General features: G+C 38.5%; 1 long non-coding RNA gene across 1 annotated transcript; it reads right to left on the bottom strand.

The window, feature by feature from the left end:
• On the bottom strand, positions 9,966-53,297 carry LOC110268836. Its single transcript, XR_002357403.1, has 4 exons — positions 53,071-53,297; positions 52,884-52,979; positions 52,738-52,780; positions 9,966-10,095 (listed from the first exon to the last, which is right to left on the bottom strand). It is a non-coding gene; the product is annotated as an uncharacterized LOC110268836 (long non-coding RNA).

Below are 70,308 nucleotides of genomic sequence, written 5' to 3'. Positions count from 1 at the left end.
GAAGATATGTTAGATATGTTTAGACCATGGTTCTGTGCATCCGTTTTTGGTGCCATTGCCAGGGAATCAATTTCGAACAACAATTCACAACCTGAGTAACAATTTCGCATACCAATGCCCATGCTCTCATCCTTGCTTGTCTCTCTCTTGAGGTATTACTTGGACGACCAGTGCACTTGCTGGTTAGTTATGCGAAGTTGTGAAGATATGTTTAGACCATGGTTCTGTGCATCCGTTTTTGGTGCCATTGCCAGGGAATCAATTTCGAACAACAATTCACAACCTGAGTAACAATTTCGCATACCAATGCCCATGCTCTCATCCTTGCTTGTCCTCATTGTGTCTCTCTTGAGTGCTTGTACTTCCACTTCCCTTGCCTTTTCCAAGCAGTTTTTTCCAGAAGCCAGTATCTTCTATCTTCTTCTTTAGTGCTTCTTTCTGCTGTTTCACCTTCCCTTCTTCTTGCTCTACCAATTCTTTTTGGACCTCATCATATGTGGGAATGGCATAGTGGAGATGATGCAAATGATTAGACATGTAATTCAACTTGGCTTGAGTGTTTACATAGAACTCCTCCCTATGTAGTTGCCTTCCTTCATTGAGTACACTGAACTCATTGAAAGTTTTCATTTGGGCTATTTGCCGCTGGTTGAGTTCTTGCAAGGGCTTCTCTTGAAGCTCTTACCTCTCATTCACTTGGTTGATGGCTTGAGTGAGCTGGGAGTAGTGTTCCTGTTGCTGCTCCATTTGTTGTTTTTGCCATGCTTCCTGTTGGCTCAGCCAGTTGGATTGAAGGTTCAGTATTTGCTCTTGTCCTTCCATATGTCTCATCCACAGATCCTCAATGGCTCTTAGAAGGTGACTCATGTTCAAGTTGGCTGGATCATAATACTCTCCTTGTTGATATTCTTCCTAATGAGGTTCCTCTTGGTGAACTCTTTCTTTTGCTTTTGGTTTTCCTATTTGTGGCCTTCTTTGTTGCTGAGCAGGTGTAGTATAAACCAATCGCTCGAGTGTAACTGGCCTCCCTGGGTTCACCCAGTCTGGATTGCTGTCCTCAAATACTACCTTGGCCTTATTGCATAAGCGGAGAATGGTGCTGGGGTACCAAAGCCTGGCACCTGAATCAACCTTCTCAGCCGAATCTTGAATCCCCTCGGCGATGAGCTCATTCACATTGATTTTCCCACCCTGTATTAAGCAATGCACGATAGTAGCTCGATTGATGTTTACCTCTGAATTATTTGCAGCTGGTAGAATAGACCTCCTTACGAGTTCGAACCATCCCTTGGCTTCAGGGCTCAGGTCTCCCCTCTTGATGAACTTGGGTCTCTCATCTGTGTACCTCTCCCAGTCAGCTGCTATAACACAGATGTCTGACACTATCTCTGAGAGCTCATCATTATCAGGGCTTATACTTATCCTTGTCTGATAACTGTCCTCATCAAAATGAGGTGATTTCAGGTGAAGAGCTCTAGTTATGGCATTTGGGCTGAAGTCCACCTCCTTTCCTCTCACGTAACTTTTGAAGGTTGGGGCCTTGGTTTTATCTTCTCTTACTACATTTGCATAAAATTCTTTGATGAGGTTTCCATTGATCTTCCCCTCTGGACTTGTGAGCAATTGCCACCCCCTCTGTTCGACTTTCTCCAGAATTTGTGGTGACTCAATTACATTGATTTGGAAGATTAACTCTGGCAATATCTTTCTGGCCCTTATCCGTTTGAATTCACGTTCATGAAAGGCAGTTTTGAATCTCTTCTCATCGAAAGGAACACTCTCTATGGGTTCCTTCCTCTTTTGCCTCTTTGAGCTTGATGATGCCATGAATTGAGTTGCTGTTTTGAGGGGGGGGTGGAGGATACAGATAGATGAGGAATAGGTTGGCTAGGACAGAGTGTGATGAAGGGGGTTGAGCAAGCCGAAAGTATGAAGTGTGGAGAGTGGGAATTTGAGTGTGAGGAATGAGCATGCACTAAGGTTCACTTATATAGGGAGATCATGGGTGGATGGAAGGTGTGGATTGCAAGGATTGTTGCTTGATGGACGGTTGGGGTTGTGTATGAAGGAAGGACAAGGATCATCACTTAATGAGAGTGATTGGTTTGGTCTTCAAGGGTCTTCCTTCTCCAATGTTGCATGGCAACGTTTCCCCATGCGTTCCCTCTTGAGACATGTTGTAGTGTTCTTCATTAAGTGGTAGAATCTCCCCCCATTTAATTGTCCAATCAATCCCCTTCAATGCTCTTTTCCTTTTTCCTATAAAGATTTAAAATAAGGGAATTAATATCATAAAAATCAAACTCTACGGCTAGAATAATAAAGAGAAGAAAAAGAGTTTGTTTATTTATGCTCGGTGACCTCTTTTTCTAAAGGAGTTGTGATGCTGTCTTTACCTGCCTCTAGAGGTTTAGGTTCCTCCAACTTTTCCTTGAGCTGTGGCAATTGCTGTTTTCCTTATTTATCAATTAAGGGGATCACAGAATGAACTGGCTGTGCTTCAGTGCTTGTCTTCTCTTTCAGTGTCTCATTTTCATCTGTGCTTAGTTCCTTGTCCTCTTGATCTGTTTCTTGTGAGAGTTTGAAAACATTGAAGCTGAGTCGTTCATCATGGATTCTATGTTTACATGCAGAGATGCAAACAAGTGTAGGAACCTTGAGTATATTCTCTTTCTCATAGCACCATTGAGCAGTTGAGGGAAGGGTGCATAGAGCTTCAGCAGCTCTTGTTGTGAGATTTCTGGTTCTTGGTGATCTCTATCCTCCTCCTTTGTTGAGTTGTCTTCAGGTTGTTCGAAAAGTTTGCCTTGCTTGTCTTCAGTCTCTTGATCACTTGTAGTGACCATTTTGCAATCTTCCCATCTTACTTTCTTTACTTCTCCTTTGGTGTTTTTCTCCGTGTCACTCGGGAAGCTATCGGTAGGTTTGGGAATCTTCTCAGCTAAACATCCCACCTGGAATTCCAGCTTCCTAATGGTCTCTCCCTGGTTCTTAATATTGGCTCGCACCTCCTCTTTGAACACCTTATTTTCTTGAATCTCTTGGCATATTCCTTCAAGTAAGATTTCAATCTTAGAGAGCTTTTCATCAATTGATGGGTGATTCGGAGCAGATGTGCTATTTTGGTTTTGATAGGCGTGTGGAGAAGTGTTGTTGTGGGGGTGTTGAGATGTCCTCTGTGTGAATTGTTGGTGAGCTGCATTGTTGTTGGAGTTGTAACGTCTCTGGTCTTGGTTTTGATCTTGCTGACTTCCCCACCCAAAGTTTGGGTGGTTTCTCCATCCAGGGTTGTAGGTCTTGTTTCTTCTTGTTCAAGGATCCTCCGGATGAATGGTCTACGGCCTTCTTTGACTCATAAGAGAGCCCTTCATAGAAAATGTGTAGCTGCACCCATTCATTGAACATATCTGGTGGGCACCTCCTTGTTAGGTCTTTAAACCTCTCCCATGCTTCATATAGAGTCTCACCATCTTGTTGCCTGAAAGTTTGGACCTCAGCTCTCAGCCTATTGATTCTTTGAGAAGGGTAAAATCTTACTAAGAATTTGTTCACCACGTCTTCCCAAGTTGTCAAGCTTTCCCTTGGGAAAGATTCCAGCCACTTGGTTGCCTTATCCCTGAGTGAGAATGGAAATAAGAGCAGTCTATAGGCGTCAGGATGAACACCATTAGACTTCACTATGTCACATATTCTCAGGAAGGTGGTTAAATGTTGATTGGGGTCTTCTTGAACACCTCCTCCAAACGAACAGTTGTTCTGAACAAGGGTGATGAGCTGTGGTTTAAGTTCAAAGTTGTTGGCATGGATTGTTGGCTTTTGGATGCTACTTCCACAATTGCCTGGGTTTGGATTGATGTAAGAGCCCAAAACTCTTCTATCCTCCCCAGCATGATTTGATCTACCTCTTCCCCCATGGTTATGAGCCTCTTCTTCATGATGGTTTTCCATGTTGTCTTCCATGTTTGGTTTAAAGAATTCCTCTTCTTCCTCAGCACCAACCACTTTCTTTCCTCTTGCCTCCCTCCTTAATCTAAGGAAGGTCCTCTCAGGTTCAGAATCGAAGGAAGTTGAAGCCCTGCTTCTTCTCCCTGTCATACAACCATCAAGTACAAGCAAGAAAAGATAGGTGCAGAAAGTATTTTTGTCAGAATTACTGTTAGTTGTGGGTGATGTAATATATCAAACAGTTAGTGGGTTAGCAAACAGAATTGAAAATAACAAAGAAAAACAAAAGAGTAGAGGGGGAAGGGAAGAAGTTTAACTAAAACAGAAAGTAAATCACTCAAACAGAAAATAAAATTCACAAAATAAAAATGCTCAATCTAGTGATCTTCCAATTTAATCATTGTTGATGCACAATCAATCCCCGGCAACGACGCCATAAACTTGATGCAGGTGAAAACTGTCTCTCAACAAATTTCCTTCGGCAAGTGTACCAAATTTGTCGTCAAATAAAAACTCACAATAGAGTGAGGTCGAATCCCACAGAGATTGATTGATCAAGCAACTTTAATTAGAAGAATGTTCTAGTTGAGAGAATCCAGAATTTGGGTTGAGAATTGCAGAAAATAAAATGGCGGGAATGTAAATAACAGAAAAGTAAATGCTAGAATTAAAGGACTGGAAGTAAATGACTGAAATTAAATTGCAGAATTGTAAATGGGAATGGGGGATTTGCTCATAAAAGTAAATGGCAGAAATTAAAGAGAATGGGTAAGATCAGAGATGGGGAGTTCATTGGGCTTAGGAGATGTTGCAATTCTCTGGATCAAGTTCATTTTCATCTCTTCCTCAATCAATACACTCATTGATCTCCTTGGTAATCTTAATTGATTGAATTACAAATTCAATCTCTCAAATCTTGATCAATAGCTAATTCCTTGGTCAATTGCTCATGAGAAGAGATAAAGTATGGTCACTGATTATACCAAATGCATTTCCCAAATCAAGTATTGAGAGGGTTATAGTCACATACCCATCTAAACCCAATTTGGTCCAGCATGGGAAAGCATTTCTAGCTTGATCTCTTCATTCCTCTTTCAAGGTTCAGAAGAGATCCAAGTTTGAATAGCTTCTTTTCTAAGATAAATACCCAATTGGATGAAGATCGAAAGCTTTCAAGTAAAATCAAGAGAAAAGATAGAAGAAGAATAATGAAAATTAGTATTGATCCATCAAATTACAACAGAGCTCCCTAACCCAATGAAAGGGGTTTAGTTGTTCATAGCTCTAGAAAATGAAAACAAAGATGGAGAATACATCATAAAACTAGAAAAACGCAGAGAAGGTAAAATACAGAGAGTAGTTCTCTTTTCCAACTTTCTGAACTTTTTTTTTTTTACAATTCAAAGCTACTCCTATATATACTACTTTTCTCAGCTTCTAGTTGGCTCTTCAAGTCTTGGGCCTTTGGATCTTGAGTTTGAAGCAGTTCTCTTCTTCATTTGGGCTTGGCTTTACTTGCAGAGAGAAAGTGTGAAGTGGGCAGAGACTTTAGCTCAGGACATTAGGGGTGTTAACGTTTAGTGAAAATATGAGTTCGAGAACGTTAGTGACAATCAACTTTCTCACTAACATTCCTAAGTAAAAGCCACGTTAACTTCAACGTTTAGTGGCATAAACATTGCCACTAACGTTGCCTCTAAGTCCTTCGCACACGTTATTGAGACTTAACATTCCCAATAACTTTGAAAAGCCCCCTTTGTTCCCACATTAGAGCCCACGTTAACTTAGTTAACGTGGCTCTTTAACGTGGGCTTGCCATCCTTCGAGAACGTTAGTGACACTCAACATTGTCACTAACGTTTCAAGGTGCCCCTATGTCTCACATTAGAGTCCACGTTAACTAAGTTAACGTGGCTTCTAACGTGGCCATGCTTAGCCATCCCCAATGTTAGTGATAATGTTGAATGTCACTAACGTTGGTGTTTCTTTCACTCATCAACGTTAGCTTCCATGTTAACTAAGTTAACGTGGAAGTTAACGTGGCTCCTTGGGGGGTTGTGTGGTTGCTTCCAACGTTAGTGACAATGTTAAGTGTCACTAACGTTGGCTCAACTTCCCCTCTCCACGTTAGAGTTCACGTTAACTTAGTTACGTGACTCTTAACGTGGTCAATGATGGCTTCGAGAGCGTTATTGGCAATTACTTTTCTCATCAACTTTGCAAGTTACCTCCCATTCCTTGCTTCCTTTGGTCCTGAAATCAAGCAATAGAGTGCATCAAAGCTCTAGTCCAAGTCATGGGTAATGCAACATACAATTTGTCACTAAACTCATGCAAAATCCTCATGAAATAATGTAAAATGCACAATGTATGCTTGAATCAAGGTGTAAGTGAATATATACCCAAAACTAGCTTATTTCCTAAGGGAATGCATGAAACTAGCCTAAAAACAGTAAAGAAAAGGTCAGTGAAACTGGCCAAGATGCCCTGGCATCAAGGCATCTGCTCCAATGCTTCAGCAAGTGGAAGATTGATTTCCTACTTCTTAAAGACCTCTAGAAAATTGGGAAATTGTTGATCTTTAAGCTCTCTTTGCAACCTTTGAGGATATGGCAAAGGAGGAGTGTAAGGCTTCACCACCTTCTTCTGCTCTTGTGTCTGCTCTTCCATGACTTGCTTCCCTTTCTTTGAAGCTTGTGATTCTTCCTCCTTCTCTTTGTTCTCTCGATCTTTTTCCTCTACTGCCACTTCTCTCTTGCTATTAGCCTTGTCCTCCGTTATCTTGCTGCCAATGTCATTCTCCAATGTTCTTCTATTTCTAAGTTGAATTGCTTTACATTCTTCCTTGGGGTTAGGAATGGTGTCAATTGGAAGTGTATTGGTTGGTCTCTCAGCTATTATTTGCTTGGATAATTGTCCAATTTGTCTCTCTATATTTCTCAGTGAAGCTTCATGGTTCTTGTTGGCCAATTCTTGATGCTTGATCATTTTCTCCATCATCATCTCCAAGTTGGAGATTCTTTGAGATTCTTGGGGTGGTTGTGGTTGAGTGAGGGACGTTGATGGTGGATGAAAGTTATTCTGGTTAGCTGAGGGATTATTTGGTGGATAGTAAGTGGATGCAGGGTTGTTATTTTGTGGTTTTATATATGGATTTTGGTTAGTGTTTTGATGGTTTTGATGGTTTGTGTTTCTGGAGTTGTTTTGGTTTGAGTTTCTCTGCTAAGGCTGCTAGTTTTGGTTCTCTCCCCACCTCAAATTGGGGTGGTTTCTCCAAGATGAATTGTAAATGTCTCCATGGAAATCATTCTGTCCAGCTCCTTGATTATGCATGTATTGCACTTGTTCAGGCTGCTGCTCTTCATAGCTCTCTTTTTGTTGTTCCCACACCACTGATGGTTGATTTGTAGTGCTCACTGCTGCAAGTTGTAGTCCATCCATCCTCTTTGACATCATTTCTATTTGCTGTTAAAGCTGCTGATGCATAATCATGTTTTGAGCCAAGATTGTGTCAACACCTTCAAGCTCAAATACGCCTCTCTTTGGAGCTACTTGCCTTTCAGAGAAGTAGAAATACTCATTGTTGGCCACCATGTCTATAAGATCATGTGCCTCTTGAGCAGTTTTCATCATTTGTAAGGATCCTCCTGAAGAATAATCCAATGCTCTCCTTAAACTTAAGGACAAGCCTTCATAAAAGTTCTGGAGCTCAACCCACTCACTGAACATTCCCTCTGGACACCTCCTAATCAAAGCTTTATACCTCTCCCAAGCTTCAAACAATGACTCTCCTTCTTGCTGTCTGAAGGTTTGCATATCAGTTTTCAATTTGATGACTCTTTGAGGGGGTAAAATTTGGCTAGGAATTTACTGACCAGATCATCCCAATTGGTGATGCTTTCTTTTGGAAATGTCTCTAACCAATGTGTGGCTTTGTCTCTCAGTGAAAATGGGAATAACAAGAGCTTATAGATGTCAGGGGTGGACTCCGTTAGTTTTGACAATGTCACAAATTCTCAAAAACACAGAGAGGTGTTGGTTTCGATCTTCAGTGGCACTTTCTCCATATTGACAATTATTCTGGACCAGGGTAATCAATTGAGGCTTAAGTTCGAAGTTATTAGCATGGACATTGGGGGTTAAGATGCTGCTCCCACAATTCCTTGGGTTGAGATAGTGTAGGAAGCTAAAACTCTTCTCTGAGGTTGACCATTGTTGTTGGCCACATCCTCAAGTGGATTAGGGATGTTAACCTCCATCTCTTGATCTTCCTCTTCTAACTCTTGGTCTCTGATCACTCCCTTCCCTCTTGCTTCTCTTCTTAATCTCAAGAATGTTCTCTCTGGCTCAAAATCAAATGAGGTAGATTCACCTCTTCTCCCTCCTGGCATATAAACATAAACAAACCAAAAACACAAAAGCAGGGCACTCTGTTGCTAGAGTGAGGTTATGGTTAGTAGAAACAAACTCTCAACAATACAAGAAAAACACCCATTCAGGTACACTTGAAAACTGTAGCTAAAAGTGAAAAAAATGATGCCTTAGGCTACGACTACACTTTTTGGGCTATGGCTACGCTTTTTGGGGTGATTCCTATTCGGCTGTTGCCTATTCTCAAAGGCTACGCTTTTCTACACCAAGGGTTACGCTTTTGGCATTTCGGAATCGGGTGCGCTTTTCAAGTGATGCTGTTTAGGACCAAAGGCTACGCTTTTTAGCTTCCATTTTTACCAGAATAGGCTACGCTTTTCAATGCTACTACATCACCTGTAAAGCATAGCCACATTGTATACTATAGCTACTCTATATAAGTGTAGCCTTAGGTCCCTGATTGTTTTTTTCTATTTTCTATATATATATATATATATATATATATATATATATATATATATATATATATATATATATATATATATAGGGAACTAAAAATATTGGGATGATCATAATTGAGTATTTATACATCTCACACTAAATTAAGCATGTCCATATCAAAATATACAATAGACCACTTAGAATTTACTACTAATAAACTACGAAAAACCAAAATATTATATTCTACATGATTATCTTCTAATAAAAGCCATAAATCTTTTGATAGCAGAGAAAAAACTATTGACATCAAATAGAGCACCTAGCATGACCAAATTGAACATATATTGAAGTAAATTCTTGGCTTCTCCCATTGAGCGCAACTGATTTCAGCGTCCCCTGTTCATAAAGGTCTGTTCTCATTCCTTTGCCTCAGAAAGCTGAGAAGCCATTGCCACAATTGATATTCAGAAACAAAACATATAATTTTTATTCATAATGATATCAAAATCTAATAATTAAATACGTAAACACGCAAACCAAAAAACTAATTATTGAATAATAGATAATTATAGAATTGAATAAAAACTCATGAATCAGAACTATTTAATAAATAAAAGTGTACATCAGTTGAATAAAAGCTCTTAACAATGTGATAACTCTTCCTTTGTGATAAAAGCTCATCTTCTAAACCCATGCTTGACAATGTTTTGAAATGATAGCAAGTTAATCTCTTAACAGAAACTAAATTCAAGTGAAGGAAGCAACTAAGTGTAATCACTAATAGTAGAGATTTAAATTCATTTACTGAAAAAAATTTCATTATGAAAGTAGTAGGAAGCAATTGTCGACAATAGTAGAGATTTAATCTCACAAAATGAGAAACGGATAACTTATATTTCACTATGCAGAGCAGTTTATTAAAAAATAAAAAATAAAAATATATCTTTATTCTGCTTTCATCTGACCCTTTTTGCCCTTGAGATCCCTTGAGAAATGGATAACTTGTGAAGGTATCAAAGTATCCAACTTCCCCATCTAATGTAAGTATTTCAACAGCTCTGGAACTAGAATCTCACATACATGAGAGAAGCCAATATAAAAGGAACCTATTTCAGCTAAATGTAAGTAGTCGCTGAGAGAATACCAAACTCATTTAGTAGCTAGCCACCTGGCATGTTTGACGATATTCACATAGAAAACAAAGTATAACAGTACATTGACATTAACTGAGAAAACAAACCTTTCGCACAACAATGAAATCACCCTTTGAAAAGCTCAACTCCTTTTCTGATTCAGCACTAAAAGAATGCATTGCCTTCAAGATGGCTGCAAAGTTACCTTGCAAGAGAAGTGTTTACTGATGATAAGTCATCTTATGCTAGTTTTACTAGCATTTTTACGTACTTTTATTAGGTTTTATGCACTTTCTTGCACAATAAGTAAGTGGTTGGAGTGGAATTTCATGATTATTTTGATTCAATCAAACATCATTTATTTTATACAAAATCGTGAGATTTATGCAAGAATTAAGTGATTATTATGATTGACGCAAATTCTTGTGATTTTGGTGAGACTTTGATTGCTTGTTTGGTTGATTTTAGGTGAGAAAATGAAGAAAAGAGGGAGCACTGTAGTATAAAGTTGCGTTCAAATAAAGAACGCCATGCTCACTTGCGACGTGCATGCGTGCATGACGCTTATGCGTCAGGGGCAAAACACGAAGACCCACGCATACACGTGCATGACGCGTACGCGTGGAAGTGTTTGGCGCTCGTTTCGAAAGAGAGCGCTATGTTAACTTACTCAGCGTTTTCGGGCAAGATCCAAATTTGGAGGCAAAGTTTTCAAATCGACGCGCACGCGTCAATGGAGCACCTGTGACAAAGCACGCTAATGCGTGGCTGGCGCTAAAGCCTGAATTGGATATTTGCTACCCACGCGCACACGTAGAGGATGCGCACGCGTGTGCAGCGCTCACTAAGCCAACGTAGCGCTCACTAAGTTAACGCTATCAACGACGCGTATGCGTGAAAGGGGCGCGCGAGCGTGTTTGGAGCTGAAGACTGATATTGACGTGCACACGTATATGACGCGCACGCGTCAATGAGGAAAAAGGTAAAAGGACGCGCACGCGTCAGTGACGCGCATTCGTGGATAAATGAACGCTGCGCTCGCTTAGAGAACGCAACGTTCCACTGGGAGCTGCAACAAATGGCCATTCTGATCCACTTCTTCATAGGCCAAAAAGCCCACTCCAAGTACTGGATGCCACAATTGGAAAGTGTATAAATAGATAGGAATTTGATTTCATAGGGGGCTCTCTTTTAGTTTTCATTTTAGAGTTTTTTAGAATTGAGATCAAATATGAATTTTTGTTTCTATTTTCGTTTTCTATCTTCTGCAACCTTTTACTTTCTGTTTTGGATTTGAGAACTTGGATTGGAGAATTCTTCTGAATTCCTTTAATTTGAAGTTATCTTTTACTTTTACTTTTTGTATTTTGAAGAACTGGAGTTCTGATCTTATCTTTCCTTCCACTTTTATTTCATTTGCAATTTCCTGTTTTCTGTTTTGTTAAGAGAGCAATTGAGATCTAAATTTTCTTTCTGTTTTTGTTATTCTTCTGCAATTGTCAATTTGTCTTTTAAGATTTGAGAACTGATCTAAGTTTTCATTCTGTTTTGACTCTTCTATTTCCATTTCTGTTTTGGGTACCAACATCCTAATTGATCTGTTTTCTGAATTTCTTCTTCTGAGCATTCTATAGTTTACTGCAATTTACTTTTTCCAGTTCTGTTTTGATTCCCAACACCAAAATCCCTTTACTATTCATGAAATTTAAGTTTCCCAGCAGTTTAGATTCAATAATTTACATTACTTGCACTTTAAGTTGCAGTTATTTACTTTTCTTACAATTTAAGTTTCAGCTTTTTTAATTTCTTGCACTTTAAATTTCTGCAATTTACTTCTTCTGCACTTTAAGATTCGGCCAATTGTCATTCTGCACTTTAGTTTACTTGCAATTTAGCTTCTGTTAATCGAATTTCACTCAAATTATCAACTATTCGCTTAACTAAATTCGTCACCAAACTAGAGTTGCTCAATCCATCAATCCCTGTGGGATCGACCTCACTCCTATGAGTTATTACTACTTGATGCGACCTGGTACACTTGCCGGTGAGTTTGTGTGGAATCGTTCTTTCCCTCATCAAGTTTTTGGCACCGTTGCCAGGGATTGATTTAGATTGACAATGATTAAGTAGGTGATAACCTAGATTAAGCACTTTTTCTTTGTTTTTGTTAAGCATTTCAACTGTTTAAGATTTTGTTTCAACTAACCTTAACTATACTCTAGCAGTAGGGTATTTTATTTTAGTTTTCTGGTTTATGTTTGTGTTGTATGCCAGGAGGAAGAAGAGGTGCATCCACCTCTTTTGATTTTGAGCCAGAGAGGACACTCTTGAGATTGAGAAGAGAAGCAAGAGGAAATGGAGTTGTAGGGGAAGAAGAATCAGAAGAAGAGGATCAAGAAATAGAGGGTAACATCCCAAATCCACCTGAGGATGTGGCTAACAACAATGGCCAGCCTCAGAGAAGAGTTTTAGCCTCTTACACTATCCCCAACCCAAGGAATTATGGGAGCAGTATCCTAACCCCCAATGTCCATGCCAATAACTTCGAACTCAAGCCTCAATTGATTACCCTGGTTCAAAATAATTGTCAATATGGAGGAAGTGCTGCTGAAGAACCAAACCAACACCTCTCTATATTTTTGAGAATTTGTGACACTGTTAAAACCAATGGAGTCCACCTTGACATCTACAAACTCTTGTTATTCCCATTTTCACTGAGAGACAAAGCATCACATTGGTTAGAAACCTTCCCTAAAGAAAGCATCACCAACTGGGATGATTTATTGAGAAAATTTCTAGCCAAATTCTATCCACCCCAGAGAGTCATTAAGCTAAAAACTAATGTGCAAACCTTCAGACAACTAGAAGGAGAATCATTGTATGAAGCTTGGGAGAGGTATAAGGCTTTGATTAGAAGATGTCCAGAAGGAATGTTCAGTGAATGGGTGGAGTTGCAGAATTTCTATGAAGGCTTGTCCTTGCCTTCAAGAAAAGCTTTGGATTATTCATTAGGAGGATCTTTGCAAATGATGAAAACAGCTCAAGAGGCACATGATCTTATAGACATGGTGACCAACAATGAGTATTTCTACTCCTCTAAAAGGCAGGAAGCTCCAAAGAAAGGTGTATTTGAGCTTGAAGGAGTTGATACAATATTAGCTCAGAATAAACTCATCCACCAATGATGAGCGGATAATTTATACGCTTTTTGGCATTGTTTTTACATAGTTTTTAGTATGATTTAGTTAGTTTTTAATATAATTTTATTAGTTTTTAAATAAAAATCACATTTCTGGACTTTACTAGGAGTTTGTGTTTTTTTCTGTGATTTCAGGTAATTTCTGGCTGAAATTGAGGGACTTGAGCAAAAATCTGATTCAGAGGCTGAAAAAGGACTGCAGATGTGTTGGATTGTGACCTCCTTGCACTCGAAGTGGATTTTCGGGAGCTACAAAAACTCAATTGGTGCGCTCTTAATTGCGTTGGAAAGTAGACATCCAGGGCTTTCTAGAAATATATAATAATCAATACTTTGCCCGAGTTTTGACGACGCAAATTGGCATTAAAATGCCAACTTCCTGCCCTATTCTGGAGTTAAATGCCAGAAATAGGGTTGCAAATCAGAGTTAAACGCCAGAAATAGGATTCAACCTGGCGTTTAACTCCAAAAAGAGTCTCTACACATGAAAGCTCAATGCTCAGCCCAAGCATACACCAAGTGGGCCCGAAAGTGGATTTCTACATCATTTACTTATCTTATGTAACCCTAGCTACTAGTTTAGTATAAAAATTACTTTTAGTGATTTATTTTACATCTTTTGATCATCCTTGATCAGGGATCAGTCTTTTTCCCTATTTTCAAATTCATATGCCATTTGGGGGAGGCTGGCCATTCGGCCATGCCTAGACCTTGCTCTTATGTATTTCCAACGGTAGAGTTTCTACACACCATAGATTAAGGTGTGGAGCTCTTCTGTTCCTTATGAATTAATGCAAAGTACTATTGTTTTTCTATTCAACTCAAGCCTATTTCTTCTCTAAGATATTCATTCGCATACAAGAACATGATGAGTGTGATGATTATGTGACGCTCATCACCATTCTCACTTATGAACGCGTGCCTGACAAACACTTCCGTTCTACATGAAAGCAAGCTTGAATGCATATCTCTTAGCCTCCTGATTTACGATCAGAGTCTTCGTGGTATAGGCTAGAATTATTGGCGGCCATTCTTGAGATCCGAAAAGTCTAAACCTTGTCTGTGGTATTCTGAGTAGGATCTGGGAAGGGATGGCTGTGATGAGCTGCAAACTCACGAGTGCTGGGCGTAGTGACAGACACAAAAGGATCACTGGATCCTATTCTAGCATGATCGAGAACCGACAGATGATCAGCCATGCGGTGATAGCGTATTTGGACCATTTTCATTGAGAGGATGGGATGTAGCCATTGACAACGGTGATGCCCAACATACAGCTTGCCATGGAAAGGAGTATGAGTGATTGGCTGAAAGCAGTAGGAAAGCAGAGGTTCAGAAGAAACAAAAGCATCTCCATACTTATCTGAAACTCTCACCAATGAATTGCATAAGTATCTCTATCTTATCTTATATTTTAATTATATTTTAACTATCAATTCACCATAACCATTTGAATCTGCCTGACTGAGATTTACAAGATGACCATAGCTTACTTCAAGCCGACAATCTCTGTGGGATCGACCCTTACTCACGTAAGGTTTATTACTTGGACGACCTAGTGCACTTGCTGGTTAGTTGTGCGAAGTTGTGAAAAAGAACTAAGATTATGAACGTGCGTATTAAGTTTTTGGCGCCGTTATCAAGGAATGAACAATCACGATTTCGTGCACCAAGTTTTTGGCGTCGTTGCCGGGGATTGTTCGAGTTTGGACAACTGACGGTTCATCTTGTTGCTCAAATTAGGTAATTTTATTTTAATTTTAAGGTTTTTGTTTTTATTATTTTTTTACTTTCGAAAAATCTTCAAAAAAAACAAAAAATTTTGAAAATAAATTGTTCTATGACTTCAGAATTTTTAAGAATGAATTCTAGAGTTTCATGATGATCTGTTGAAGTCTGACTGGCTGTGAAGCCATGTCTAATCTTTTGGACCGAGGCTTCAACTCATCATCACAAGAGCTTTGTTTTTATTCTCATCAATTCAGCTGTTGTATGCCTGATTTGTATCTTAAAGCTTGGCTGGCCATTGGCCATGTCTAGTATTTTGGACCGGAGCTTTCACTGAAAGCTTGGCTGGCTAGTAAGCCATGTCTAATTCCTAGACCGGAGCTTTAGACTAACATTGCATGATTCCTGGAATTCTCATTAGAAATTTTGAAATCCTTATTTTTCTTTTTCAAATTAATTTTCAAAAAAAAATACAAAAAAATTATAATAAAATCATAAAAAAAACCAAAAATATTTTGTGTTTCGTGTTTGAGTTTGGTGTCAATTGCATATTTTTAATTTTCACTAAAATTTTCGAAAAATTCATGCATAATGTCCTTCATGATCTTCAAGTTATTCTTGATGATCTTCTTTGTTTGATCTTTGCATTTTCCTGTTTTGTGTCTTTTCTTATTTTTCATATGCATTTTCAATTTGTTAGTGTCTAATTATTGAAAATTTCTAAGTTTGGTGTCTTGCATGTTTTTCTTTTCTTAAAAATTTTCAAAAAATAAGTCTTGATGTTCATCTTGACATTCAAAGTGTTCTTGGTGTTCATCTTGACATTCAAAGTGTTCTTGCATGCATCATGTGTTTTGATCTTGAATTTTCATGTTTTGCATCATTTTTATGTTTTTCTCTCTCCTCATTAAAAATCAAAAATAAAAAAATACCTTTTCCTTATTCTTCTCATAAATTTCGAATATTTGAGTTGACTTATTCAAACATTTTTAAAATTTAGTTGTTTCTTATGAGTCAAGTCAAATTTTCAATTTCATAATCCTATCTTTTCAAAACCTTTTCAAAAATCAAATCTTTTTCATTTTTCTTTCATTTTTTTCGAAAATTTTAAAAATTGATTTTCAAAATCTTTTTCTTATTTTTATTTCATATTTTTTAAAATCTTTACTAACAATTAATGTGATTGATTCAAAATTTTAAGTTATTACTTGCCTAGTAAGAAAGGTTCAATCTTTAAATTTTAAAATCATATCTTTTTGTTTCTTGTTAGTCAAGTAATTAACTTTAATTTCAAAAATCAAATCTTTTTAAATTTCTTTTTCTAAATCTCTTTCAAAATAAATTTCAATCACATCTTTTTCAAAACTTAATTTCAAAATCTTTTCTAACTTCTTATCTTTTCAAATTTGATTTTCAAATCTTTTTCAATTAACTACTTGACTTTTTGGTTTAATTTTAAAAGTTTTCTATTTCAATCATATCTTTTTCAAAACCACCTAACTAATTTTCTCTCTCTAATTTTCGAAAACTCCTCCCCACTTTTTCAAAATTCCTTTTTAATTAACTAATTGTCTTAAAATTTAATTTTATTTTATTCCTTTTTATAATTTTCGAATACTAACTAATAATTAAAATAAAAATAAAAATATTTTTCCTTTTATTTTAATTTAAATTTCGAATTTTTCTCTTCTTCTTCTTCTATTCTTCTCTTCTTCTACTCACACAAAGGAATCTCTATACTGTGACATAGATGATTTCTCTTCTTTTCTGTTTTCTTCTTTTTCATATGACCAAGAACAGGGATAAAGAAATTCTTGTTGAAGCTAATCCTAAACCTGAAAGGACTCTTAAGAGGAAACTAAGAGAAGTTAAAGCACAACCCTCTAGAGAGGACCTGACAGAAATTTTCGAAAAAGAAGGAGACATGGCCGAACCCAATAACAATGGTGGAGATGCAAGGAAAATGCTTGGTGACTTTATTGCAACCTCTTCTAACTTCTACGGAAGAAGCATCTCAATTCCTACCATTGGAGCAAACAACTTTGAGCTTAAGCCTCAATTAGTTTCTCTAATGCAACAGAATTGCAAGTTTTATGGACTTCCATTGGAAGATCCTCATTAGTTTTTAGCTGAATTCCTGCAAATCTGTGACACTGTCAAGACCAATAAAGTTGATCCTGAGGTCTACAGGCTTATGCTTTTCCCTTTTGCTGTAAGAGACAGAGCTAGAACATGGTTGGATTCACAACCTAAGGAAAGCCTGAACTCTTGGGAAGAGCTGGTCAGTGCTTTCCTGGCCAAATTCTTTCCACCTCAAAAGATGAGCGAGCTTAGAGTGAAAATCCAAACCTTCAGACAGAAGGAAGGAGAGTTCCTCTATGAAGTTTGGGAAAGATATAAGCAACTGATCAAAAGGTGTCCTACTGACATGCTTCCAGAATGGAGCATCATAAGTATATTCTATGACGGTCTGTCAGAATTGTCAAAAATGTCATTGGACCATTCTGCAGGAGGATCTCTTCACGTGAAAACCCCTGCAGAAGTTCAGGAACTCATTGAAATGGTTGCAAATAACCAATTCATGTACACCTTTGAGAGGAATCCTGTGAACAATGGGACGCCTCAGAAGAAGGGAGTTCATGAAATTGATATTCCGAATGCCATATTGGCTCAGAACAAAATATTGACTCAGCAAGTCAATATAATTTCTCAGAGTCTGAATGGATTGCAAGCTGCATCCAACAGTACTAAAGAGGCATCTTCTGAAGAAGAAGCTTATGATCCTGAGAACCCTGCAATAGCAAAGGTGAATTACATGGGAGAACCCTATGGAAACACCTATAATCCTTCATAGAGAAATCATCCAAATTTCTCATGAAAGGACCAACAGAAGCCTCAACAAGGCTCAATAATAATGGTGGAAGAAATAGGTTTAGCAATAGCAAGCCTTTTCCATCATCTTCTCAGCAACAGACAGAGAATTCTGAACAGAGCCATTTTGGCCTGGCAACCATAGTCTCTGATCTATCCAAGACCACACTAAGTTTCATGAATGAAACAAAGTCCTCCATTAGAAATTTGGAGGCATAGGTGGGTCAGCTGAGTAAGAAGATTACTGAAACTCCTCCCAATACTCTCCCAAGCAATACAGAAGAAAATCCCAAGAGAGAGTGCAAGGCCATAACCTTACTTGGTGTGGCCGAATGCCCAGAGGAGGAGGAGGATGTGAATCCCAGTGAGGAAGACCTCTTGGGACGTCCTTTGGACAGAAAGGAGTTCCCTTTTGAGGAACCAAAGGAATCTGAGGCTCATACAGAGACCCTAGAGATTCCATTGGACCTCCTTCTGCCATTCATGAGCTCTGATGAATACTCTTCCTTTGAAGAGGATGAAGACACCATTGCAGAGTAAGTTGCTAAGTATCTAGGAGCAATCATGAAGTTGAATGCCAGTTTATTTGGTAATGAGACTTGGGAGGATGAACCCCCCTTGCTCACCAATGAACTAAGTGCACTAATGAGGCAGACATTGCCTCAGAAGAAACCGGATCCCGGAAAGTTCTTCATACCTTGTACCATAGGCACCATGACCTTTGAGAAAGCTCTGTGTGACATTGGGTCAGGGATAAACCTTATGTCACTCTCTGTAATGGAGAAAATGGGAATCTTTGAGGTACAAGCTGCAAGAATCTCATTAGAGATGGCAAATAAATCAATGAAACATGCTTATGGACTAGTAGAGGACGTGTTAGTAAAAGTTGAAGGCTTTTACATCCCTGCTGATTTCATAATCCTAGACACTGGGAAGGATGAGGATGAATCCATCATCCTTGGCAGACCCTTCCTAGCCACAGCAAAAGTTATGATTGATGTTGACAGAGGAGAGTTGGTCCTTCAGTTGAATGAGGGCTACCTTGTATTTAAGACTCAAGGTTCTCCTTCTGTAACCATGGAGAGGAAGCATGAAAAAGCTTCTCTCAATACAGAGTCAAACAAAATCCCCACATTCAAACTCTAAGTTTGGTGTTGGAAAGCCACAACCAAACTCTAAGTTTGGTGTTAAGAGGCCCCAACATTGCTCTGATCTTCTGTGAGGCTCCATGAGAGCTCACTGTCAAGTTATTGACATTAAAGAAACGCTTGTTGGGAGGCAATCGAATGTTATTTAATTATATCTATTCATTTTCCATTGCTATTTTATGTTTTCTTTAGGTTGATGATCATGTGAAGTCATAAAAACTACTGAAAAATCAAAAACAAAATGAAAAAATAGCATTAAAAACAGCTCACCCTGGAGGAAGAGCTTACTGGCATTTAAACGCCAGTAAGAAGCATCAAACTGGCATTTAACGCCAGAAAGAAGCATCAAGCTGGCGTTAAATGCCAGAAACAAGCGCCAGACTGGCGTTTAACGCCAGAACAGAGCATGGAATTGGCGTTTAACGCCAAGAATGGGAGAAAAGCTGGCGTTAAACGCCAGAAACAAGCAGCAAGCTGGCGTTTAACATCAGACATGCATTCTAAGGGCGTTTTGCACGCCTACTTGGAGCAGGGATGCTAAGTCCTTGACCCCTCAGGATCTGTGGACCCCACAGGATCCCCACCTACCACACCTCTTCTTCTCTCCTCTTCACACCTTCTTATAACACTCTTCCCCAAATACCCTTCACCAATCACCTTATTACCTCTTCCCCAAATACCCTTCACCAATCACCTTATTACCTCTTCCCCATAAACCCCACCTACCTCCAAATTCAAATTCCTTTCCCTCCCAAACCCAACCCTAATGGCCGAAACCTAACCTTCCCCCCACCCCTATATAAACCCCTTAACACTACTCCATTTTACACATCACAACCACTACTTCTCCCCCTTGGCCGAATATACTCTCTCACTCTATCTCCTCTATTTTCTTCTTCTTCTACTACTTTTTTTCTTCTTTTGCTCGAGGATGAGCAAACCTTTTAAGTTTGGTGTGGTAAAAGCATTGTTTTTTGTTTTTCCATAACCATCAATGGCACCTAAGGCCAGAGAAACCTCAAGAAAGAGGAAAGGGAAGGCAATTGCTTCCACCTCTGAGTCATGGAAGATGGAGAGATTCATCTCAAAGGTCCATCAAGACCACTTCTATGAAGTTGTGGCCAAGAAAAAGGTGATCCCTGAGGTCCCTTTTAAGCTCAAAAAGAGCGAGTATCCAGAGATCCGACAAGAGATTAGAAGAAGAGGATGGGAAGTTGGTGCACGAAATTGTGATCATCAATGGCACCAACAACTTGGTACGCACAATTGTAATCTCAACTCCTTATCACAACTTCGCACAACTAACCAGCAAGTGCACTGGGTCGTCCAAGTAATAAACCTTACGTGAGTAAGGGTCGATCCCATGGAGATTGTCGGCCTGAAGCAAGCTATGGTCACCTTGTAAATCTCAGTCAGGCGGATTCAAATGGGTATGGTGAATTGATAATAAAAACATAAATAAAATATAAACTGGGATAGAGATACTTATGTAATTCATTGGTGAGAATTTCAGATAAGCGTATAGAGATGCTTTCGTTCCTCCTGAACCTCTGCTTTCCTGCTGTCTTCATCGAATCATTCCTACTCCTTTCCATGGCAAGCCTTATGTAGGGCATCACCGTTGTCAATGGCTACAACCCATCCTCTCTATGAAAATGGTCCAATGCGCTGTCACTGCATGGCTAATCATCTGTCGATTCTCGATCATACTGGAATAGGATTTACTATCCTTTTGCGTCTGTCACTACGCCCAGCACTCGCGAGTTTGAAGCTCATCACAGCCATCCCTTCCCAGATCCTACTCGAAATACCACAGACAAGGTTTAGACTTTCCGGATCTCAAGAATGGCCATCCATGGGTTCTAACTTATACCACAAAGATTCTAATATCTTGGACTCGGTCCCCTGTATTAGATATCTAAGAGATATTCATTCTAGCTTGTTTGCATGTAGAACGGAAGTGTTTGTCAGGCACGCGTTCATAAGTGAGAATGATGATGAGCGTCACATAATCATCACATTCATCATGTTCTTGGGTGCAAATGGATATCTTAGAAGCGGAATAAGTTGAATTGAATAGAAAAACAGTAGTACTTTGCATTAATCCATGAGGAACAGTAGAGCTCCACACCTTAATCTATGGAGTGTAGAAACTCTACCGTAGAAAATACATAAGTGATAAGGTCCAGGCATGGCCGAATGGCCAGCCCCCAAACATGATCTAAAGATAAAACTAAAGATGTAAAGATAATAGTAAAAAGTCCTATTTGTACTAAACTAGTTACTAGGGTTTACAGAAATAAGTAAATAGTGCAAAAATCCACTTTCGGGGCCCACTTGGTGTGTGCTTGGGCTGAGCATTGAGCTTTACACGTATAGAGGTCTTTCTTGAAGTTGAACGCCAGTTTGTAACCTGTTTCTGGCGTTTAACTCCACTTTGCAACCTGTTTCTGGCGTTTGACTCCAAAATGCAGCATGGAACTGGCGTTCAATGCTAGTTTACGTCGTCTATCCTTAATCAAAGTTTGGACTATTATATATTTCTGGAAAGCCCTAGATGTCTACTTTCCAACGCAATTAAGAGCGCGACATTTGGAGTTCTGTAGCTCTAGAAAATCCACTTTGAGTGCACGGAGGTCAGAATCCAACAGCATCTGCAGTCCTTCTTCAACCTCTGAATCTGATTTTTGCTCAAGTCCCTCAATTTCAGCCAGAAAATACCTGAAATCACAGAAAAACACACAAACTCATAGTAAAGTCCAGAAATGTGAATTTTAATTAAAAATAATAAAAATATACTAAAAACTAACTAAATTATACTGAAAACTATGTAAAAACAATGCCAAAAAGCGTATAAATTATCCGCTCATCACAACACCAAACTTAAATTGTTGCTTGTCCCCAAGCAACTAAAAATCAAATAGGATAAAAAGAAGAGAATATACTATAAATTCCAAAATATCAATGAAACTTAGCTCCAATCAGATGAGCAGGACTTGTAACTTTTTGCCTCTTGAATAGTTTTGGCATCTCACTTTATCCATTGAAGTTCAGAATGAATGGCATCTATAGGAACTTAGAATTCAGATAGTGTTATTGATTCTCCTAGTTCAGTATGTTGATTCTTGAACACAGACATTCTTTCAAGAGCCAACATATTTAACATTCATAAACATCAACTTCAAAAGACATATGCACTGTTCAAGCATTCATTCAAAAAACAAAAGGTATTGTCACCACATCAAAGTAATTAAACTAGTTTCAAGGATGAATTCGAAACCATGTACTTCTTGTTCTTTTGTTTTTAGAACAATTTTCATTTAAGAGAGGTGATGGATTCATATTCATAACTTTAAGGCATAGACACTTAGACACTAATGATCATGTAATAAGACACAAATATAAATAAACATAAAGCTCAGAAATCGAAAAACAGGAAATAAATAGACAAGGAGATTAAGGAATGAGTCCACCTTAGTGAGGGTGGCGTCTTCCTCTTCTTGAAGAACCAATGGTGCTCTTGAGCTCCTCTATGTCTCTTCCTTGCCTTTGTTGCTCCTCCCTCATAGTTCTTTGATCTTCTCTAATCTCATAGAGGATGATGGAGTGCTCTTGATGTTCCACCCTTAGTTGTCCCATGTTAGAACTTAATTCTCATAGGGAAGTGTTGATTTGCTCCTAATAATTCTGTGGAGGAAAGTGCATCCCCTGAGGCATCTCAGGGATTTCATGGTGAGGAATCTCCTCATGCTCATGTGGAGGTCCATGATCTCTTGTTTGCTCCATCCTTTTCTTAGTGATGGGCTTATCCTCTTCAATGAGGATGTCTCCCTCTATGTCAATTCCAGCTGAATTGCAGAGGTGGCAAATGAGGTGAGGAAAGGCTAACCTTGCCAAATTAGAGGACTTGTCAGCCACCTTGTAGAGTTCTTGAGGTAAGATCTCATGAACTTCCACTTCCTCCCCAATCATGATGCTATGGATCATGATGGCCCAGTCTACAGTAACTTCAGACCAGTTGCTAGTAGGAATGATTGAGCGTTGAATGAACTCCAACCATCCTCTAGCTACTGGTTTGAGGTCAAGCTTTCTTAGTTGAACCGGCTTGCCTTTTGAGTCAATTTTCCATTGAGCTCCGTCCACACATATGTCCATGAGGACTTGGTCCAACCTTTGATCAAAGTTGACTCTTCTAGTGTAGGGGCGTGCGTTTTCTTCCATCATTGGCAAGTTGAACGCCAACCTTACATTTTCCAGACTGAAATTTAAGTAATTCCCCCGAACCATGGTGAGCCAATTCTTTGGATTTGGGTTCACACTTTGATCATGGTTCCTAGTGATCTATGCATTTGTATAGAACTCTTGAACCATTAAGATCCCGAGTTGTTGAATGGGGTTGGTGAGAACTTCCCAACCTCTTCTTTGAATCTCAAGTTGGATCTCTGGATACTCATTCCTTTTGAGTTTGAAAGGAACCTCAGGGATCACTTTCTTCTTGGCCACAACTTCATAGAAGTGGTCTTGATGGACCTTAGAGATGAATCTCTCCATCTCCCATGACTCAGAGGTGGAAGCAATTGCCTTCCCTTTCCTCTTTCTAGAGGTTTCTCTGGCCTTAGGTGCCATGAATGGTTATGGAAAAATAAAAAGCTATGCTTTTACCACACCAAACTTAAAATGGTTGCTCGTCCCCGATCAAAAGAAGAAAGAAAGAAGTAGAAGAAGAAGAAAAATGGGGGGAGAGAGAGAGAGAGACGGTTTCGGCCAAGGGGAAGAAGAGAGGGTTTTGTTGTGTGAAAATGAAGTGGGAATTAGGGGTTTATATAGGAGTGGGGAGGGGTTTAGGGTTCGGCCATTTATGGTTGGGTTTGGGAGGGAAATTATTTTGAATTTAAAGGTAGGTGGGGTTTTTGGGGAAGAGAGGATGGATGTGATTGGTGAAGAGGTGATGGGGAAGAGTGATTGAGTTGATTGGTGAGGGGTATTTAGGGAAGAGAGTTATGGAAAGGTGTGAACAGGAGAAAAGAAGTAGGTGGGGATCCTATGGGGTCCACAGATCCTGAGGAAATCCTGTGGGGTCCACAGATCCTGAGGTGTTTGAGGATTTCTCATCCCTTCACCTTTTAGGCGTGTAAAACGCCCTGTATATACAATCCTGGCGTTTAACGCCAGACTGCAGCATGTTTCTGGCGTTAAACGCCACTTCCATGCTTGTTTTTGGCGTTCAATGCCAGTCCATAGCATGTTTTTGGCGTTGAACGCTAGTATGGTGCATGTTTCTGGCGTTAAACGCCAGTCTGATGCTTGTTTCTGGCGTTTAACGCCAACTTTCCTCTGGGTGCAATCCTGGCATTTAAATGCCAGACTGCTGCTTATTTCTGGCATTTAACGCCAGTTTCATGCTCTGTTCTGGCGTTAAACGCCAGCCAGATGCTCCTTACTGGCGTTTAAACACCAGTAAGTCCTTCCTCTAGGGTGTGCTGTTTTTAATGCTGTTTTTCATTCTATTTTTTATTTTTTTGTAGTTTTTGTGACTTCACATGATCATCAACCTAATAAAACACGAAATAATAAAATAGATATAATTTAAATAACATTGGGTTGCCTCCCAACAAGCGTTTCTTTAATGTCAATAGCTTGACAGTGGGCTCTCACGGAGCCACACAGGTGATCAGGTCAATTTTGTAGACTCCCAACACCAAACTTAGAGTTTGGATGTGAGGATCCAACACCAAACTTAGAGTTTGGCTGAGGCCTCCCAACACCAAACTTAGAGTTTGATTGTGGGGGCTTTGGTTGACTCTGCACCGAGAGAAGCTTTTCATGCTTCCTCTCCATGGTTACAGAAGGAGATCCTTGAGTTTTAAACACAAGGTAGTCCTCATTCAGTTGAAGGACCAACTCTCCTCTGTCCACATCAATCACAGCTCTTGCTGTGGCTAGGAAGGGTCTTCCAAGGATGATGGATTCATCCTCATCCTTCCCAGTGTCTAGGATTATGAAATCAGTAGGGATGTAAAGGCCTTCAACCTTTACTAACACGTCCTCTACTTGTCCATAAGCTTGTTTTCTTGAGTTGTCTGCCATCTCTAATGAGATTCTGGCAGCTTGCACCTCAAAGATTTCCAGTTTCTCCATTACAGAGAGTGGCATGAGGTTTATCCCTGACCCAAGGTCACACAGAGCCTTCTCAAAGGTCATGGTGCCTATGGTACAAGGTATTAAGAAATTTCCAGGATCCTATTTCTTCTGAGGCAATCTCAGTTGATCCAGATCACTCAGTTCATTGATGAGAAAGGGAGGTTCATCTTCCCAAGTCTCATTACCAAATAATTTGGCATTCAGCTTCATGATTGCACCAAGGTACTTAGCAACTTGCTCTTCAGTAATGTCTTCATTCTCTTCAGAAGAAGAGTACTCATCAGAGCTCATGAAGGGCAGAAGAAGGTTTAATGGAATCTCTGTGGTCTCTAGGTGAGCCTCAGATTCCTTTAGGTCCTCATTGAGCGTCCCAGGAGGTCTTCCTCACTGGGATTCACATCCTCTCCTTCCTTTGTAAGTTCGGCGATGATGGTTAAATCTATGGCCTTGCACTCTTTCTTTTGATTCTCTTCTGTATTGCTTGGGAGAGTACTAGGAGGAGTTTCAGTGACTCTTTTACTCAGCTGGCCCACTTGTGCCTCCAAATTTCTAATGGAGGACCTTGTTTCATTCATGAAACTCACAGTGGCCTTAGATAGATCAGAGACTATATTTGCTAAGGTAGATGGATTCTGCTCAGAATTCTCTGTCTGTTGCTGAGTGGATGATGAAAAAGGTTTGCTATTGCTAAACCTGTTTCTTCCACCATTATTAAAGCCTTGTTGAGGCTTTTGTTGATTCTTCCATGAGAAATTTGGATGATTTCTCCATGAGGGATTATAGGTGTTTCCATAGGGTTCACCCATGTAATTCACCTATGTTATTGTAGGGTTCTCAGGATCATAAGCTTCTTCTTCAGAAGATGCCTCTTTAGTACTGTTGGATGATTCCTTCAATCCATTCAGACTCTGAGAGATCATATTGACTTGCTGAGTCAATATTTTGTTCTGAGCCAATATGGCATTCAGAGTATCAATTTCAAGAACTCCCTTCCTCTGAGGCGTCCCATTACTCACAGGATTCCTTTCAGAAGTGTACATGAACTGGTTATTTTCAACTATGTCAATGAGTTCTTGAGCGTTTGCAGGCGTTTTCTTTAGGTGAATGGATCCACCTGCAGAATGGTTCAATGACATCTTTGATAATTCAGACAGACCATCATAGAATATATCCAGGATGGTCCATTCTGAAAGCATGTCAGAAGGACACTTTTTGGTCAGTTCCTTGTATCTCTCGCAAGCTTCATAGAGGAATTCACCTTCCTTTTGTCTGAAGGTTTGAACATCCACTCTAAGCTTACTAAGCTTTTGAGGAGGAAAGAACTTGGCTAAGAAAGCCGTGACCAGCTTATCCCAAGAGTTCAGGCTGTCTTTAGGTTGAGAGTCCAACAATATTCTAGCTCTGTCTCTTACAGCAAATGGGAAAAGCATAAGCCTGTAGACCTCGGGGTCAACCCCATTGGTCTTAACAGTATCACAGATCTGCAAGAATTCAGTTAAGAACTGAAAGGGATCTTCGGATGAAAGTCCATAAAACTTGCAATTCTGTTGCATCAGAGAAACTAATTGAGGTTTCAGCTCAAAATTGTTTGCTCCAATAGTAGGGATTGAGATGCTTCTTCCATGTAAATTGGAATTAGGTGCAGTAAAGTCACCAAGCATCTTCCTTGCATTGTTGTTATTTTCAGCCATGTCTCCTTATTTTTCGAAAATTTCTGTCAGATTTTCTCCAGAGAGTTGTGCTTTAGCTTCCATTAGCTTCCTATTTATAGTTCTTTCAGGTTCAGGATCGGCTTCAACAAGAATGTTCTTATCCTTGTTCCTGCTCATATGAAAAAGAAGAGAACACAAAAGAAAATATGGAATCCTCTATGTCACAGTATAGAGATTTCTTATGCAAGTATAAGAAGAGAAGAATGTAAGAAGGAGAAGAGGAAAAATTCGAACACAGAGAGGGGGATGGGGTTCGAATTTTTGGGTGGAGGAGAAGTGTTAGTAGATGAATAAATAAATAGAAGGAGGTGAGGAAGAGAAGAATTCGAAAATTTAAATAAAATAAAATAAAAATATTTTAAAATTAAAGTTAAAATTCAAAAATTAAAATTGAAATCAAATTAAATTGAAATTAAAACAATTAGTTAATTAAAAAGGAAATTTGAAAAAGAGGGAAGGGATTTTCGAAAATTAGAGAGGGAGTTAGTTAGGTAGTTTTGAAAAAGATAAGAATCAAACAAAAAGTAAAGTGGTTAATTGAAAAAGATTTGAAAATCAAATTTGAAAAGATAAAAAGTTAGAAAAGATTTTGAAATTAAATTTTGAAAAGATGTGATTGAAATTTATTTTGAAAAAGATTTGAAAAATAATTTTAAAAAGATTTGATTTTGAAAATTAAAGTTGATTACTTGACTAACAAGAAACAAAAAGATTTGATTTTAAAATTTAAAGATTGAACCTTTCTTATTAGGCAAGTAACAAACTTAATATTTTTGCATCAATCACATTAATTGTTAGCATTGAATTCGAAAATATGGAATAAAAATAAGAAAAAGATTTTGAAAATTAATTTGAAATTTTCAAAAATATGAAAGACAAATGAAAAAAAAGTTTGATTTTTGAAAAAGATTTGAAAAAGATAGGAGTTTTAAATTGAAAATTTGATTTGACTCATAAGAAACAACTAGATTTTAAAAAGTTTTGAAAAAGTCAACTCAAATTTTCGAAATTTATGAGTGAAATAAGAGAAAGATATTTTTTTTTATTTTTGAATTTTCAATGAAGAAAGAGAAAAACAACCCAAAGACTCAAAACATGAAAATTATGAATCAAAATAACTAATGCATGCAAGAACACTTTGAATGTAAAGATGAACACCAAGAACACTTTGAAGATCAAGATGAACATCAAGACTTATTTTTGAAAATTTTTAAGAAAAGAAAAACATGCAAGACACCAAACTTAGAAATTTTTAATATTTAGACACTAAGAATTCAAGAATGCATATGAAAAACAAGAAAAGACACAAAACAAGAAAGTTTAAAGATCAAACAAGAAGACTTATCAAGAAAAACTTGAAGATCATGAAGAACAAGAAAGAAACTCAATGCATGTGTTTTCGAAAAATTTTTAAGAAAAATAAAAGGATGCAATTGACACCAAACTTAAAAATTGACACAAGACTCAAATAAGAAACACAAAATTATTTTTGATTTTATGATTTTATTAATTTTTTTCGAAAATTATTTTGGGAAAACGAAAAAGAAGAAATTTTTTTTTTGTATTTTTCGAAAATAAGAAATAAAAAGCTTAAAATTAAAATAAAATTACCTAATCTGAGCAACAAGATGAACCGTCGGTTGTCCAAACTCGAACAATCCCCGGCAATGGCGCCAAAAACTTGGTGCACGAAATTGTGATCATCAATGGCGCCAACAACTTGGTACGCACAATTGTAATCTTAACTCCTTATCACAACTTCGCACAACTAACCAGCAAGGTCACTGGGTCGTCCAAGTAATAAACCTTACGTGAGTAAGGGTCGATCCCACGGAGATTTTCGGCCTGAAGCAAGCTATGGTCACCTTGTAAATCTCAGTCAGGCGGATTCAAATGGGTATGGTGAATTGATAATAAAAACATAAATAAAATATAAACTGGGATAGAGATACTTATGTAATTCATTGGTGAGAATTTCAGATAAGCGTATAGAGATGCTTTCGTTCCTCGTGAACCTCTGCTTTCCTGCTGTCTTCATCCAATCATTCCTACTCCTTTCCATGGCAAGCTTTATGTAGGGCATCACCGTTGTCAATGGCTACATCCCATCCTCTCTGTGAAAATGGTCCAATGCGCTGTCACTGCATGGCTAATCATCTGTCGGTTCTCGATCATACTGGAATAGGATTTACTATCCTTTTGCGTCTGTCACTACGCCCAGCACTCGGGAGTTTGAAGCTCGTCACAGCCATCCCTTCCCAGATCCTACTCGAAATACCACAGATAAGGTTTAGACTTTCCGGAACTCAAGAATGGCCATCCATGGGTTCTAACTTATACCACGAAGATTCTAATATCTCGGACTCAGTCCCCTGTATTAGATACCTAAGAGATATTCATTCTAGCTTGTTTGCATGTAGAACGGAAGTGTTTATCAGGCACGTGTTCATAAGTGAGAATGATGATGAGCGTCACATAATCATCACATTCATCATGTTCTTGGGTGCGAATGGATATCTTAGAAGCAGAATAAGTTGAATTAAATAGAAAAATAGTAGTACTTTGCATTAATCCATGAGGAACAGCAGAGCTCCACACCTTAATCTGTGGAGTGTAGAAACTCTACCGTGGAAAATACATAAGTGATAAGGTCCAGGCATGGCCGAATGGCCAGCCCCCAAACATGATCTAAAGATAAAACTAAAGATGTAAAGATAATAGTAAAAAGCCCTATTTATACTAAACTAGTTACTAGGGTTTACAGAAATAAGTAAATAGTGCAGAAATCCACTTCCGGAGCCCACTTGGTGTGTGCTTGGGCTGAGCATTGAGCTTTACACGTATAGAGGTCTTTCTTGGAGTTGAATGCCAGTTTGTAACATGTTTCTGGCGTTTAACTCCACTTTGCAACCTGTTTCTGGCGTTTGACTCCAGAATGCAGCATGAAACTGGCGTTCAACGCCAGTTTACATCGTCTATCCTTAATCAAAGTATGGACTATTATATACTGCAGGAAAGCCCTGGATGTCTACTTTTCAACGCAATTGAGAGCGCACCATTTGAAGTTCTGTAGCTCCAGAAAATCCACTTTAAGTGCAGGGAGCTCAGAATCCAACAGCATCTGCAGTCCTTCTTCAATCTCTGAATCTGATTTTTGCTCAAGTCCCTCAATTTCATCCAGAAAATACTTGAAATCACAGAAAAACACACAAACTCATAGTAAAATCCAGAAATGTGAATTATAATTAAAAACTAATAAAAATATACTAAAAACTAACTAAATTATACTGAAAACTATGTAAAAACAATGCCAAAAAGCGTATAAATTATCCGCTCATAAAAAGTTCTCTCTAATCCTATTCAACAAGTCGGAATCTTAATGGTTCAAGAGTTCTAAGCAAACGCATGGATCACTAGGAACCATGATCAAAGTATGAACCCAAACCCAAAGAACTGGCTTACAATGGTTCGGGGAAAATACTTAGATTTCAGTCTGGAAAATGTAAGGTTGGCATACAACTTGCCAATGGTGCAAGAAAACGCACACCCCTACACTAGAAGGGTCAACTTTGATCAAAGGTTGGACCAAGTTCTCATGGACATATGTGTGGAAGGAGCTCATTGGAAAGTTGACTCAAGAGGCAAGCCAGTTCAATTGAGAAGACCAGACCTTAAGCCTGTAGCTAGAGGATGGTTGGAGTTCATCCAACACTCAATTATTCCTACTAGCAACCGGTCTGAAGTTACTGTAGACCGGGCCATCATGATCCATAGTATCATTATTGGGGAGGATGTGGAAGTTCATGAGATTATACCTCAAGAACTCTACAAGGTGGCTGACAAGTCCTCCACTTTGGCAAGGTTAGCCTTTCCTCACCTCATTTGCCACCTCTGCAATTCGGCTGGAATTGACATAGAGGGAGACATCCTCATTGATGAGGACAAGCCCATCACTAAGAAAAGGATGGAGCAAACAAGAGATCATGGACCTCAACAAGAGCATGAGGAAATTCCTCACCATGAAATCCCTAAGATGCCTCAGGGGATGCACTTCCCTCCACAAAACTATTGGGAGCAAATCAACACCTCTCTAGGAGAATTAAGTTCCAACATGGGACAACTAAGGATGGAACACCAAGAGCACTCTATCATTCTCCATGAGATTAGAGAAGATCAAAGAGCTATGAGGGAGGAGCAACAAAGACAAGGAAGAGACATAGAGGAGCTCAAGAGCACCATTGGTTCTTCAAGAAGAGGAAGACGCCACCCTCACTAAGGTGGACCCGTTCCTTAATCTCCTTATTCTTATTTTCCTGTTTTTTGGTTTTTGAGCCTTATGTTTTATTTATGTTTGTGTCTTTACTATATGATCATTAGTTTTTAAGTGTCTATGTCTTAAAGCTATGAATGTCCTATGAATTCATCACCACTCTTAAATGAAAAATGCTTTTAATCACAAAAGAACAAGAAGTACATGATTTCGAATTCATCCTTGAAATTAGTTTAATTATTTTGATGTGGTGACAATACTTTTTGTTTTCTGAATGAATGCTTGAACAGTGCATATGTCTTTTGAATTTGTTGTTTATGAATGTTAAAATTGTTGGCTCTTGAATGAATGATGAAAAAGGAAAAATGTTATTTGATGATCTAAAAAATCATAAAAATGATTCTTGAAGCAAGAAAAAGCAGTGAATAGAGAAAATCTTGCGAAAAAAAAAGAAGGAGAAAAAAAAGAAAGAAAAAGAAAAAAAGCAAGCAAAAAAAGTCAATAGCCCTTAAAACCAAAAGGCAAGGGTAAAAGGGATCCAAGTCTTTGAGCATCAGTGGATAGGAGGGCCCAAAGGAATGAAATACTGGCCTAAGCGGCTAAACCAAACTGTCTCTAACCATGTGCTTGTGGCGTGAAGGTGTCAAGTGAAAAGCTTGAGATTGAGCGGTTAAAGTCGAGGTCTAAAGCAAAAACAAAGTGTGCTTAAGAACCCTGGACACCTCTAATTGGGAACTTTAGCAAAGCTGAATCACAATCTGAAAAGGTTCACCTAATTATGTGTCTGTGGCATTTATGTATCCGGTGGTAATACTGGAAAACAAAGTGCTTAGGGCCATGGCCAAGACTCATAAAGTAGCTGTGTTCAAGAATCAACATACTGAACTAGGAGAATCAATAACACTATCTGAATTCTGAGTTCCTGATGCGCACGGAAACTTGTCTCTCAACAATTTTCCTTCGGCAAGTGTACCGAATTGTCGTCAAGTAAAAACTCACAATAGACTGAGGTCAAATCCCACAGGGATTGATTGTTCAAGCAACTTTAATTAGAGGAATGTTCTAGTTGAGCGAAGCAGAATTTGGGTTGAGTGTTGCAGAAAATTAAATGGCGAGAAAGTAAATAGCAAAAAATGTAAATGCCGAAAGTAAAGGGCTGAAAGTAAATGACGGAAGGTAAATTGCAGAATTTAAATGGGAATGGGGAAGATGCTCATAAAAGTAAATTGCAGAAATTAAAGAGAATGACAAGAGAAAAGAAAGAAGAAGAAGAATGAAAACTACAATTGATCCATTGAATTGTAACAGAGCTCCCTAACCCAATGAAAGGGGTTTAGTTGTTCATAGCTCTAGAAATAGAAAACAAAGATGGAGAATACATCATAAAAATTAGAACTAGAAGTACAGAGAAAGTAAAGTATACAGAGAGTAGTTCCCAATTTCCAAATCCCCCAAAAAGCCCTTTTCTAATTCAAAACTACCCCTATATATACTACTCTTCTGAACTTCTAGTTCGTTCTTCAAGTCTTGGATATGGGCCTTTGGATCTTGAGTTTGAAGCAGTTATCTTCTGCAGTGGGCTTAGCTTTACTTGCAATTCCAACGTTAGTGACAAAGGTGAGTGTCACCAACGTTGGCGATTCTTGCTCCCTCCACGTTAGCTTCCACGTTAACTAAGTTAACGTGGGAGTTAACGTGGCTCATTGTGGCTTAGCTCGACGTTAGTGACAAAGGTAAGTGTCACTAACGTTGGCTTCTCTTTTGCTTCTCAACGTTAGAGTCCACGTTAACTGAGTTAACGTGGCTCTTAACGTGGCCAATTGTGAGCTTGGTCCAACATTAGTGACAAAGGTAAGTGTCACTAACGTTGGCTTCATTTCTTTCTTCCACGTTAGAGTTTACGTTAACTTAGTTAACGTGACTCTTAACGTGGGCTATTATGGCTTCAAGGGCGTTATTGGCGATTACTTTTCTCATTAACTTTGTAAGTTAGCTCCCATTCCACATTAGAGGTCACATTAGTTAGACTAACGTGGCTGCTAACGTGGTTCTTCCTTGCTTCCTTTGTCCTGAAACCAAGTAATAAAGTGCATCAAAGCTCTAGTCCCAGTCATGGGAAATGCACCATCCAATTTGTCATTAAATTCATGCAAAATCCTCATGAAATCATGTAAAGTGCACAATGTATGCTTGAATCAAGATGTAAGTGAAATTCTACCCAAAACTTGCTTATTCCCTAGGAAAATGCATGAAACTACCCTAAAAATAATAAAGAAAGGGTCAGTGAAACTGGCCAAAATGCCCTGGCATCACAACACCAAACTTAAAGCTTGCTTGTCCCTAAGCAAGTACTGGAACAAGAGAATGATGAATGGAATGGCAAGAGAAATGAGTCATTATTGTGGAAGTTATGTCCTTTGGTTTTATGGTGGTTTCATGCATAGCAACTGATGCCAAGGCATCTTAGGCTAGTTTCACTAGCATTTTTCTGTTAGTTTTAGTTGTTTTATGCATTTTCTTGAGCTTAAAGTAACCATGAATGGTTAAATGAATAACAAAGCAATGAACCATCCAAACAGTATGATTAGTTGTCTTGGGAAAGAAACTACCCATAATTGGAATCCTTCGGAACCTTGGGAAAGGAATGGAGGATTCATGCTAGAGAAGCTTTCTCACAGTGAATTGGATTGGGGTTTGGATGGATATTGTGACATGTAATCCTACCAAATTGTGGTTCATGAAACTGTGTGGTATAATCAGTGATCGAGCATCATCTCTTCTTATGAACATTTAAACCAAGGGATTGGGAATTTGTTTGTTTTTAGAGAGAATTGGTGAGCCAAGGGATTGGGATCCAATCATATAAGATTGCCAAGCAAAATTCAATGAATGCATTGGTTGAGGAAGGGATAAAAGTTGTTTTGATTCGGAGATCTCAATATCTCCTAATACCCAATGAACTCCCCATTTCTGATTTACCACTTTCTCTTTACATTCTGCAATTAAATTTATGCAATCACCCCCATCCCTTTTAATTTCAGCAATTTAGCTTCTCGCTCTTTAATTCATGCAAATTTTATATTCCGCAATTCTCATCTAAATCTTGATTCCGCTCAACTAGAACATACTTCTAATCCGAATTGCTCACTCAACCAATCCTTGTGGGATTCGACCTCACTCTTTTGTGAGTTTTTTTACTTGACGATAACCGGTGCACTTGCCGGAAGGAATTTTGCCGATCGTGCAATTTCCTAAATCGTAGCATATCAAGTTTATGCACATCAGCAACTTAGGTTCATTCCTTCACTGGCTTTCAGACCTTTATCATGTCCTAGAACACTCACTTGATTGCATCCCATGAGACTTTTATTCATTGATCCTTTTTGTTATTTCAGGGCTTGTTTGTGTTCTTAGACTAGGTGCTCTGTGAGGAGGCGACTCTTTAAGATAAGCTTTCAGCCAGCACTCCCGAACCAATTGGTTCAAGGTGCTAGGTGTTGAGACACCCCTAAAAACTTACTCCCTCAAGTCTCTTTCCCCCATACATCCACACCACAGGCACATGGTTTGTTTATTTTCTTTCTTTAGACCTTGGTGTCCAGCACCTCTTTGGGTTACTAAATGTTCTGTAGCAAGGTTGCTCTTGATAGTGGATTTTCAGTTGATAATCCCGGGTTAGTTAACCCAAGTTACCAAGTGATGAAGCACTCCTACGAACTTATTCATCCAAGCAGATCCTTGGTACAGGAGCACCACAGACACATCTCTCAAGTTTCAAACCCTTGGTGCCTAGCCTTATTCTTTATTAACTTTTCTTTCTTTTTCAACTCTTATTGTTCTTTTCCCTTTTTTTCTTATTAGGATCTTGTTATTTAGCTAGTCTCATGGGGTGTGTTTCAAGCATATGATTCAGGCCAGATAGTTATCTTCCCACCCTTGTTGGTGAACTAACTTAGCTAACTTATGACCACATCACAAACTAAGGAATTTACTCCACAATATGAAATCCACTCTGGTCTTTGATAACACACATTCTCTTTTTATTTGATTAGAAAGGACAAGCATACAAGTAAGCAAAGTAAGGATGCATTGACATCTAGACAGCACACTTATGACCTAAGCAGTGAAAAACTTAAAGACAGAATTGAAAATTTCTAACTACCATGGAAGCATGTTCTATTTCATACATGATCTTCCTTATTTAAAGCATTAAAACAAATGGAACAAGGAGGGAACTCCACCACCTTTTACTCATGGGATTGCCCATGCTCTCCCTCTGGCTCGTCTTCGTAGTGCCTACTTGTTGCGCTTGAGCTCCCACATCCTTTGCCTTTTCCAATCAACTTCTTCCAGAAGCCAGCATCTTCCATCTTCTTCTTTAATGTTTCCTTCTGCTGTTTCACCTTCTTTTCTTCTTGTTCTACAAAATCTTTTTGGACCTCATCATAAGTAGGGATGGCATAGTGTAAATTATGCATATGACTAGACATGTAGTTCAACTTGACTTGAGTGTTTATGTGGAACTCCTCCCTATGTAGCTGCCGTTCTTCATTAAGTACACTGAACTCATTGAATGCCTTCGTCTAAGCTAGCTGGCGTTGGTTGAGTTCTTGAAGGCGCTTATCTTGACGCTCCTGTCTTTCAGACACTTGATTGATGGCTTGAGTGAGCTGGGAATAATGTTCCATTTGCTGTTTCTGCCACTCCCCTTGTTGATTCATCTAATTAGAAAGGAGTTCTTCTTGACGATCCATCCTTTGAGCTTGAACATGCAGTTGTTGTTCTTGTCCCTCCATATAGCTCCTTGCTAGTTCCTCAATGGCTCCATGAATGTGATTCAGGTTTATGTTGGTTGGGTCATAATATGCTCTTTGTTGGTATTTTTCCTGATGAGACTCTTCTTGGTGAGCTCCTCCTTTTGGTTTTGGCTTTCCTATGTGAGGTCTTTTTTGTTGTTGGGCTGGTGTCACATAGGTTAGACGCTGAAATGTAATTAGCCTCCCAGGATTTAACCAATCTGGGTTGCTATCCTCGAAGACAACCTTGGCCTTCGTGCATAGTCTGAGGATGGTGCTGGGGTACCAAAGCCTGGCACCCGAATCAATCTTCTCAGCTGCCTCTTGAATCCCCTTAGCTATAAGCTCGTGCACATTGATATCTCCACCTTGTACTAAGCAATGTACCATAGTAGCTCGAGTGACGTTAACCTCGGAATTGTTTGCTGCTGGGAGGATAGATCTTCTCACGAGTTCAAACCATCCCTTGGCTTCAGGGCTGAGGTCTCCTCTCTTGATGAACTTGGGCCTCTTATCCACATACCTTTCCCAGTCAGCTCCTATAACATATATGTCATTCACAATTTGTTCGAGTTCATCATCATCAGGGCTCCTACTTACTCTTGCTTGATAACCGAGCTCATCAAAATGTGGTAATTTCAACTGAAGAGTCCTTGTTATAGCATTGGGGCTGAAATCCACCTCTCTCCCTCTTACATAACTTTTGAAGGTGGGGGCCTTGGTTTTGTCTTCTCTGACCACGTTTGCATAGAACTCTTTGATGAGGTTTGCATTTATCTTCCTCTCCGGGTTCGTAAGCCTTTGCCAACCCCTTTGTTCAATCTTCTCTCGAATCTGTGGGCATTCATCCTCTTCAATTTGGAATGTTAACTCAGGCAGTATCTTCTTGAGCTTTATCCGTTCAAATTCGAGTTCATGGAACGTAGTTTTGAATCTCTTCTCATCGAAAGAAATGCTCTCTACTGGTTCCTTCCTCTTTTGCCTTTTAGAGCTTGATGATGCCATGAGTTTGAGTTTGATGTGTGAAGAGGGTGGAAGGTACGGATAGATAAGGAATTCGGTTGGTTAGGACAAGGTGTGATGAAGGAATTTGGATGCAGAAGGTGTGAAGTGTGAGAAATGGCACTTTGGGTGTGAAGGGGAGGTACGGACTAGGACTCACTTATATAGGGAAGTGAGGAGAGAATGAAAGGTGTGGATTGCTGTGGTGGTTGTTTGATGGATGGTTGGGGTTTTGTGTGGAATAAACACAAGGATTGCCAACTTTATGATGGGGTTGGCTCAGTTTCCAAGTTTGTTCTTCTTCCAATGTTGCATGGCAACCATTCCCAATGCATTCCCCCTTGAGACACGTGCGAAATATTCTTCCTTTTGTGTTATCCGAATCCTTCAATGCCCCATCAATGATCCTACAAAATAAAAAAAAATGATTAAAAATACACTTGTAGGAAGTGGCGGCAAAATTTAAAGAATAACTACTTTTTAAAGTTTTTGTTTTAACTGACTAAGTACCATTCATTGGTGCAAACCAACTGACTAGCTCAACATCCATGTGTACAACATTTGCAACACCAAACTTAGTTTGGTGCCGTGTGATGTAAAAGAATTGTTCAAGGCCTCTAAGAGTGACATGATATGGGTTACATTGATGTTCTCTTAGTGTGCCTTGAACACCAAACTTGTTCTTCACTATATGTTGCACACAATGACTCATACAAATGCATATCAAGTTGATTTGAAATTCATGAACCTTGCATTATTAACTAATCTAAAAGCATATAAAATATGGGTTGCCTCCCATGAAGCACTTCTTTAGCGTCACTAGCTTGACGTTTTGCCGTTATCAGGGTGGTTGGTAATGCTTCAGATCTTCCCCTCTTGCAGTAGACCTATATCCATTGGCTTCATCAAGGATCTCCACATGTTCTAAGGAAAGAACTCTGTTAATGGTGAACACCTTAGGTAACTGAGATGGGATAGTGGGGAGATGAGGTGGAATATCTGGGAAGTAGGCTGAGATCACTTTATCCCCCGGAGAAAAGTCCTCTGTAGGGATCTTCTTGTTCCTCCACCTCTTTGGTGCCTTCTTCTTTGTCCCTTTTGATGATGCCTTGCTCTTTGTGATCTCCTCTTCTAAGGAAATTTTGTTGTTGGTCTCACATGACTCTGGTGGTTTAGGTTCCTCTTGATTTTCCTTAAGCTGTGACAGCTCCTGAGTTCCTTGTTCATCAACTATGGGGTTTCCCAGAGGTGTTGTTTGTGCTTCAGTGCTTGCTTCTTCCCTCGGTATCTCATTATGATTTTTTCTTGGTTCTTTGGTCTCTCGATCTGTTTCTAGTGAGAGTTTGAAGACATTGAAGCTGACCTGTGCATCATGGATCCTCAAAATTAGCTCCCCTCGCTCCACATCTATAAGTGCTCTGGCTGTAGCTAGGAATGGTCTTCCCAATAGGATTGGGTGAGTGTGACTCTCTTCTATATCTAAGATGACAAAGTCTGTGGGAAGAAAGTATTTCCCAACCTTTATTAACACGTTTTCCACCACTCCTATTGCTTGTTTTTGAGTTTTGTCAGCCAGCCTGATGACTACATCTGTGGGCATTATCTCATTGATTTGCAGCCTCTTCATAAGGGATAAAGGCATTAAGTTGATGCTTGCTCCCAAATCACAGAGTGCTCTATCAAACAGTGTTTCTCCTATTGCACAGGGGATGTGAAAACTCCCTGGGTCCTTCCTTTTTATAGGCAACTCTGGTTGAATGAGAGCACTGCCCTCCTTATTCATCACTATCGTTTGTCCTCCCTTGAGTGAGCTTTTCCTGGTCAGCAGCTCCTTCATATACTTGATGTATGAGGGCATTTGTTGGAGGGCCTTGATGAATGGTATGTTTACATGGAGGGATGCAAACATGTCAAGAAACCTTGAGTATATTCTCTTCTCTACAGCACCATTGAGTAATTGGGAAAAAGGTGCATATAGTTTCAGTAGCTCCTTCTGTGTCAGCTCCTTTTGTAAAGTTTTAGGTTCTTGGCGATCTTTTTCCTGTTTCTCTGCTGATGTCTCTCCAAGTTGTTCTGATGGCTTGTTTTGCTTTTCCTCAGTCTCCTTATTACTTGTAGTAACCATCTTGCAATCTTCCCATCTGACTTTCTTTGCTTCACCTCTCGGATTTTTCTCTGTGTCACTTGGGAAGCTATCTGTAGGTTTGGGAATCTTTTCAGATAAGTATCCCACTTGAAATTCCAGCCTCTGGATGGTGTCTCCCTGGTTCTTGATGCTAGCTCACACCTCCTCTTTGAATACCTTATTATCTTGAATCTCTTTGCATATGCCCTCAAGCATAGTCTCAATTTTAGAGAGTCTATCTTCAGATGAGGGTGAGTTGAGAGTGGAGGGGTGAGTTTGGTTATTCTGGTTTTGGTATGGATGTGGAGAGGTGTTGTTAGGGTAGTGTTGATATGATCTTTGTGTGGAATGTTGGTGAGCTGCATGGTTGTTGGAGTTGTGACGTCTCTGATCTTGGTTTTGATCTTGTTGATTTTTCCACCCAAAGTTTGGGTGATTCCTCCATCCAGGGTTGTAGGTTTTTGAGTATGGATCATGGGTTTGCCTGGGCGAGTTTCCAATGTAATTGGCTTGTTCTTGCTCCTCTTCTGCCTCAGTATTCACTCCCTCTTGGGTTGCTGATAAGGTGGTGATTGCTGCCACTTGGTTCCTCTCCATCTTCTTGGTGAGGTCAGCCAGCTGCTTGGTAATAAGCTTATTTTGGGCCAGCAGTACATCCACATTATTTAGCTCCATCACTCCTCTAGTGTTGCCTCTTTCAGAAGCATAGAAGTAGTCATTCTCAGCTACAGTTTCAATGACATCTATGGCTTCTTCAATGGTCTTCTTCTTGTTCAGAGATCCCTGGATGAATGGTCTACTGCCTTCTTTGATTCATAAGAAAGGCCTTCATAGAAAATGTGTAGCTGCACCCATTCATTGAACATATCTGGTGGACACCTTCTTGTCAGGTCCTTAAACCTCTCCCATGCTTCATATAGAGTCCCACCATCCTGTTACCTGAATGTTTGCACCTCAGCTCTCAGCCTGTTAATCCATTGAGGAGGATAGAATCTTGCCAGGAATTTATTTACCACATCTTCCCAGGTTGCTAAACTCTCCTTTGGGAAGGATTCCAGCCATTTAGATGCCTTGTCCTTGAGTGAGAAAGGGAACAGAAGTAGTCTATAGGTGTCAGGATGAACACCATTAGACTTCACAGTATCACATATCCTCAGGAAGGTGGTTAGATGTTGATTGGGGTCTTCTTGGACACTCCCTCCGAATGAACAGTTGTTCTGAACAAGGGTGATGAGCTGTGGCTTTAGTTCAAAGTTGTTGGCATGTATGGTTGGCCTTTGGATGCTACTCCCACAGTTTCCTGGGTTTGGGTTGATGTAAGACCCCAGAACTCTTCTCTCTTGCCCAGCATGATTTGCTAGACCCTCTCTGCCATGGTTGTGAACCTCTTCTTCATGATGGTTCTCCATATTTTCATCCATGTCTGGTTCAAAATATTCTTCCTCTTCTTCAGCACCAACTACTCTCTTTCCTCTTGCTTCCCTCCTTAATCTAAGGAAGGTCCTCTCAGGTTCAGAATCAAATGAAGTTGAAGCCCCGCTTCTTCTCCCTGTCATACAACCAACAAGGCACAAGCAAGGAACTAGATGCAGAGACTATTCTTGTTAGAAATGCTGTTAGTGTGAGTGATGCAATATATCAAACAGTTAGTGGGTTAGTGGACTGAATCGTAAACAACTAAGAAAATAACTGAACAGAAAGTAAATTACTCAAATGAACTTAAATCAAACAAAAGAAAAAAAATGCTCAATCTAGTTATCCTCCAATTTAATCATTGTTGAAACAAAATCAATCCCTGGCAACGGCGCCATAAACTTGATGCACACGGAAACTTGTCTCTCAACAATTTTCCTTTGGCTAGTGTACCGAATTGTCGTCAAGTAAAAACTCACAATAGAGTGAGGTCGAATCCCACAGGGATTGATTGGTCAAGCAACTTTAATTAGAGAAATGTTCTAGTTGAGCGAAGCAGAATTTGGGTTGAGTGTTGCAGGAAATTAAATGGCGAGAAAGTAAATAGCAAAAAATGTAAATGCCGAAAGTAAAGGGCTGAAAGTAAATGACAGAAGGTAAATTGCAGAATTTAAATGGGAATGGGGAAGATGCTCATAAAAGTAAATTACAGAAATTAAAGAGAATGGGTAAGATCAAAAATGGGGATTCATTGGGCTTAGGAGATGTTGCATTCTCCGGATCAAGTTCATTTTCATCTCTTCCTCAATCAATGCATTCATTGATCTCCTTGGCAATCTTAAGTGATCGAATTCCAATTCCTTGGCAATTCAATCTCTCAAATCTTGATCAATAGCCAATTCCTTGGTCAATTGCTCATGAGAAGAGATGAAGTATGGTCACTGATTATACCACATGCATTCCCAAATCAAGTGTTGGTAGGATTATAGTCACCATATCCAACCAAACCCAATTTGGTCCAACATGAGAAAGCATTTCTAGCATGATGTCTTCATTCCTCTTCCAAGGTTCAGAAGAGATCCAAGTATGAATAGCTTCTTTTCCAAGATAGCTACCCAATTGGATGAAGATTGAAAGCTTTCTAGTAAAATCAAGAGAAAAGATAGAAGAAGAGTAATGAAAACTAATATTGATCCATCAAATTACAACAGAGCTCCCTAACCCAATGAAAGGGGTTTAGTTGTTCATAGCTCTGGAAATAGAAAACAAAGATGGAGAATACATCATGAAAATTAGAACTAGAAGTGCAGAGAAAGTAAATTATACAGAGAGTAGTTCCCAATTTCCAAATCCCCCAAAAAGCCCTTTAATTCAAAACTACCCCTATATATACTACTCTTCTGATCTTCTAGTTGGTTCTTCAAGTCTTGGATGTGGGCCTTTGGATCTTGAGTTTGAAGCAGTTATCTTCTGCAGTGGGCTTAGCTTTACTTGCAGAGAGAAAGTGTGAAGTGGGCAGGGTGTTTAGCTCAGGACGTTAGTGGCGTTAACGTTAAGTGAGAGTGTGGGTTCGAGAACGTTAGTGACAATCACCTTTTTCACTAACATTCCTCACCCAGGGATGGTCCACGTTAACTTCAACGTTAGTGGCACTAACGTGACCACTAACGTTGCCTCTTGGTCCTTCGCACACGTTATTGGGACTCACCTTTCCCAATAACGTTGAGAGTCTTCCCTTCCCCCTATGTTAGAGTCCACGTTAACTAGGTTAACGTGGCTCTTAACGTAAGCTTGCCAATCCTTCGAGAACGTTAGTGACACTTACCTTTGTCACTAACGTTCCAATGTGCCCTTACTTCCCACGTTAGAGTCCACGTTAACTAGGTTAACGTGGCTTCTAACGTAGCAATGATAGCCATTTCCAACGTTAGTGACAAAGGTGAGTGTCACTAACGTTGGCTCATCATTCCCTTATCCACGTTAGCTTCCATGTTAACTAAGTTAACGTGGGAGTTAACGTTGCTCACATTGGCTCATTCCAACATTAGTGACAAAGGTGAGTGTCACCAACGTTAGCGATTCTTGCTCCCTCCACGTTAACTAAGTTAACGTGGCTCATTGTGGCTTAGCTCAAAGTTAGTGACAAAGGTAAGTGTCACTAATGTTGGCTTCTCTTTTGCTTCTCAACGTTAGAGTCCACGTTAAATGAGTTAACGTGGCTCTTAATGTGGCCAATTGTGAGCCTGGTCCAACGTTAGTGACAAAGGTAAGTGTCACTAACATTGGCTTCATTTCTTTCTTCCACGTTAGAGTTTACGTTAACTTAGTTAATGTGACTCTTAACGTGGGCTATTATGGCTTCGAGGGCGTTATTGGCGATTTCTTTTCTCATTAACTTTGCAAGTTAGCTCCTATTCCACGTTAGAGGTCACGTTAGTTAGACTAACGTGGCTGCTAACGTGGTTCTTCCTTGCTTCCTTTGTCCTGAAACCAAGCAATAAAGTGCATCAAAGCTCTAGTCCCAGTCATGGGAAATGCATCATCCAATTTGTCATTAAATTAATGCAAAATCCTCATGAAATCATGTAAAGTGCACAATGTATGCTTGAATCAAGATGTAAGTGAAATTCTACCCAAAACTTGCTTATTCCCTAAGAAAATGCATGAAACTACCTTAAAAACAATAAAGAAAGGGTCAGTGAAACTGGCCAAAATGCCCTGGCATCAGTTCCTATAGATGCCAATCATTCTGGACTTCAAAGGATAAAGTGAGATGCCAAAACTGTTCAGAGGCAAAAAGCTACTTGTCCCGCTCATTTGATTGGAGCTAAGTTTCATTGATATGTTGGGATTTATAGTATATTCACTTCTTTTTATCCTATTTGATTTTTAGTTACTTGGGGACAAGCAACAATTTAAGTTTGGTGTTGTGATGAGCGGATAATTTATACGCTTTTTGGCATTATTTTTACATAGTTTTTAGTATGATTTAGTTAGTTTTTAATATAATTTTATTAGTTTTTAAATAAAAATCACATTTCTGGACTTTACTAGGAGTTTGTGTGTTTTTTTGTGATTTCAGGTAATTTCTGGCTGAAATTGAGGGACTTGAGCAAAAATCTGATTCAGAGGCTAAAGAAGGACTGCATATGCTGTTGGATTCTGACCTCCCTACACTCGAAGTGGATTTTCTGGAGCTACAAAAACCCAATTGGCACGCTCTCAATTGCGTTGGAAAGTAGACATCTAGGGCTTTCCAGCCATATATAATAGTTCATACTTTTCCCCAGTTTTGATGATGCAAACTTGCGTTCAAACGCCAACTTCCTGCCCTATTCTGGAGTTAAACGCCAGAAACAGGTTGCAAATCAGAGTTAAACGCCAGAAACAGGCTACAACCTGGCGTTTAACTCCAAAAAGAGTCTCTACACATGAAAGCTCAATGCTCAGCCCAAGCACACACCAAGTGGACTCGGAAGTGGATTTCTACATCATTTACTTATCTTATGTAACCCTAGCTACTAGTTTAGTATAAAAACTACTTTTAGTGATTTATTTTACATCTTTTGATCATCCTTGATCAGGGATTAGTCTTTTTCCCTATTTTCGAATTCATATGCCATTTGGGGAGGCTGGCCATTCGGCCATGCCTAGACCTTCCTCTTATGTATTTTCAACGGTAGAGTTTCTACACACCATAGTTTAAGGTGTGGAGCTCTGCTGTTCCTCATGAATTAATGCAAAGTACTATTATTTTTCTATTCAACTCAATCCTATTTCTTCTCTAAGATATTCATTCGCACAGAAGAACATGATGAATGTGATGATTATGTGACGCTCATCACCATTCTCACTTATGAACGTGTGCCTGACAAACACTTCCGTTCTACATGAAAGCAAGCTTGAATGCATATCTATTAGCCTCCTGATTTATGATCAGAGTCTTTGTGGTATAGGCTAGAATTATTGGCGGTCATTCTTGAGATCCGAAAAGTCAACCTTGTCTGTGGTATTCCGAGTAGGATCTGGGAAGGGATGGCTGTGACGAGCTTCAAACTCGTGAGTGCTGGGCGTAGTGACAGACGCAAAAGGATCACTGGATCCTATTCCAGCATGATCGAGAACCGACAGATGATCAGCCATGCAGTGATAGCGCATTTGGACCATTTTCACTGAGAGGATGGGATGTAGCCATTGACAACGGTGATGCCCAACATATTGCTTGCCATGGAAAGGAGTACGAGTGATTGGATGAAAGCAGTAGGAAAGCAAAGGTTCTGAAGGAACAAAAGCATCTCCATACGCTTATCTGAAACTCTCACCAATGAATTGCATAAGTATCTCTATCTTATCTTATATTTTAATTATATTTTAACTATCAATTCACCATAACCATTTGAATCCGCCTGACTGAGATTTGCAAGAAGACCATAGCTTGCTTCAAGCCGACAATCTCCATGGGATCAACCCTTACTCACGTAAGGTTTATTACTTGGACGAACCAGTGCACTTGCTGGTTAGTTGTGCGAAGTTGTGAAAAAGAACTAAGATTATGAACGTGCGTATTAAGTTTTTGGCGCCGTTACCAAGGAATGAACAATCATGATTTCGTGCACCAACCAGCAACTTCAACAGCAAATTGAAATGATGACAAAGTGGATGGATGGATTACAACTTGCAGCAGTGAGTACAACTAACCAACCATCAGTGGTGTGGGAACAGCAGGAGGAAAGCTATGAAGAACAGCAGCCTGAACAAGTGCAGTACATGCACAATCAAGGTTCTAGACCAAATGTCTTCTATGGAGACACTTACAACTCATCTTGGAGAAACCATCCCAATCTGAAATGGGGAGAGAACTAGAACCAGCAACCTTGGCAAAGGAACTCCAACCAAAATAACTCCCGCAACACAAACAACCACAATTATTCATCCAACAACTCTAACCAATACAAAAAACCCACAAAACACATATCATCCACCCCACAACAACTCACAAAACACCCATCTCAATGCCCTAAATAACTTTCACCAACAGCCATCACATCCCATGCAACCACATCCAGACTCTCAGAGGATCTCTAGCTTAGAAATGTTAATGGAGAAACTCATCAAAACTCAAGAAATGGCAAGACAAGATCAAGCCATGACTCTCAAAAACCAAGAGGCCTCAATGAGAAATCTTGAGAGATAGATAGGACAAATGGCTAAACAAATTACAGAGATAGGTGAAAAGCTAGCAAATACATTCCCCAGTACCACTGAAAATAACCCAAGAGACACAGGGAAAGCCATCAAATGGGAAGAGTGCAAAGAAATCACTTTGAGAAGTGGGAAGAAGGTAGAGAAAGAAGCCATTACTCAAGAAGAGCACAACAAAAAAAGCTCAAAAGAAGAAGTGAAGGAGCAAAAGCAGGGGCAAGAAACTCACACATAGAATGATAAGTCAACCAAGAAGGAGTCAGTGGAAGCATACCAACTGATGAGCGGATAATTTATACGCTACGTAAGGTATTACTTGGACGACCCAGTGCACTTGCTGGTTAGTTGTATCGAAGTTGTGACAATTATGAATTAAGATTAGAGCACCAAGCTCTGGAGCCATTACCAGGATTTGTTCGAGCCTGGAGATCACAATTTCGTGCACCACCAACCAATGTTACCGTATCCTCAAAGGTTCAAAGGAGAAAACAAAGAGAAGCAATACTCCAAATTCTTGGAGATATTAAAGACACTGCACATCAACATCCCTTTCATAGAAGCACTTGAACAGATGCCACTATATCCTAAGTTCATGAAGGAATTATTGACAAAGAAAAGATCCCTGAAAGAAGGACAAATGTTTGTGATGACCAGGGAGTGTAGTGCCATCATCCAGAGAGAATTACCAAGGAAGAGGAAGGACCCAGGGAGCTTTCATATCCCTTGCACCATAGGCAACATGATAATTGAGAGAGAATTTTGTGACCTTGGTGCAAGCATCAATCTGATGCCTCTATCCTTGATGAAGAACCTTCAAATTCATTAATTGAAACCCACACAAATAGCTCTCCAAATGGCAGACAAATCCATTAAGCAAGCACTTGGAGTTGTGGAGAATGTATTGGTAAAGGTGGGAAAATTTTTCCTCCCAGTTGACTTTGTCATTCTAGATATAGAGGAAGATCATAACACTCCCATCATTCTAGGGAGACCTTTCCTAGCTACTAGCAGTGCATTAATAGATGTTAAGAAGGGAGAATTAATGCTGAGAGTGCACGAAGAGCATATAGTGTTTCATGTCTTCAAGAGTTTGCAAGATCCCAATCAAGAAGAAGAGTGGAAGAAGATTGATCTGAGAGATCCAAACTTGGAAGAGGCACCTGATGAGTCACTATCAATGCACTTAAGCTCATGCTGGAAAGAAAAGGAAGAGGTAGAAGTGCTGCAACAAGCTCAAGAAGTTGAGAAGGAACCACAGCCAAAACCTCCATATGAGATCCTTAGCAAGAACCTTCCAAAGATTGAGACTCCAAAACATGAACCACCTCTTGGAAAAGAAAAGAATTCTAAGAATAGAGTGCCAAAAGGGTGGAAAAATAAGAAAATTTCCACTGAAGGCTTCACACACCAGGAGACAAAGTGATGCTAGCTTGCCAACCAATGAAAACATCCACACAAATCTCTGGATACTACACAGTGAATAAGATCCTCTCACTTGAACATGTGGAAATTATCAAGAATGATACTTGAGGAAAGCTTATAGTGAGAGGGGAAGGGTTGAGGCATTATGTTCATCACCCTCCCCAATGAGGGAGAACCGTCAAGCTAGTGATGATAAAAGAGCGCTTGTTGGGAGACAACCCAACCGGAGGTAACTCTCTCTTCCTTCACTGATTTAATAAGAAAGTTAAGTAGATTTATCTGTATTGCAAGGAGCTAAGTTTGGTGTTCCACCAAAGATTTTAGAATACATTGCACCCTCAGCATGACTAGTTATCAGCTCTAAACAATCAAAGAAACTACTTAACAATTGTTTAGTTTTTAGTTTATAGTTTGTTTTCTAGTTCATAGCTTGCTTTTCTAGTTTATAGTATGTTTTCTTATTAAGAGCACATGTGGTTTTCTGCATATGTACAAACTGCTGCATAAGGCAAGGAACTAAGTTTGGTGTTCACACACTAATCTAAGTTCAAAAGTCTACAAACATACATGCATGCTAACCATTTTTCAAGTGCTTGGGGAACAAGCAACTTCCAATATCATTGCAGAGGATTTCCAAGTTTTTGGAAGGATTAAACATCATCAACCAAAGAGATAAAAAGGAATGTGAAGACCAGCAATGATGATGATAAGGAGTAAAGCAAGTCAACTCCAAAAGGTTGTATTGTTAAGTGATTGTTTTGTATTAGACACTGCTATGATTGGAAGTGAGATTGTACCCCTGTCTGTCTGCCTAGTATAGCTTATCTGTAATTCAATAACTGAGATGCTTGATAATTTACAACAATATACTCTTGAAAACTTGCTTGCACTCAATATTTCAAAAAGGCATCAAAGGACAATTCTTTGAAAAGAAGGATTGAGGAATTAAAAAGTTGAGGCAAGCAAAAGATTAAGAGAAGTGGTGGTTCTAGTTGTATAATTGTGTATTGAGGTTGCATGTTTATGAAAAATTACATGGGAGCTCATAGGCAGGATATAGAGTTCAAAGTAGTGTGGAGATTCTCAAACATTTATTGATCCAAGAAGCAGCAACAAAAGAAAACAAGAGAAATAGAAAAACAAAAGAACATGGAAAAAGGCTCTGAGCATCAATTACTAGGAGAAAGAAAAAAAAGGAAAAAAAAGAAAGAAATAAGAACTCAAAGAGTTACTATCCTAGTTAAATGCTTGTGGTAGAATTGTGTCAAAGAGAGAGGCTTGAGCAAGTAAAATAGTAAATCCTAAGGGGTGCTTCAACACCTAATACCTTAAAACCAACTGGTTTAGGAGTATTGATTGAAAGCTTATTTAAAGAGCCGCTTTGAGACATGACACTTAGAGTTAATGCTAAAACACAGAAACCATAAGCTGCTTCAAGGTGATTACACCTCCCTAGGAGAATTAAGTTCCAACATGGGACAACTAAGGGTGGAACACCATAAGCACTCCATCATCCTTCATGAGATTAGAGAAGATCAAAGAGCTATGAGGGAGGAGCAAAAAAGGCATGGAAGAGACATAGAGGAGCTCAAAAACACCATTGGTTCTTCAAGAAGAGGAAGACGCCACCCTCACTAAGGTGGACTCATTCCTCAATCTCCTTGTCTATTTATTTACTATTTTTCGATTTTTGAGCTTTATGTTTTATTTATGCTTGTTTCTTTACTATATGATCATTAGTGTTTAATTGTCTATGTCTTTAAGCTATGAATGTCCTATGAATCCATCACCTCTCTTAAATGAAAAATGTTTTAAAAACAAAAGAACAAGAAGTACATGGTTTCGAATTCATCCTTGAAACTAGTTTAATTATTTTGATGTGGTGACAATACTTTTTGTTTTCTGAATGAATGCTTGAACAGTGCATATGTCTTTTGATATTGTTGTTTATGAATGGTAAATATGTTGGCTCTTGAAAGAATGATGAAAAGGAGAAATGTTATTTGATAATCTGAAAAATCATAAAAATGATTCTTGAAGCAAGAAAAAGCAGTGAATAACAAAGCTTGCAGAAAAAAAATGGCAAAAAAAAAAAGATATAAAAATCCATGAATTGTAAATCACACTTTTCACAACTCGTACCACTAACCAGCAAGTGCACTGGGTCGTCCAAGTAATACCTTACGTGAGTAAGGGGAGATTCCCACGGAGATTGTTGGCTTGAAGCAATCTATGGTTATCTTGTAATTCTTAGTCAGGATATCAATTATAATTATCAGTTTGGATTGCGAATAATAAAAGAGCATGAATTAAATACTTGTTATGCAGTAATGGAGAATATGTTGGAGTATTGGAGATGCTTTGTCTTCTGAATCTTTGCTTTCCCCCTGTCTTCTTCTTCACGCACGCAAGGTTCCTCCTATGGCAAGCTGTGTGTTGGTGGATCACCGTTGTCAATGGCTACCATCCGTCTTCTCAGTGAAAATGGTCCAGGTGCGCTGTCACCGCACAGCTAATCATCTGTCGGTTCTCACTCATGCTGGAATATGATCCATTGATTCTTTTGCGTCTGTCACTACGCCCAACCCTTGTGAGTTTGAAGCTCATCACAGTCATTCAATCCCTGAATCCTACTCGGAATACCACAGATAAGGTTTAGACTTTCCAGATTCTCAAGAATGCTGCCAATGGATTCTGGCTTATACCACGAAGATTCTGATTAAGGAATCCAAGAGATACTCATTCAATCAAAGGTAGAATGGAGGTGGTTGTCAGTCAAGCGTTCATAGGTTGAGAATGGTGATGAGTGTCACGGATCATCACATCCATCATATTGAAGTGCGAATGAACATCTTAGATAGAAACAACCGTGTTTGAATGGAAAACAGAAATAATTGCATTAATTCATCGAGACACAGCAGAGCTCCTCACCCCCAACAGTGGAGTTTAGAAACTCATGCCGTCAAAGAGTACAAAGTTCAGATCTAAAATGTCATGAGGTACAAAATAAATCTCTAAAAGTTATTTAAATACCAAACTAGTAACCTAGGTTTACATAAAATGAGTAAATTAAGATAGATAGTGCAGAAATCCACTTTTGGGGACCACTTGGTGTGTGCTGGGGCTGAGACTTGAGCTTTACATGTGCCTAGGCTATTTCCAGAGTTAAACGCCAGGTTGTAACCTGTTTCTGGCATTTAACTCCAACTTGTAACCTGTTTCTAGCGTTTAACGCGAGAATGCAACATGGAACTGGTGTTGAACGCCGGTTTACGTCATTTATCCTTGAGCAAAGTATACACTATTATATATTGCTAGAAAGCCCTGGATGTCTACTTTCCAACGCAATTGAGAGCGCACCATTTGGACTTCTATAGCTCCAGAAAATCCATTCCGAGTGCAGGGAGGTCAGAATCCAACAACATCTGTAGTCCTTTTTCAGCCTGAATCAGATTTTTGCTCAGCTCCCTCAATTTCAACCAGAAAATACCTGAAATTACAGAAAAACACACAAACTCATAGTAAAGTCCAAAAATATAAATTTTTCCTAGAAACTAATAAAAATATACAAAAAACTAACTAAAACATGCTAAAAACTACATGAAATTACCCCCAAAAAGCGTATAAAAGTCCTAAGATCTAAGACTTCCAAGATGTGGGGACTAGTAAGCACTGAAGCCCTTGCATGAGCATATAATTTAGAGTTCACTCCAATGTCACTTATTCACTTCACTCAAAGGACATTACAAGTTATTCTTCAATCCATTCCAATTGAAAGAAGCTTTGTGCATAATTCTTTTCTTGCTTAGAGACAAGCAAGGTTTAAGTTTGGTATTGTGATTACAAGTCATCTTATGCTAGTTTTACTAGCATTTTTACACGCTTCATTAGGTTTTATGCACTTTCTTGCACAATAAGTTAGTGGTTGGAGTGGAATTTTATGATTATTTTGATTCAATCAAACATCATTTATTCTATACAAAATCATGAGATTTATGCAAGAATTAAGTGATTATTAGGAATGATGCGAATTCTTGTGATTTTTGTGAGACTTTGATTGCTTGTTTGGTTAATTTTAGGTGAGAAAATGAAGAAAAGAGGGAGTACTGCAGTATAACGTTGCGTTCAAATAAAGAACGCCACGCTCACTTGCGACGCGCACGTGTGCATGAGGCTTACGCGTCAGAGGCGAAACTCGAAGACCCACGCATACGTGTGCATGACGCGAACACGTGGAAGTGTTTGGCACTCGTTTTGAATGAGAGCGCTACGTTCACTTACTCAGTGTTTTCGGGCAAGATCCAAATTTAGAGGCGAAGTTTTGAAATCGACGCGCACGCGTCGATGGAGCACCTGGGACAAAGCACGCTAACGCGTGGCTGGCGCTAAAGCCTGAATTGGATATTTGCTACCAACGCGCACGCATAGAGGACGCGCACGCGTGGGCAGTGCTCACTAAGCCAACGTAGCGCTCACTAAGTTAACGCTATCAACGACGCGTACGTGTGAAAGGGGCTCGCGAGCATGTTTGGAGCTGAAGACTGATAGTGACGCGCACGCATATATGATGCGCAGGCGTCGATGAGCAAAAACGCAAAAGGACACGCATGCGTCAGTGATGCGCACGCGTGGATAAATGAATGCTGCGCTCACTTAGAGAACGCAACGTTCCACTGGGAGCTGCAACAAATGGCCATTCTGATCCACTTCTTCATAGGCCAAAAAGCCCACTCCAAGTACTGGATGCCACAATTGGAAAGTGTATAAATAGATAGGAATTTAATTTCATAGGAGGGCTCTCTTTTAGTTTTCAATTTAGAGTTTTTTATAATTGAGATCAGATCTGAATTTTCATTTCTGTTTTTATTTTCTCTCTTCTGCAACTTTTTACTTTCTGTTTTGGATATGAGAACTTGGATTGGAGAATTCCTCTGAATTCCTTCAATTTGAAGTTATCTTTTACTTTTCCTTTTTGTATTTTGAAGAACTGGAGATCTGATCTTAGCTTTCCGTCCACTTTTATTTCATTTGTAATTTCCTATTTCTATTTTGTTAAGAGAGCAATTGAGATCTAAATTTTCTTTCTGTTTTTGTTATTCTTCTGCAATTGTCAATTTCTTTTTTAAAATTTGGGAATTGATCTAGGTTTTCATTCTGCTTTGACTCTTCTTTTTCCATTTCTGGTTTGGGTACCAAAATCCTAACTGATCTGTTTTCTGAATTTCTTCAACTGAGCATTCTATAATTGACTGCAATTTACTTTTTCCAGTTCTGTTTTGATTTCCAACACACCCAAATCCCTTTATTATTCATGCAATTTAAGTTTCCCAGCAATTTAGATTCAGCAATTTACAACTTGCACTTTAAGTTTCAGTTATTTACTTTTCTTGCAATTTAACTTTTAGCTCTTTTAATTTTTTGCACTTTAAGTTTCTGCAATTTACTTCTTCTGCACTTTAAAATTCGGCCAATTTTTATTTTGCACTTTAGTTTACTTGCAATTTAGCTTCTGTTAATCAAATTTCACTCAAATCATCAACTATTCGCTTAACTAAATTCGTCACCAAACTAGAGTTGCTCAATCCATCAATCCCTTATTACTACTTGATGCAACTCGGTACACTTGTCAGTGAGTTTATGTGGAATCGTTCTTTCCCTCATCATTTACTTAGCAATAAGCATTAGAATAATCTCCTTTCACTCCTAATATTATATTGAAATATAAGCCAAATTATGAAGATCATTACCCAAAGTTCCATTCAGAACATATGTAGGGACCAATTTAGAGATTAACATAAAGTTAAGCTTACTGCATTACCTTGATGAACTTAACTAAGTTTGTACCTATCCTCAAAATAATACTGAAATATTTTGTAAGCAGAAGTATATTAGTTTTAATTTCTTTCCAATTCTTTTACAAATGAAAGAATAAAAACCCTGCAAATTTTTTGAAAAGCGAATTACTTTTCCTGGAGAAGGTTCATGGCCATTCCAAAACACATAGGTTTGAATAACATCCAACTCTCCCTCTTTAGCTTTTTGAATAAGCTCTGACCATATCTACATGCATTCCCCCCATCAATGAACAATGAGAAAATACAATTAAAAAGGATGATTAATAAAAGAAAAACATAATTAAGAAAGAAAGTACCTGAGGTGTGCTTCTGGGGTAGTGTATAGAACCAGAAAACAAAATCTTTCTCTGCCCATTAACAACAATTACTTTGTGATGTTATGTAATAGAAGCTGTCACTACATGAACCCAGCACAAACATAACACCATTACACAAAGCTTCTTCCTATTCATCACCAAACTCTCCATTTTCTCTTCTCTTATCAACACATTCAAACTGAAAACAAAACTTGAAAAGCTGTTTCTTTTTCTATTTTTTTTTTGAGATTGAGAGGCTTTAATTATGGAATAGAGTCAAAATATTACAAAAAAATTAGGAAAATCTTCATATATGCATATCAATTTCTGTGTATAAGCCAAATTCATCTTAAAATAAAATTTATGTACATGTAACTGATTTGTCTAAGTAATCAACCTCTCGAGAATGCTCATCAAATACCACGTTTTCCAAGACTGCCAATCACACCAAATAGAATATTAAATCAAAATGCATTTCTCAATTCTCACTAGTCCAAAGTATACTTTGACAATCCACCATTCAATCTCATTCATATCTATGCTTAAATTTTCTAAAATGTCTCTTCAACTAATCCTAAGGCCATTATTAAGTGATCAAATAAGATTACATGTGCCAAATATGATTGTATTCCAATACTCAGATACACTTTTTAAGATATTTTCCTCATTCCTACCAGATGCCAGAATAAGAAGATGAAGCATATGCTACAGTCACTTGACTATGCTATCCAAGCCCACATCATGGCACCAAGGAATTTCGAATGAAACAATTACATTACATTTAGCTTGAAAAAACATCTTGAAAGATATCAAAAGAATAACTGAAGAAAAAATAAAAATGGATTGATAAACAACAGTCATGGTAACAACATGCTCATACACACTCGAAATTTCTGAAACTCATCGTAGCATTGTTTGGCTTCCCATTTCTTCTTAGAATCTCTTGCTCTGTCGCTAAACAACCCAAAATCTCCAACCATTTTTCTTGGAATAAAAGAAAAAAACAAAGAATAATACAGACATAAAATATGAGAGAAGAGGGGAAACGACACAAGCGAATCATATTGCTGAAGCTGCATCTCTGAATAAAGATAGTTGAAAAGTGAGTATTGACTACAAAAAACATAAATAGCAGGATGGCATGGAATGATCTAGTGACAAAATATTTTACTTTTGGTCATCTCCTAACCTACATGAAAGCAATTTCATTCTGTAAAACCAGTGTGTTAAAGAGATAATCTCATAATCTTGACCATAGCATACCTTGAAGTATATTTCAAGTTCAAATGATGGATTAGTAAAGGGGAAATAAGTATTCACTCAGCGCATTTCCATAGAACCTGAAATTAATAACAAATTTAACTCCATGGGACAGAGAAAAGAGAAGATGGAAAAATATTATAGATAATCAGTTTGCAAGTTGGAAGGAAAGGGGAATAAAAAATTCACTAAATGTTTAGAATTTGGCCCTATATACATTAGGAATCACTTTTGAAGTGCACCCAAAACATAATAAATAGGTTACTCTTTAAAAGCGTTGTCTTTGATATGAAAAGTGGACCCAAAGATATCAACCTACGGCTACGCTTTATAAGTGATTTCTATAATACCTAAGGCTATACTTTTTAAATGATTCCACAATTGTGTATCTGGTGCACGAAATCGTGATTGTTCATTCCTTGGTAACGGCGCTAAAAACTTAATACGCACGTTCATAAATTTAGTTGTTTTTCACAATTTTGATACAACTGACCAGCAAGTGTACTGGGTCGTCCAAGTAATAAACCTTACATGAGTAAGGGTCGATCCCACGGAGATTGTCGGTTTGATGCAAGCTATGGTCACCTTGTAAATCTCAGTCAGGCAGATTCAAAAGGTTATAGAGTTTTAATAATTAAAAGATAAATAAAATATAAACTAGGATAGAGATACTTATGTAATTTATTGGTGAGAATTTCAGATAAGCGTATAGAGATGCTTTCATTCCTCTGAACCTCTGCTTTCCTGCTGTTTTCATCCAATCATTCCTACTCCCTTCCATGGCAAGCTTTATGTAGGGCATCACCGTTGTCAATGGCTACATCCCATCCTCTCTGTGAAAATGGTCCAATGCGGTGTCACTGCATGGCTAATCATCTGTCGGTTCTCGATCATACTGGAATAGGATTTACTATCCTTTTGCGTCTGTCACTACGCCTAGCACTCGCGAGTTTGAAGCTCGTCAAAGCCATCCCTTCCCAGATCCTACTCGGAATACCACAGACAAGGTTTAGACTTTCCGGATCTCAAGAATGGCCGTTCATGGGTTCTAACTTATACCACGAAGATTTTAATAATTCGGACTCGGTCCTCTGTATTAGATATCTAAGAGATACTCATTCTAGCTTGTTTGCATGTAGAACGGAAGTGTTTGTCAGGCACGCGTTCATAGGTGAGAATGATGATGAGCGTCACATAATCATCACATTCATCATGTACTTGGGTGCGAATGGATATCTCAGAGAAGGAATAAGCTTGAATTGAATAGAAAAACAGTAGTACTTTGTATTAATTCATGAGGAACAGCAGAGCTCCACACCTTAATCTATGGAGTATAGAAACTCTACTGTTGAAAATACATAAGTGATAAGGTCCAGGCATGGCCGAATGGCCAGCCCCCAAAACATGATCCAAGGATCAAAAGATAATCCAAAGATGTAAATACAGTAGTAAAAAGTACTATTTATGCTAAACTAGTTACTAGGGTTTACAGAAATGAGTAAATGATGCAGAAATCTACTTCCGGGGCCTACTTGGTGAGTGCTTGGGCTGAGCATTGAGCTTTACACGTGTAGAGGCTTCTCTTGGAATTGAACGCCAGTTTGTAACCTGTTTCTGGCGTTTAACTCCACTTTGCAACCTGTTTCTGGCGTTTAACTCTAGAATGCAGCATAGAACTGGCGTTCAATGCCAGTTTACGTTGTCTAAACTCGGGCAAAGTATGAACTATTATATATTGCTGGAAATCCCTGGATGTCTACTTTCCAACGCAATTGAGAGCGCGCCATTTAAAGTTGTGTCGCTCCAGAAAATGCACTTTGAGTGCAGGGAGGTCAGAATCCAACAGCATCTGCAGTCCTTCTTCAACCTCTGAATCTGATTTTTGCTCAGGTCCCTCAATTTCAGCCAGAAAATACCTGAAATCACAGAAAAACATACAAACTCATAGTAAAGTCCAGAAATGTGAATTTTAATTAAAAACTAATAAAAATATATTAAAAACTAACTAAATCCTTCTAAAAACTATGTAAAAATAATGCCAAAAAGCGTATAAATTATCCGCTCATCACAACACCAAACTTAAATTGTTGCTTGTCCCCAAGCAACTAAAAATCAAATAGGATAAAAATCATAGGACACTCATAGTTTTAATTCATAGACACTTAGACACTAATGATCATGTAGTAAAGGCACAAACATAAATAACACATAAGGCTCAAAAACCGAAAAACAAAAAATAAATAGACAAGGAGATTAAGGAATGATTCCACCTTAGTGAGGGTGGCGTCTTCCTCTCCTTGAAGAACCAATGGTGCTCTTGAGCTCCTCTATGTCTCTTCCTTGTCTTTCTTGCTCCTCCCTCATAGATCTTTGATCTTCTCTAATTTCATGGAGGATGATGGAGTGCTCTTGATGCTCCACCCTTAGTTGTCCCATGTTAGAACTTAATTCTCCTAGGGAAGTATTGATTTGCTCCCAATAATTCTGTGGAGGAAAGTGCATCCCCTGAGGCATCTTAGGGATTTCATGGTGAGGAATTTCCTCATGCTCATGTTGAGGTCCATGATCTCTTATTTGCTCCATCCTTTTCTTAGTGATGGGCTTGTCATCTTCATTGAGGATGTCTCCCTCTATGTCAATTCCAACCGAATTACAGAGGTGGCAAATAAGGTGAGGAAAGGCTAACCTTGCCCAAGTGGAGGACTTGTCAGCCACCTTGTAGAGTTCTTGAGGTATAATCTCATGAACTTCCACCTCTTCTCCAATCATGATACTATGGATCATGATGGCCCGGTCTATAGTAACTTCAGACCGGTTACTAGTAGGAATGATTGAGCGTTGAATGAACTCTAGCCATCCCATAGCCACTGGTTTGAGGTCTTGCCTTCTTAATTGAACCGGCTTGCCTCTTGAGTCAATTTTCCATTGAGCTCCTTCCTCACATATGTCTATGAGGACTTGGTCCAACCCTTGATCAAAGTTGACCCTTCTTGCGTAGGGACGTGCGTTCTCTTCCATCATTGGCAAGTTGAACGCCAGCCTTACATTTTCCGGACTGAAATCTAAGTATTTCCCCCGAACCATAGTAAGCCAATGCTTTGGATTCGGGTTCACACTTTGATCATGGTTTCTAGTGATCCATGCGTTTGTATAGAACTCTTGAACCATTAGGATCCCGACTTGTTGAATGGGGTTGGTGAGAGCTTCCTAACCTCTCCTTTGGATCTCAAATCGGATCTCTGGATACTCATTCTTTTTGAGCTTAAAAGGAACCTCAGGGATCACTTTTTTCTTGGCCACAACTTCATAGAAGTGGTCTTGATGGACCTTTGAGATGAATCTCTCCATCTCCCATGACTCAGAGGTGGAAGCAATTGCCTTATCTTTCCTCTTTCTAGAGGTTTCTCTGGCCTTAGGTGCCATAAATGGTTATGAAAAAACAAAAAGTAATGCTTTTACCACACCAAACTTAAAATGTTTGCTCATCCGCGAGAAAAAGAAGAATGAAAGAAAGAGAAGAAGAAGAAGAGAAATGGAGGAGTGGGAGAGAGAGGTGTTTTCGGCCAAGGGGTGAAGATAGGGTTGTGTTGTGTGAAAATGAAGAAGGAATGAGGGGTTTATATAGGAGTGGAGAGGGGTTTAAGTTTCGGCCATTAGGGTTAGGTTTGGGAGGGAAAATATTTTGAATTGGAAGGTAGGTGGGGTTTTTGGGGAAGAGAGGATGGATGTGAGTGGTGAAGAGGTGATGGGGAAGAGTGATTGAGGTGATTGGTGAGGGGTATTTGGGGAAGAGTGTTATGAAAAGGTGTGAAGAAGAGAGAAGAAAATGTGGGGGTTCTGTGGGGTCCACAGATCCTGAGGGGGTCCTGTGGGGTCCACAGATCAAGTGGGGTCAAGGACTTAACATCCCTGCTCTAATTAGGCGTGTAAAACGCCCTTGCTGTGCAATCCTGGCGTTTAACGCCAGACTGCTGCCTGTTTCTGGCGTTAAACGCCCAAATGTAGCTCGTTTCTGGCGTTTAACGCCAGGTAGATGCTTGTTTCTGGCGTTAAACACCAGACAAATGCTTGTTTCTGGCGTTTAAACGCCAGACTGCTCTCCTCTAGGGTGTGCTATTTTTAATGCGGTTTTTTCATTTTGTTTTTGATTTTTCAGTAGTTTTTGTGACTCCACATGATCATCAACCTAATAAAACATGAAATAACAAAGAGAAAATAAAATAGATATGATTAAATAACATTTGGTTGCCTCCCAACAAGCGCTTCTTTAATGTCAATAGCTTGACAGTGAGCTCCCATGGAGCCTCACAGATAATCAGAGCAAGGTTGGAACCTCCCAACACCAAACTTAGAGTTTGAATGTGGGGGCTTTGATTGACTCTACAGTAAGAGAATCTTTTCATGCTTCCTCTCCATGGTTACAGAAGGAGATCCTTGAGTTTTAAACACAAGGTTGTCCTCATTCAGTTGAAAGATCAATTCTCCTCTGTCCACATCAATCACAGCTCTTGCTGTGGCTAGGAAGGGTCTTCCAAGGATGATGGATTCATCCTCATCCTTCCCAGTGTCTAGGATTATGATATTAGCAGGGATGTAAAGGCCTTTAACCTTTACTAGCACGTCCTCTACTTGTCCATAAGCCTGTTTTCTTGAGTTGTCTGCCATCTCTAATGAGATTCTAGCAGCTTGCACCTCAAAGATCCTAAGTTTTTCCATTACAGAGAATGGCATTAAGTTTATCCCTGACCCAAGGTCACATAGAGCCTTCTCAAAGGTCATGGTGCCTATGGTACAAGGTATTAAGAACTTTCCAGGACTTACAGTGGCCTTAGATAGATCAGAGACTATATTTGCTAAGCTAGATGGATTCTGCTCAGAATTCTCTGTCTGTTGCTGATTAGATGATGGAAAAGGTTTGCTATTGCTAAACCTATTTCTTCCATCACTATTAAAGCCTTGTTGAGGCTTTTGTTGATCCTTTCATGAGAAATTTGGATGATTCCTCCATGAGGGATTATAGGTGTTTCCATAGGGTTCACCCATGTAATTCACCTCTGCTATTGCAGGGTTCTCAGGATCATAAGCTTTTTCTTCAGAAGATGCCTCTTTAGTACTGTTGGATGATTCCTTCAATCCATTCAGACTCTGAGAAATCATATTGACTTGCTGAGTCAATATTTTGTTCTGAGCCAATATGGCATTCAGAGTATCAATTTCAAGAACTCCCTACCTCTGAGGAGTCCCATTACTTACAGGATTCCTCTCAGAAGTGTACATGAACTGGTTATTAGCAACCATGTCAATGAGTTCTTGAGCTTCTGCAGGCATTTTCTTTAGGTGAATAGATCCACCTGCAGAATGGTCCAATGACATCTTTGATAGCTCAGATAGACCATCATAGAATATATCCAGGATTGTCCATTCTGAAAGCATGTCAGAATGATACTTTTTGGTCAGTTCCTTGTATCTCTCCCAAGCTTCATAGAGGGATTTACCTTCCTTCTGTTTGAAGGTTTAAACATCCACTCTAAGCTTACTAAGTTTTGAGGAGGAAAGAACTTGGCTAAGAAAGCCGTGACCAGCTTATCCCAAGAGTTCAGGCTATCTTTAGGTTGAGAGTCCAACCATATTCTAGCTCTGTCTCTTACAGCAAACGGGAAAAGCATAAGCCTGTAGACCTCAGGATCAACCCCATTGGTCTTAACAGTATCACAGATTTGCAAGAATTTAGTTAAGAACTGAAAAGGATCTTTAGATGGAAGTCCATAAAACTTGCAATTCTGTTGCATCAGAGAAACTAATTGAGGTTTCAGCTCAAAATTGTTTGCTCCAATGGCAGGGATTGAGATGCTTCTTCCATGTAAATTGGAATTTGGTGCAGTAAAGTCACCAAGCATCTTCCTTGCATTGTTATTATTTTCGGCCATATCTCCTTCTTTTTCGAAAATTTCTGTCAGATTTTCTTTAGAGTGTTGTGCTTTAGCTTCCCTTAGCTTTCTCTTCAGAGTCCTTTCAGGCAAAGGATCAGCCTCAACAATAATGTTCTTATCGTTGTTCCTGCTCATATGAAAAAGAAGAAAATAGAAAAGAAAATATGAAATCCTCTATGTCACAGTATAGAGATTCCTTATGCAAGTATAAGAAGAGAAGAATGTAAGAAGGAGAAGAGGTAAAATTTGAACACGGAGAGGAAGATGGGGTTCGAATTTTGGGTGGAAGAGAAGTGTTAGTAGATGAATAAATAAATAGAAGGAGATGAGAGAGAGGGAATTTCAAAAATTAATTAAATAAAAAAATAAAATTTAAAGTAAAATTTCGAAAATTAAAATTGAAATCAAATTAAATTAAAAATTAAAACAATTAGTTAAAAAAAGGGAATTTTGAAAAAGAGGGAAGGGATTTTCGAAAATTAGAGAGAGAGAATTAGTTAAGTAGTTTTGAAAAAGATATGATTCAAACAGAAAGATAAGATTGATTGAAAAAGATTTGAAAATCAATTTGAAAAAGATATGATTGAAAATCATTTTGAAAGAGATTTGAATTGGAAATTAAAAAGATTTGATTTTGAAATAGATTTTGAAATTAGCAATCAAAAAGATTTAATTGAAAAGATATGATTGAAAAGATATGATTTGAAATTTAATTTGAAAAAGATTTGAAAAAGAAATTAAAAAGATTTGATTCTTGAAATTAAAGTTGAATTTGACTAACAAGAAACTAAAAGATGTGATTTTAAAATTCAAAGATTGAACCTTTCTTAATAGGCAAGTAACAACTAAAAAATTTTTTTTGAATTAAAACATTAAATGTTGGCAATTAATTCGAAAATGTGAAATAGAAATAAGAAAAAGATTTTGAAAATAATTTTTGAAATTTTCGAAAATCATAAAAGAAAAATGAAAAAGATTTAATTTTTGAAAAAGATTTGAAAAAAGATAGACTTTTTAAATTGAAAATTTGATTTAACTCATAAGAAACAACTAAATTTTAAAATTTTTTGAAAAAGTAAACTCAAATATTAGAATTTTATGAGGAGAAAAACGAAAAGATATTTTTTTGATTTTTGAATTTTTAATAATGAGAGAGAAAAACACAAAAAAGACACAATGCATGGAAATTTTAGATCAAAACACATGACGCATGCAAGAACACTTTGAATGTCAAGATGAACACCAAGAACACTTTGAAGATCAAGATGAACATCAAGACTTATTTTTGAAAATTTTTAAGAAAAGAAAAACATGCAAGACACCAAACTTAAAATTTTTTTTAATCTTTAGACATTAATGTTTCAAGAATGCATATGAAAAACAAGAAAAGACACAAAACAAGAAAATATGAAGATCAAACAAGAAGACTGGCCAAGAACAACTTGAAGATCATGAAGAATGCAATGCATGAAATTTTTGAAAATAATTTTTTTTTTGGATTTTTCGAAAATTATTTTGGAAAAACGAAAAAGAAGAAAATTTGTTGTATTTTTCAAAAATAAGAAATAAAAAGCTTAAAATTAAAATAAAATTACCTAATCTGAGCAACAAGATGAACCGTCAGTTGTCCAAACTCGAACAATCCCCGGCAACGGCACCAAAAACTTGGCGCACAAAATCGTGATCGTTCATTCCTTAGTAATGGCGCTAAAAACTTAATACGCACCTTCATAATTTTAGTTCTTTTTCACAATTTCGATACAACTGACCAGCAAGTACACTGGGTCGTCCAAGTAATAAACCTTACGTGAGTAAGGGTCGATCCCACGGAGATTGTCGGCTTGAAGCAAGCTATGGTCACCTTGTAAATCTCAGTCAGGCGGATTCAAAAGGTTATAGAGTTTTAATAATTAAAAGATAAACAAAATATAAACTAGGATAGAGATACTTATGTAATTTATTGGTGAGAATTTCAGATAAGCGTATAAAGATGCTTTCGTTCCTCTAAACATCTGCTTTCCTGCTATTTTCATCCAATCATTCCTACTCCCTTCCATGGCAAGCTTTATGTAGGGCATCACCGTTGTCAATGGCTACATCCCATCCTCTCTATGAAAATGGTCTAATGCAGTGTCACTGCATGGCTAATCATCTGTCGGTTCTCGATCATACTGGAATAGGATTTACTATCCTTTTGCGTCTGTCACTACGCCCAGCACTCGCGAGTTTGAAGCTCGTCACAGCCATCCCTTCCCAGATCCTACTCGAAATACCACAGACAAGGTTTAGACTTTCCAGATCTCAAGAATGGCCGTCCATGGGTTCTAACTTATACAACGAAGATTCTAATATCTCGGACTCGGTCCTCTGTATTAGATATCTAAGAGATACTCATTCTAGCTTGTTTGCATGTAGAACGGAAGTGTTTGTCAGGCACGTGTTCATAGGTGAGAATGATGATGAGCGTCACATAATCATCACATTCATCATGTTCTTGGGTGTGAATGGATATCTTAGAGAAGGAATAAGCTTGAATTGAATAGAAAAACAGTAGTACTTTGTATTAATTCACGAGAAACAGCAGAGCTCCACACCTTAATCTATGGAGTGTAGAAACTCTACCGTTGAAAATACATAAGTGATAAGGTCCAGGCATGGCCGAATGGCCAGCCCCCAAAACGTGATCCAAGGATCAAAAGATAATCCAAAGATGTAAATACAATAGTAAAAAGTCCTATTTATGCTAAACTAGTTACTAGGGTTTACAGAAATGAGTAAATGATGCAGAAATCCACTTCCGGGGCCTACTTGGTGAGTGCTTGGGCTTAGCATTGAGCTTTACACGTGTAGAGGCTTCTCTTGGAGTTGAACGCTAGTTTGTAACCTATTTCTGGCGTTTAACTCCACTTTGCAACCTGTTTCTGGCGTTTAACTCTAGAATGCAGCATGGAATAGGCGTTCAACGCCAGTTTGCGTTGTCTAAACTCGGGCAAAGTATGAACTATTATATATTGCTGGAAAGCCCTGGATGTCTACTTTCCAACGCAATTGAGAGCGCGCCATTTAAAGTTGTGTCGCTCCAGAAAATCCACTTTGAGTGCAGGGAGGTCAGAATCCAACAACATCTACAGAAAAACTTACAAACTCATAGTAAAGTCCAGAAATGTGAATTTTAATTAAAAACTAATAAAAATATATTAAAAACTAACTAAATCATACTAAAAACTATGTAAAAATAATGCCAAAAAGCGTATAAATTATCCGCTCATCAGTATCCTTTTCTCTTACAAAAAGGAAACACGGAGAAAAGCGTAGCCTATTCTATGAGTAGGCTACGCTTTTTAAATATAGTTTTAAAAGAATGGGTATTTTTCTTGTAGTGCTAACAGTTAGTGTGCTTAGTAAAAACAAAGAAAAATGCTTAATCTAGATTATCACATTACTTAATCATTGTCAATCTAATCAATCCCTGGCAACAGCGCCAAAAACTTTATGTGTGAAAAATGAATTTCGCACAAATTAGCCGGCAAGTATACTGGCTCGCATCAAGTAGTAATAACTCACCAGAGTGAGGTTGATCCCACAGGGATTGATGGATCAAGCAACTTTAGTATGGTGATGAATTCAGTCAAGCTAGCAAAGAGTGAATTGAGTGATTTGTGATTAACAGAAGGAAAATTGTAGGAAATTAAAATGCTGAAAGTAAACTAGCAGAAACTTAAATGGCAAGAAACTTAAATTGCTAAAACTTAAAGAACAAGAAATTTAAAAAGGGATGAATCTTAAATTTCAAGAAATGTAAATAACTGAATTAAGAAGGCAAGAAAGTAAAAGTGCAGAATCTAAATTGCATGAATAATAAAGGGATTTGGGTGCTGGAAATCAAAACAGAACTGGAGAATTCAAATTGTAGTGAAATAAGAGAAATTAAAGTGAAAGAAATTCAAAGAAAATGATTCATCAGGGATTGGAGATATTATAATCCTTCATGAATCAATTGGGTCTCAACTCCTTTCTCAATCATATGCATAGATCTATGGCAGGTTGAATTTGATTGGATCCCAATTCCTTGGCAATCCAATCTCTCTAATCACAATCAATCTTGCCAATTTCTTGATCTAATTGTCATAAGAAGAGTTAGACCACACATCTCTCATCCATAAGCCACACTAATTCTCAAGATCTCAATTCCTCCCAAATAGTGTTGATCAAGAGAATAGTGAAGGATAGAGCTCTACTTCTAATGCACGTGATTCCCCTTCCGAGGCTCACACAAGCATTCAATTGAATTAAACCCCCTTCAGGAGTGAATAATTCACAAACACAACAGAATATACCCAATAGCTACACAGTTGAATTGAGAAGAAAAAGAATTTCATTGATTCATTAGAATTACAATAGAGCTCCTCCCCCTAATGAAATTTGGGTTTAGTTCACCATTGCTCTAACACAAAACAGAAAAAGAAAATGCAGAAAACTAAGAACAGAAAGCAAAATCAAATCAGATCTCCAAAACTCACAAATTCTAAAAGACTCTCCTAAAAAGCAAAACTAAGATCTCTCTAAAAAGTAAAAGTCCATCCTCAATGAAATCAAATTTTCCTCTATTTATACACTTTCTAATTCAATCATCAAGTGCTTGAAGTGGGCCTTTTGATTTTTGATGGAGTGGGTCAGAAATGGGCATTTCCATGTAGCATCAGAAGAACGTAGCGTTCCCAAAGAGAGCGTAGCGCTCATTCACCGACGCATACGCGTCCTCTGTGCGTGCACATCCCTTGCATTTTTCACCATCGACGCGTACGTGTAACACATGCGTGCACATCGATACTATCTTCAGCCTCGACCATACTTGCACGTATCATGCATGCATGCGCGTCCCTTGGCAGCGTTCTTCAAATGAGCGCTACGTTCGCGCCATGAACGCTCCTCACGCGTACGCGTCCTTTGCGCGTGCGCGTGGATGGTCGAATATCACTTCTGCGCTCCAGCATCATGTACGCATTTGCACTAAACACCACTATTATCATATCGATGCGTACGCATGCCCTTGCACATTTTTTGATCCAAATTTGAAAGTATTGCAGATGCTCATTCACAGAGAGCATAGCATTCTTTGCTGGTGAACGCTGATCCTCCATCCACGCGTGCGTGCCATGCATGCATATGCGTGGATTTCTGATGCAAGCACAAGGGTCTATACCGGTTCGGAAGTTTACAAAAAGATTCGTTAATAGTATAGTCCCAACCGATAACTGATCCTCGGATCAAATTTTGAAAGATCGGTTGTCACAAATTCAACCCCAATGAAAGTTTAATCCAAGTATTCAAACCTCGGGTTGTCTCACAAGGAATGGGCAAGCATGTGCATTAACATTGGTTAGAAATCCGGGATTGGAAGTCATAATCACAAAATTAAACTACTAAACTTATCATGCAAGGAACCTTAAAATGCAAGAAACTAAATCAAGTAACTAAATCAAGAGAAAATATAATCTATTTCTACTCTAGAATTAAGCAATTAACTAAAACGAGAACTAAACAAGTAAGATTTTTGGTTTTTAAATATGAATAATAAAAGGAACTCTTGGCTAAGCATGAGAATTGGGATCACCATCCTTGTCTACAACCATAATTTGCCAATTATGAGGAACCAAACTCACTAAGTCTACCTCTAAGAGCTTTAAGTACGTAGTATCTACTCCTAAGCTTGAGGTACGTCAAGTGGCTTGATCAATCTCAACCCATAAGTCCTATCCAATCTACTAATTAGATTAGTAGTGGGTTAGTGTCAACTGGACCACTAAGGGTTCTCCAATCAACAATCCAATGAGACCCAATGACTCAAGGTCACCCAATTCTCATAGCTTAAGCCAAGAGTAAAGAGAACAACTCCATAATCAAAGGAAACATTTCATCAAACACATAGGATGCACTAACAAAAGACATATTTAAAATTGCAAATAAATTGGAAATTATAAGGACCCACTAACAATTATCAATAAAGAACAACTCAAATAATACTAATTGTAAGAACTACAATTAATTGAACCAGTTAATTAAGTGGTTATGTTGCCTAAATTTGATACCAAAAAGTTAGAGTGAGAATTTGAGGTTTTAAACAACATTTTTGTACTCAGTGGGTCTTTTTGAGTCAGAAAATGTGTTTTCTATGAAAAACCGTAAAAAACCACAAACTGGCAGTTGAACCGGACCGGTTCAAGTCTGCCTGGTGTCGCACGAGAAAAAAGTAGAAACAGTCAAAAACCTTAGAAAAATAGTAGAATTGAAAAACCGGATGTTAATTTTAAAGGTTTGGTCCGAAGTTGGGCCAAACGGGCTAAAAACGCTAACGGGTTGAACTGGGCCCAAGTTGGGCTCAAGTCCAACATATATAAAGGTTCATTTGATGAACCCTAGCCTCATAAACACACACACACTTCATATTTGAAAGAGGGAGAGAAGAAGGGGTTGAACCCTAATCACCTCATCTTCTCAAGCTCATATCTTGAGTTCTAGAGCTTCGATTAGCATGCCGTCAGTGGCTACACGTTTCTTGTAAAGAGCTCTACAAAACCCATCCAAGAAACTCTAGAGGTAAGCTCGAAATCTCCCCAGTTTTTTTCTCCAAAATTTCGGGTACCTAGGGTTTATGGCTAAGTGAGTTTTTTTTGTGATTCTTGATTATTAGGTTCACTATAATCCTTGCTAGCTTTGGGTTTTGACATCCAAATCTGTTGGGAGAGGTAAGAAGCTTTGAAATCTTGTGAACCTTTGATTTATGTTGAGCCCTAGGTTGATCTTGTGGTGATTTATATGTATATAGCTTGATTTTTGTGAGTTTGGAGCTTGTGGGTGCTTGTTGGAGCTACCTTGGTGGTTGAATTTTAGTTGAAAGCTCATTTGGTTTATATTGGGAATCGGCCAAGGTATGGTTTCGATTTCCTCTATGTAGTATATAATATTCATGGACACTTAGGCTAGTGACCCATAAGATAGGATTGAATTTGAATAATTGATGAGTTGTTGGGTGTTATTGTATGATGATATTTGATGAAATGATGAATTTTGAGTTGATAATGATGGTTGATAGTAGAATGGTGAGAATGCATGATTTATGAAGTTGAGCAGTGGATTATGTTGATAAATGTGATTTTGGTGTTGAATGATTAGTAATATAGTTGGAAATTTTGTTAATGAAATTTGATATATGAGATATGTTGATATGATGTTGGGGATGAAGAAAAGTGAAGGAAAAAGGTAGTAATTTTGGTGTCATATGATATAAGGGGTTGATTTTGATGAGAATTGGAGTTTGGAATGGTATGGGTTGGTTTGGTTGTGTTTTGAAAAGGAATTGTGAAAATTGTGATTTTGGGTAAAAGTGGAATTTTGATGAACTTTGCTTGATCATAACTTTTGCTTCGGTTTTCAAAATTGGTTGTAAATGGTTTAAAATTAAAGATCTTTGAAAACCCTTTAAATCAATATAAAGTTTGGGAAATTTGGAATTTTTTAGAGGAAGTTATGATCATTCAAAATTTGGTGTTGAAAATTGGAAATTCTGCAAAGTTACAGAATTTTGAGTTTTCTAGTATGTGCGTGGTGCACGAAATTGTGATTACACTTTTCACAACTCCGCACAACTAACCAACAAGTGCACTAGGTTGTCCAAGTAATACCTTACGTGAGTAAGGGTCGATCCCACGGAGATTGTCGGCTGGAAGCAAGCTATGGTTATTTTGTAAATCTTAGTCAGGAGATTAATGATAATAGTGGTTATATTTATGAAAATAAATAACATGAAATAAACAGTACTTGTGATTTAGTAATGGGGAACAGGCTGAGGTTCCGGAGATGCTCTATCATATGAATCTCTGCTTTTCTAATGTTCTCTTTTCCAAACACGCATGGTCTCCTTCCATAGCAGGCTGTATGATCCTCTCGAAAGAGAAATACCAAGCGCTGTCACCGCACGGCTAATCATCTGTCGGTTCTCACTAGTGTCGGAATAGGACCATTATCCTTTTGCTCACTGTCACTGCGCCCAACATTCGCGAGTTTGAAGCTCGTTACAGTCATCCCCTTCCAAATCCTACTTGAAATACCACAAACAAGGTTTAGACTTTTCGGATCCCAGGAATGCTGCCATTGATTCACGCCTATACCACGAAGGTTCTAACCTCCGGACTCGGTCCGTGGATTAGAAACCCAAGAGATACACACTCAAGCTGTCGCCCAATGACTATGTTGAGCTTAGATAGAACGGAGTGATTGTCAGGCACGCATTCATAGGGTTGAGGATAATGATGAGTATCACGGATCATCATATTCTCCATATTGAAGTACGAGTGAGTATCTTAGAATAGAATCAAGCGTAATTGAATAGAAAACAGTAGTAATTGCATTAATCCATTGAAACACAGCAGAGCTCCTCACCCCCACCTATGGGGTTTAGAGACTCATGCCGTCAAAGGTACAATGTAAAATGTAAAAATATGTCATAAGTTGCTGAATGAATCTCTAAAAGTAGTTTTTATACTAAACTAGTAACTTAGGTTTACAGGAAATGAGTAACTAAGTGCAGATAGTGCAGAATTCTACTTCTGGGACCCACTTGGTGTGTGTCTGGGCTGAGCTTTCAAGATTTCACGTTCATATGCCCAAAGTTGGCATTAAACGCCACCCTGGGTGCCAGAATGGGCGTTTAACGCCGAAAAATGTGCCAGTTCTGGCATTTTACGCTAGAAAGTTTTAGGCTGAATTTGGACGCCAGTTTGGGCCATCAAATCTCGGGCAAAGTATGGACTATTATATATTTCTGGAAAGTCCAAGATGTCTACTTTCCAACGCAACTGAGAGCGTGCCAATTGGGCTTCTGTAGCTCCAAAAAATCGATTTCGAGTGTAGGAGGATCAGAATTCACCAGCATCTACAGTCCTTTCTCAGCCTCTGAATCAGATTTTTGCTCAGGTCCCTCAATTTCAGCCAGAAAATACCTGAAATTACAAAAAAAACACACAAACTCATAGTAAAATATAATAAAAAGTAACTAAAATATACTAAAAATTACCTAAAAATAATGCCAAAAGGGTATAAATTATCCGCTCATCACAACACCAAACTTAAATTGTTGCTTATCCCCAAGCAACTAAAAACAAAATAGGATAAAAAGAAGAGAATATACAATAAATTCCAAATAGCAATGAAGCTCAGTTCCAATTAGATGAGCGGGACTTATAGCCTTTTTGCTTCTGAATAGTTTTGGCATCTCACTTTATCCTTTGAAGTTCAGAATGATTGGCATCTATAGGAACTCAGAATTCAGATAGTGTTATTGATTCTCCTAGTTCAGTATGTAGATTCTTAAACACAGTTACTTTATGAGTCTTGGCCGTGACCCTAAGCACTTTGTTTTCCAGTATTACCACAGGATACATGAATGCCACAGACACATAACTGGGTAAACCTTTTCAGATTGTGACTCAGCTTTGCTAGAGTCCTCAGTTAGAGGTGTCCAGAGCTCTTAAGTACCCTCTTTTTGCTTTGAACCACGACTTTAACCGCTTAGTCTCAAGCTTTTCACTTGACACCTTCATGCCACAAGCACATGGTTAGGGACAACTTGGTTTAGCCGCTTAGGCCAGGATTTTATTCCCTTGGGCCCTCCTATCCATTAATGCTCAAAGCCTTGGATCCTTTTTACCTTTGCCTTTTAGTTTAAAGGGTTATTGGCTTTTTCTGCTTACTTTTTCTTTTTCTTTCTTTTTTTTTCTTTATTTTTTTGCCTCTTCTTTTTTTTTTTCTTTTTTCGCAAGCTTTGTGTTTCATTGCTTTTTCTTCCTTCAAGAATCAATTATATGATTTTTCAGATTATCAATAACATTTATCTTTTTCATTATTCTTTCAAGAGCTAACAATTTTAATATTCGTAAACTTCACTATAAAAAATATGCACTGTTTAAGCATTCATTCAGAAATAAAAAAGTATTGCCACCATATCAAAATAACTAATTTCAAGTTAGAATTCAAAATTCATGTACTTCTT

The sequence above is a fragment of the Arachis ipaensis genome, chromosome B02 (assembly GCF_000816755.2).
Source record: "Arachis ipaensis cultivar K30076 chromosome B02, Araip1.1, whole genome shotgun sequence".
In the NCBI taxonomy this organism is placed as follows: Eukaryota; Viridiplantae; Streptophyta; class Magnoliopsida; order Fabales; family Fabaceae; genus Arachis; species Arachis ipaensis.
Note: the sequence above shows the minus strand (reverse complement) of the source record. Positions and strands in the feature narration are given on the sequence as shown.